Genomic DNA, 72,089 nt, shown 5'->3' with positions numbered 1-72,089 from the left:
TTCTGGTTCAGCCCCTGTGAATCGAAATGTTATGTTGCAAGCTCGAACACAGTTATCTTACAAAGTGAATTGGAATACTGGGTTTGAGGAATATACTCTAAAAATTGGGGCTGGTATTATAATCAAGGATTGTGCAAGAGATATTATATCTGCTCTTTGTATGCCTGGGAAAGCTGTTAAGGATGCTGTGGTGGCTGAAGCAAATGCACTTTAGAGAGCTATTCTGCTATCTTGGAAGGGAATGCTATGAAAGTAATTAAGGAAGTGCAAGCTAGAGAAGAGAATTGTGCATGGTATAAACAAGTAATTGAAGATATAAAGCTGAAGTGCCGGTATGGACAGAAATGGCTACTGCAATACACCCTTAGAGAGAGTAATGTGGTAGCATAAACTTTTGTTCTTCAATGTGAGAATGAGGTTGTATGATTAGAGGACTGTCCAGATTGGCTTACGTGGAATGAGAATATGAAATATGTTATTATTTCAAAAAATAATTAAAATGTATGGGCCTGATAGTGATTGCCAAAATGCGGTCCAAAATATAATTGGCTATGTGGCTTGCCAAAATGCCAGTACTCTATTCTCAGGCTATGCTTTGGAATGTGAAAGTTCACGTACTGTACGGTGAGAAATACAAATATCTGATTTGATTAGGAAAGCACGTGATGTCTTTGCATGAATGAGTTATATACCTACTCTCCATCCTATCAACACCTACCACACCATCCTCTTTCCTCGATTACTGTACAGACAGTCAAACGCCATTTCTTATTTTATGGGTTGTCTGATTGAGATATTCTATCAATTTATTTTATTTTATTATTATTTACATTCCTATATAAAAATAAATAAATAATTTAATTTTTTTAAATCTTAAAATAAAAATAATACTTTAATAATACTTTTTCTAATTTTCAGTTTTTTTTTTTCACTGCCTTGCCTTATATTAACAAGCCAAACATGCATAGTTCTCCACGCTTCGTGGCCCTTTCTTCACCATGATTGACCGCCAGTACCTCATGTTGCTCCTCCTCCGTGAGTTTAAGATTGCCCAACTTTGCTATTATCTCTTCCGACGTGTTTGCATGCAGGACAGATCGTGAAGTACTCCAACGAAACAAACCAAAAAACCTTCTCGACTGACCTTAGCAGACCACCTTGCCAGAGCAAGAAAAAAACTCCTCATCAGAGCTGAGAGATTTCAACTTTCATCCCACTATTTAAACCTCATCTAAATCTAAATTTATAAATTAGTGTAATTTGATGTGTTATATCAAACCGTAAAATTGTTTATATTATGAAATAAATTTAACTTATCACATGAAATCATATCAATTTGTAAATTTAATTTTATTAAATTTCTTTGTAACGGTAACACTTCTCATCTCTTAATAAATTCAAACACATGTATTAATTTGTGTAGAAATTGCAGATATTCTGGACAAGGATTGCAGATAATCCTAATTCGAGTTTTTGATATATATATATATATATGTATATATATGTAGAAATATATATATACACACACAGACACACTCCTAGGACTTAACATGCACGGTGACCATGTTGAACTTCGACCATGAAATTATTCTTCTATTTTTTCTTTAATCAAATCAAAGAATTCAACCTGATGCCTGGTAGGGGTGGGGTGAAATTTGAATTAGGTTTTAGTTTTTTTTTAAAAAAAAGAAAAAAAAAAAAAAAAAAAAAAAAAAAAAAACCAAGAACTTTATCGTATATTATTTGCCTCAAGTACACGAGTACTCTTTCCTTCCCCCCCCCCCTTTCAAGGCTCAAATCAATAATTTTTTAATAGATCTTTCTTATTTATTATCAAATTAGAATTTGGGTACACTTAAAATGTTATGGTAGCTACACTTTTTCCTTTCCTTATTTTATTTCAAGAAATTAAATTAGAATATTATATTCACATGAATAAATTGTTTCTCTTTAAAGTTTGTAATTATCTATGTAAAACATATTGACCAAAAAAACTTGGCCCTCATTTAGATAGTGAGATGATCTGAAATAATAGTGAAATAATTTGTGAATAGTAATAAAATAATTTGAGTTAATATTTTTTATGAGATTTTAGAAAATAGGAGAGATAGAATTGCATAAAAATGTTATAAAGTTAAAATATTATTAGAATATTATTTTTTAATATTATTTTTGTTTTGAAATTAAAAAAATTGAATTATTTTTTGTATTGTTTAAAAGTTTAAAAAAATTATAATAATTAAATGAAAATTTTAAAGGTTTGAAATTAAAAAAATATTTATATTTATAGTGTTTAATTGGATTTTAAAATGAGATGGGCGGATGAGATTTTGCTATTCAAATCGGACCTTATTCTCAATATTATAAAAGCCACCAAACCCCGGCCATCATGATCAATATCCGCGCGCGTACGTAGCCCGGTGCTTACCAACCTCCGCGAGAGTGTGGTTGACGGTGCGTTGGATCAAGTACATGCGTGGTTGGTGGCATGCTTGCTTTTTGGGTTGGTGAGCCGGCTAGCAAGCTCCTGATCTCCTTTGTCCCCCCCCTTATCTAATATCCTCCACTTGTTTGACAAAAGTTATAATGCACCCCCGTCTCCTTCCTCTGTGTCATTGTCTTACCAAATACGTGTTGTGAGATCAATGATTTACGTACCTTTGAGTAAATACGAGAGAATATGATCTATTTGTTTGCATGTGATCTGTTTGTTAATACTACCGAAAGATTGTAATCATGGCCAGTCGTGATCTCCTTCCTGCTAACCTTTGGCTTGCATGCCAAATACTCTCCATTGATTGTAAGTAGATCATTAAATCAGGTGCAAGCTGGACGTACAAGTAGTGACAATGATTTACTTCGAGTAACGCCGAAAAAATCTATTTATAGGTTTGCTTGTTGATACTTCCAATACATTAATTACAGATAGTGTGAAAGAATTCGCATCAATATTTAGCTTTAAAAAGTATTGAAATTTTGATTTTTGTTGTAATTGTAATATGAGTAAAGTTACGGAGCAACACACTGTAGCACATCAGCCGTAACACAACTGAGCTGATTTTTTTTATTTTTTTCCTCTACACACCTGAGCAGCTCACTGTACCACATCAGCTGTAGCACATAAGCTAGTCCACACGTTAGTTGTGTTGCGGCTGCAGTCAATAATAGACTGATGTAAAAATTTATTCTAGTAATAACATATATATGTCTCAGAGCAAGTGATTATGTGTTTAGATATTGATTTGACAGTCATAAAACTAGTATTTACGACAAAATGAAAATATATTATTTTGGCAAGAAATAGTTATTTTTTAATAGAAAATAACTGATCACAAATAAGTAATTTTTTTATTTAGAAAAAATAATTAAATATTGGTCAAACACCACGGCAAAATCAAGAAGACAATATTATGGAAGACATGTTTAAAAGGTGATTGTTTATATATTGCTAAGATTTTTATTATATTTGAATAGTAATTATTGTTTATTTATTATACATGTTATTTCATTTACATCTTTGTTTGGATATCAAACTATCTGCATGCAGGAGAATGTGAACCATTCTTGTAAAACCCATTCCCCACCTTTTGGAAACTAATTAATTACTTCCAAGAATCAATCAAACAGTTCGATCGACTGAGCTCATGATTATGGTACGTACGTAGTATCCATAAGCCATATTCATGAGAATTTCAATAAAAGATGATCAAGACATGACTCTCTCCAACATTAAAATATTAAAATTACTCTCCCATGCATTTTCTCCATTGAATTCCTCAAATATCTTCTGTGGTTGGTGATCAACTCTGATGATTATTTTCTTGCAAGTAATTAGAGACTTGCTGTTTTCTTGTGGTATTGAACATCCGAAACAAACGTTTTGAACTTAATTAAAAAGAGGGTAAAAATAATTATAAGTTGATCAGTACTTTGGTAGAAATATTGGAGAATGTTTTCAACAGAGAAATAATACTCTAGCCACAAAGTGATTATATAAAAGTAATCTCACAAATTGATGTGGTTTGATATGGTTTGTCAGATTGTAAATTTATTTTTATTATAAAGTAGGTCTAATGAATCACATGAAATCATGTTAGTTTATGAATTCATTTTTATGTAATCTTTTATAACTGTAGCACTCCTCTTTTCAACATGAGAATTAGCAATAAAATTAAATTAATGATATGCATGTGAAGAAATGGTTAGCATACATATATATATATATATATATATATATATATATATATATATACCTCGCTTATTTGCTTATAAAGTAAAGGATGAACTTACTGTTGCTGGGTCTCTAAATTACGACGCATACACCTACGGTGACATATGTGCAGTAATAAAGAAACTTGGTATCAGAGCCAATCTGGTATCTAATTGTTGTGAATTGCTTCTTCTTTGTTGAACTTATTTTGTTTTTTGACAACCCTGAGACGAAGTTTCTACTTCGGTTGGTTCAGGCTCCGCCCTTTCCTTGTTTTCGCTGTCTTGGTATCAGAGCCAATTATCTTTGCATACGAAAAACTTGGTATCAGAGCCAACCTATTCACAATGAAGCTGACAAGGATGATGAATCCTCTTCATCTCCAACAGCCTCAGAAATGGTAGCTCCTGTTGCCCCCCAGGTTCACCACAGTCTAACTGTGTTGAATAAACCATTTGCGTTTGATCTTGTTTATCTTTTTGAAGAATACAAGCTTTCAAAAAATAGTGCTAGGAGAAAAGCCTATCACTCAAAGTATTCTGAAAAAGAAAAACAACGTGTTAAACGGAAGTGGAAAGAAGAAATGAATAAGCAGCAGCAGCATATTCTTTTCTTCGATTTTGTTGAAAACATTTATGTTTCAAACAACACTTTAAATGTTGTTAAAACTGATTTTGTCCAGGAAGAAGGCAAGATGGTAGTTCAGTCAAGCCATCCACCTTTGGAGACTGTTCTCATCACCCACAAGGGAGTTGAGATATCTGCTTCGCCTTTCAAAATCTCGGAAACTATTTCCAGAGATCCTGAGAAGGACAAGATTCTCAAAGAAACAAAAAAGGTTATTTCTCAAAATAACTTTGTGAATCTTGCTCTTCATACGATCGGACAACAGCTTGATCGGATTGAAGAAAAGGTTGAAAAACCTGATCCTATTCCTTTGGCTTCAAATACAGATCAACCAAAGAAAATAATTGAAAAACCTTTGATTATCTTACCAGAAAGTCGAGCCAAAATTGATTTTAAAATACCTCAGGCACAGACTTTAGATAAGATTGATCAAATGCTTAAGGATCTGAAGAAAGAACTGCCTTCTACTAGTGCTTTGTCTAACAAAGAATTAGAAGAAGAAGTTCTAATAGAATCCACAGACGAGTCTTCTGACGATCACTCCTCTGATGAAAAGGATCTTGATTTACTACAAAACAATTTTCAAGATATTATTTTAAAACCTGAAATCGCCAGATTTTCTTCAAAAGGACCTCAACCAATGAGTCTGACGAAGAATTGGTATTCCAGGCCTACTCCCCCTGATTTACAGTTTGAAGAAAAAGTTTTTCAAAGCCAATCTTCTTACTCTGCTGACAAAGTTTACGAATGGAATATTGATGGTTTCTCTGAACAAGAGATCATGAATACCATGAGTAAAATGTCGTTGATTTCAAATGCTTATGTTAACAATAATATCAGACAACCCGATATTGTTAAGATTTTAACACAAGGTTTTTCCGGTGTTTTAAGAAACTGGTGGGATAAACACCTAACCAGAGATGCTAAGGAATCCATTCAGAACGCTGTCAAGTGTAATGATGAAGGATTTCCTATTTTTGATGAATCCATTGGTTCTGCTCAGGCTGATGGAGTTAATACTTTGATTTATACAATTTTAAAGCATTTTATTGGCACTCCATCTGACATAACTAGTCGTATCAGCGACCAGTTAAATAATCTTAGATGTCATCAGATGTCTGATTATAGATGGTACCAAGATGTTTTTATTTCAAAAGTAATGCTTCGTGACGACAGTCAAAAGCCTTACTGGAAGGAGAAATACATTGATGGTTTACCTCGCTTATTTGCTTATAAAGTAAAGGATGAACTTACTGTTGCTGGGTCTCTAAATTACGACGCATACACCTACGGTGACATATGTGCAGTAATAAAGAAACTTGGTATTAGTATGTGTAATGATCAAAGAATGCTCCGAGAGCAGATGAGAAATAGCAAGAAAGCCAAATACGAAATGGGAACATTTTGTGAACAATTTGGACTTCCTGCTATAGCTCCCTCTAAAAGGAGACACAAGTTTTCTAAACCTCACAGGGATATCAGGAGAAAACCCCGTGATGAATTTTACAAGAAAACTTACAAAAAACCATTTTCTAAGCCATTTTCCAAGAATAAGAAACCTAAAGAATCTTCTCAAGGAAAATGTTATATCTGTGGCAAGACAGGGCATTTTGCTAATAAATGTCCCCAGAAAGCCAAAACAGATAAAAAACTTAAGAAAAAGCTTAACCAGTTAAATATTGGTAACAATGATAAAGAAGAACTATTTCGACTCCTAGAAATAGTCTCGTCTTCATCATCTGATACCCTCGAGTTCAGCTCTAGTGATTCAGAATACCACTCAGAACCTGAAACTCCTGATATTACTGGTCCTAAACTAGGTTGCAATTGTAATGATACTTGCTGCCAGATGAAAGGAAAGACAATCCATGTCTTATCCAAATCTGAAGAACAAGAAAATCTATTGCTAACCTTAATTTCTCAAATTACAAATCCTGAGCTTAAAGAAGAATATCTTCTTAAGCTAAAGAAGCTTCTGGGACGACAAGACCCAGAACCTCCAAAAAACAGGATTAGTTTTCAAGAAACCTTGGAAAGATTTCAAAAGAAAAAACCCAAGGATATTTCTACAAATGATTTGCAACACGAAATAAATCTTGTTAAAAAAGAAATCGTTGAACTCAGATCTGAGGTTAACAACCTTAAATCTGAAAATGAGATTTTAAAACAAGAATTTTTAGTGTTCAAAATTGATAAACAACTTGATCAGGACATCCCTTCTGATAATGAGCAAACAAACGACTCTGGTTCTAGCCAACATGAGTTAGCTGCTGATAACCAGATTTGTTTAATCCATCATACCATTCCTCCGAAATGGTTTTCTAGAGTAACTATTGTAGTTGCTCATGATTTTCAATTTTCTGTTGTTGCTATGATTGATTCTGGATCAGACCTGAATTGTATTCAGGAAGGACTCATTCCCAGCAAATATTTTGAAAAATCTTCTGAGAGATTGTTTTCTGCAAATGGCTCTCAGATGAAAATTACTTTTGAGCTTAACAACGCTCATGTTTGCCAAAATAATGTTTGTTTTAAAATCCCTTCTGTTTTAGTCAGAAACATGTCTGACAAAGTGATTTTAGGCATTCCTTTTATTTCGGCTTTATACCCCTTTTTGACTGAAAAAGACGGCATCACTACCGACTCTTTTGGTCAAAAAGTCAAATTCAAATTTGCATCTCGTCAAGAGATTGATCAAGATAAAGGTTTGAAATCTTTACTTTTTGCAAAACAAAAACATCTGAATTTCCTTAAACAGGAAATAAGATACAAAAAGATTTCTGAACATTTATCTTCCCCAATTTTAATTTCAAAAATTGATGATTTTAACAAACGTCTTGTTTTTTATGTTTGTTCTGATTTACCAAATGCTTTTTGGCATAGGAAGAAACACATCGTTTCTCTTCCCTATATCAAAAATTTTGATGAACGCACAATCCCCACTAAAGCCAGACCAATTCAAATGAATAGTCAGACCTTAGAGTTTTGTAAACTGGAGATTAGTGACCTAATGAAAAAAGGCATAATTAGAGAGAGTAAGTCCCCCTGGTCTTGCCCAGCTTTTTATGTCAGAAAAAAGGCAGAACTAGAAAGAGGTGTCCCTCGTCTAGTCATTAATTACAAACCCTTGAACAAAGTCTTACAGTGGATTAGGTACCCTATTCCCAACAAAAACGACTTAATTCATAGGTTGACTGATGCTGTAGTGTTTTCCAAATTTGACCTCAAGTCTGGTTTTTGGCAAATCCAGGTAGCTGAGTCAGATAGGTACAAAACAGCCTTTGTTACTCCCTTTGGTCATTACGAATGGAATGTGATGCCATTCGGTCTCAAAAATGCCCCCAGTGAGTTCCAACATATCATGAACGATATTTTCAACTCGTTCACTGCCTTCACCATCGTCTACATAGATGATGTTCTTGTTTTTTCAAAATCTATTGATGAACACTGGAAACATTTAAATTCGTTTCTGGACATCATTAGATTCAATGGTCTTGTCGTTTCTGCGAAAAAGATCAAATTATTCCAAACCAAGATTAGATTCCTTGGTTATGATATTTCTGAAGGAAAAATCAGGCCCATCCAAAGAGCCATTGATTTTGCCGACAGATTCCCTGATGTCATTCTTGACAAAAACCAGTTACAGAGATTCTTAGGATCTCTTAACTACGTTGCTGATTTCTACAAGGATATGAGGAAACAATGTCGTCCTTTGTTCAAAAGACTTCTTTCCAATCCTCCTCCTTGGACAGAAATACATACTAAAATAGTGAGGAAAATCAAAGCACATGTCAAAACTCTGCCGTGCCTTGGTATCCCCACTTCTGATTCATTCAAAATAGTTGAAACAGATGCCTCAAACATCGGTTATGGTGGCATTCTGAAACAAACTGTTTCACCAGGTTCTTCTGAACAAATCGTTCGATTCCATTCTGGAACCTGGAACCCTGCACAAGAAAAATATAGTACTATTAAACAAGAAATATTATCTATAGTACTATGTATTTCTAAATTTCAATCTGATTTATTAAACAAGATGTTTTTACTTCGTATTGATTGCATGAGTGCTAAATTTGTTTTAGAACAAGATGTTCAAAACATTGCATCAAAACATATTTTTGCACGATGGCAAAGTATTTTAAGTGTTTTTGATTTTGATATTGAATACATCAAAGGCACTGATAATTCTATCCCTGATTTTCTTACCAGAGAATTCTTGCAGACACCCAACCATGAGCGTCAGCAAAAAGAAAGGAAAAGAAAAACAGAGAGTGAATCCCCCACCCCCAATACCTAGTATAAAACTCATCAAGAATGAGTCTAGGACATCTACCATACCTGCGCCCAGTGCCCCTTCAACGGCATTGGATATTACCAATAGGTTTACACCTCTTGGTACAATTGTGCAACCGTCGACCTTCGCGTCTACGGTTTCTACCCCTTTTGATCCATATGCGAAAGCAATTGCATCAAAAGGACCCACTTTAATTACTCCACAGTTTTTCCTCCCAAAAGGAAATTCTTTGTATATGAAGAAGCCAACTTTGACCCATCTGTTCCACATAGAACCCTGCCGTTCTAATTCTACAGATCCGTTCAAAATAGCCTCTTCTTATTTTCCAACCAATTTCCACTGGATACCTGAAGATTCCTCCAAAAATCTTCAATTCTATTCCAGTATCCTGATTCTCACCAACTCTCTTATCATTAAACCCATTTATGATAAGAATGATTCCACCAAATTAATTTATCACAGTGCTTATATCTTGCGAGTTATTACAGAAGAAGAATGGGCCACAAACCCATCTACCCTAAAAAAACTCCATGACTCTGCACTGAGTTATAATTATTTTGATTATGTGACTGCCTGGAGACGTTTCATGTTCTTTCAGGTACCTGATATGAGCCATTCATGGTTCTTCAATTTTGACAAGAGATTCAAAGGAACTTTCCCTTACTGGTTTCTACAATGGTGGGACCTATTTGGACTAATTCCCCAGAATCTCCCTGAACAGCTCGCGAGAGCTTTTGAATTCTATAAACAATTTGCTGGTACAAAATTGAACCGGCATAATCAAATGTTCCCTCCTGAGCTCCATTTCTGCAAGACCTACAAACTACCGTGGATCTTCAAATGGACTTATGAGAAAAATGCCAATTTGCTGGACCGAGCTTATTTCACAAAATGGTGGGATAGGTACGGTTATACTGAAAAAGTAATCAGTCAGATGATTAAGGATTTCCCTCAAGTCGCCCCCGATTTAGAAGACAAGAAGGAATTCCCTGCCATTAAGACTGGTTCAACAATACCTGAATACCCCCTGGTAATTCAGGCCCCTGATTCACCAACAGTTTCATCAAGAGGAAAAGCCACCAGCTCCTCCTCTAAGAAATCTTCCAAGTCTGTCAAAGATAATATCCTCAGCAGACTCGGTAAAAAAGATTTGTTAAAATTATTGGAACAACAACTGTCCAAGTCTACGAGTGATAATTCTGAAGAAAATTCAGAAGCATCATCAGAGGCTTCATACAGTAATATTTTCGGTCATGATTCGGAAGGCATCCCAAAGCTAGAAGATGATTGACTACTACTTGAGTTCAAAGAAGACCCGACAGTCCTCTTTGAAGATAATTGACACTCTGCGCCAAAATCAGCCGCCCATGGAGACAGCTGGACGTCACAGAGTGGACCGAATCCTAATTTGTCGTCTTATATCCAAAGCAGCCACCCACAAAGACAGCTGGAGGACAGAATGATGACAACCCTGTGCCCCGTGCTTAAACAGTTCCTACTGTGCACTCACGGGTTATTACTTTAATAATTGTAAACAGGAACTCCTTATTCTATAAAAGGAGAACCTCACTACTGAGATAGGCAGAGCTCATTCACTCGAGAGAACCCCTTATCCTCTCAACCTTATTCTTGACTCTCCCTATCTACCCCAATATTTGTAAGTGCAAATCTGCACTATCTACTGCTTGTAATTACTCTAAGCTTGTTAATTTAATAAAGCTTATATGTTTATTACAATTATCTTTGCATACGCATACATGCATATGGTCGGTTTAACCGCCTGTCTATTTTGTGCTTGCATAATTTAATTATTGTGCAATATATCTTCCATCCTTCTTTCTTTCTCTGATCTTCTTCTGATCTTCCTCCCCTTCCTTCTCTTCTCCTTCAGTCAGGCTCCGCCCTTTCCTTGTTTTCGCTGTTGTGAATTGCTTCTTCTTTGTTGAACTTATTTTGTTTTTTGACAACCCTGAGACGAAGTTTCTACTTCGGTTGGTTCAGGATCATCTTTCGACAAGTAGGTGAGGTACCCAGGTAAGTCCCGTGTTAAGCCTAGGTTGGCGTTGAGGGCAGATAGTGGTGCAAACCCGAGGGCCGAGAGTGGTAAGTTCGCAGAAACGACAAGACCATTGAATCTAATGATGTCCAGAAACGAATTTAAATGTTTCTAGTGTTCATCAATAGATTTTGAAAAAACAAGAACATCATCTATGTAGACGATGGTGAAGGCAGTGAACGAGTTGAAAATATCGTTCATGATATGTTGGAACTCACTGGGGGCATTTTTGAGACCGAATGGCATCACATTCCATTCGTAATGACCAAAGGGAGTAACAAAGGCTGTTTTGTACCTATCTGACTCAGCTACCTGGATTTGCCAAAAACCAGACTTGAGGTCAAATTTGGAAAACACTACAGCATCAGTCAACCTATGAATTAAGTCGTTTTTGTTGGGAATAGGGTACCTAATCCACTGTAAGACTTTGTTCAAGGGTTTGTAATTAATGACTAGACGAGGGACACCTCTTTCTAGTTCTGCCTTTTTTCTGACATAAAAAGCTGGGCAAGACCAGGGGGACTTACTCTCTCTAATTATGCCTTTTTTCATTAGGTCACTAATCTCCAGTTTACAAAACTCTAAAGTCTGACTATTCATTTGAATTGGTCTGGCTTTAGTGGGGATTGTGCGTTCATCAAAATTTTTGATATAGGGAAGAGAAACGATGTGTTTCTTCCTATGCCAAAAAGCATTTGGTAAATCAGAACAAACATAAAAAACAAGACGTTTGTTAAAATCATCAATTTTTGAAATTAAAATTGGGGAAGATAAATGTTCAGAAATCTTTTTGTATCTTATTTCCTGTTTAAGGAAATTCAGATGTTTTTGTTTTGCAAAAAGTAAAGATTTCAAACCTTTATCTTGATCAATCTCTTGACGAGATGCAAATTTGAATTTGACTTTTTGACCAAAAGGGTCGGTAGTGATGCCGTCTTTTTCAGTCAAAAAGGGGTATAAAGCCGAAATAAAAGGAATGCCTAAAATCACTTTGTCAGACATGTTTCTGACTAAAACAGAAGGGATTTTAAAACAAACATTATTTTGGCAAACATGAGCGTTGTTAAGCTCAAAAGTAATTTTCATCTGAGAGCCATTTGCAGAAAACAATCTCTCAGAAGATTTTTCAAAATATTTGCTGGGAATGAGTCCTTCCTGAATACAATTCAGGTCTGATCCAGAATCAATCATAGCAACAACAGAAAATTGAAAATCATGAGCAACTACAATAGTTACTCTAGAAAACCATTTCGGAGGAATGGTATGATGGATTAAACAAATCTGGTTATCAGCAGCTAACTCATGTTGGCTAGAACCAGAGTCGTTTGTTTGCTCATTATCAGAAGGGATGTCCTGATCAAGTTGTTTATCAATTTTGAACACTAAAAATTCTTGTTTTAAAATCTCATTTTCAGATTTAAGGTTGTTAACCTCAGATCTGAGTTCAACGATTTCTTTTTTAACAAGATTTATTTCGTGTTGCAAATCATTTGTAGAAATATCCTTGGGTTTTTTCTTTTGAAATCTTTCCAAGGTTTCTTGAAAACTAATCCTGTTTTTTGGAGGTTCTGGGTCTTGTCGTCCCAGAAGCTTCTTTAGCTTAAGAAGATATTCTTCTTTAAGCTCAGGATTTGTAATTTGAGAAATTAAGGTTAGCAATAGATTTTCTTGTTCTTCAGATTTGGATAAGACATGGATTGTCTTTCCTTTCATCTGGCAGCAAGTATCATTACAATTGCAACCTAGTTTAGGACCAGTAATATCAGGAGTTTCAGGTTCTGAGTGGTATTCTGAATCACTAGAGCTGAACTCGAGGGTATCAGATGATGAAGACGAGACTATTTCTAGGAGTCGAAATAGTTCTTCTTTATCATTGTTACCAATATTTAACTGGTTAAGCTTTTTCTTAAGTTTTTTATCTGTTTTGGCTTTCTGGGGACATTTATTAGCAAAATGCCCTGTCTTGCCACAGATATAACATTTTCCTTGAGAAGATTCTTTAGGTTTCTTATTCTTGGAAAATGGCTTAGAAAATGGTTTTTTGTAAGTTTTCTTGTAAAATTCATCACGGGGTTTTCTCCTGATATCCCTGTGAGGTTTAGAAAACTTGTGTCTCCTTTTAGAGGGAGCTATAGCAGGAAGCCAAATTGTTCACAAAATGTTCCCATTTCGTATTTGGCTTTCTTGCTATTTCTCATCTGCTCTCGGAGCATTCTTTGATCATTACATATACTAATACCAAGTTTCTTTATTACTGCACATATGTCACCGTAGGTGTATGCGTCGTAATTTAGAGACCCAGCAACAGTAAGTTCATCCTTTACTTTATAAGCAAATAAGCGAGGTAAACCATCAATGTATTTCTCCTTCCAGTAAGGCTTTTGACTGTCGTCACGAAGCATTACTTTTGAAATAAAAACATCTTGGTACCATCTATAATCAGACATCTGATGACATCTAAGATTATTTAATTGGTCGCTGATACGACTAGTTATGTCAGATGGAGTGCCAATAAAATGCTTTAAAATTGTATAAATCAAAGTATTAACTCCATCAGCCTGAGCAGAACCAATGGATTCATCAAAAATAGGAAATCCTTCATCATTACACTTGACAGCGTTCTGAATGGATTCCTTAGCATCTCTGGTTAGGTGTTTATCCCACCAGTTTCTTAAAACACCGGAAAAACCTTGTGTTAAAATCTTAACAATATCGGGTTGTCTGATATTATTGTTAACATAAGCATTTGAAATCAACGACATTTTACTCATGGTATTCATGATCTCTTGTTCAGAGAAACCATCAATATTCCATTCGTAAACTTTGTCAGCAGAGTAAGAAGATTGGCTTTGAAAAACTTTTTCTTCAAACTGTAAATCAGGGGGAGTAGGCCTGGAATACCAATTCTTCGTCAGACTCATTGGTTGAGGTCCTTTTGAAGAAAATCTGGCGATTTCAGGTTTTAAAATAATATCTTGAAAATTGTTTTGTAGTAAATCAAGATCCTTTTCATCAGAGGAGTGATCGTCAGAAGACTCGTCTGTAGATTCTATTAGAACTTCTTCTTCTAATTCTTTGTTAGACAAAGCACTAGTAGAAGGCAGTTCTTTCTTCAGATCCTTAAGCATTTGATCAATCTTATCTAAAGTCTGTGCCTGAGGTATTTTAAAATCAATTTTGGCTCGACTTTCTGGTAAGATAATCAAAGGTTTTTCAATTATTTTCTTTGGTTGATCTGTATTTGAAGCCAAAGGAATAGGATCAGGTTTTTCAACCTTTTCTTCAATCCGATCAAGCTGTTGTCCGATCGTATGAAGAGCAAGATTCACAAAGTTATTTTGAGAAATAACCTTTTTTGTTTCTTTGAGAATCTTGTCCTTCTCAAGATCTCTGGAAACAGTTTCCGAGATTTTGAAAGGCGAAGCAGATATCTCAACTCCCTTGTGGGTGATGAGAACAGTCTCCTCTTTTCAACATGGGAATTAGCAATAAAATTAAATTAATGATATGCATGTGAAGAACTGGTTAGCATACATATATATATATATATATATATATATATACAGTCCACATGATCTCTATGAAGTAATATTTATTCCTTTCTCGTTTACATGAATATCAAAAGCCTATGAAGAAAGAATTAATTAATTAATTACTTACCAATAAACCTTTTAATCTTGAATTGAATTGATTAAAACCCTAAACATGCGTATATACTTGAGATGATAATTATAGGGTTAAAAATGTTTCACGCTAGTCCTTTAAATTCCATGGCAAAAAATAGAGAAAGAGCTTCTACATAAATGTTGGAGCCCCAAACAAATGTATATACTCATAAATTTATAAAATAAATCGAGCAATGCTACTTATCTTAAATCTTATCATCTTCATCCACACTTTTTGATGCGACACAATTTAAGTGACTTCATATGTGAACTACGACAGTAGTCTAATATGTGTTACATGATAACTAGAGTCACTGTGGATGATAAGATTTAGATGTGGATTGTATCGAGAAATGAGATGGTTTCATCTCATCTCACTCTGCTTGGAGAAACCAATCCCAATCCAAACGATCATCGCATGCTGATTTGAAAATGGTTTTCGATGTCTTTGCAAGAAGAAAAAATTTCAAACAGCAGATTTTCATAAGGCCAACGGAAAACGAGAAAAACGTTCAACTTTTCTTTCAAATCAACAACACGACAAAAACACAGTTTATGCCTTCAACTTTTCCAACAAATAAATATATTTATAAATAAAACAAAATCATTACAAATACTATGCAATTATTTGTGAGACCCACATCTATCTCCTCTCCAATAACTTAAAATCATCTCATTTCAATTCCAATCCAATCACACAAAATTTTCAAAATCATCTCAACTCATCTCAACTTATAAATTTTACTACTATTCACAAATCATCTCAACTTATCTTATCTCATCTTTCAATCCAAACGGAACTTAAGACTAAAAATGACATTTCTCAAGAAAATTTTCGTTTGACAATTGTGACCTCTAACATCAAAGCGGGAGTAGCGTGAGAGAGTTTTGGAGGAGCGAAGTTGATTATTCAGTTCTAGCAAAACTCGTGTCATGATCGTGACTTCTAATATGGTTTTAATTGGAGCATTGATATCAACAATCAAATATTGTTGAAGACTTGAAGTTCCGATTTTCTTGCAGATTATTGAAAGTATGCGTTTGCTAGTGATTTGTTAATATTAATGTTACGTGCAGTTGTGACGTATATAATTGTTTTAAAAAAAATAAAATTTATTATGAAAAAATTAATTTTTTTCTATAAATTTTATATTTATTTATTATTTTAAAAATATTATATAGTTTTTATACATGATTACAAATATCATTTTCTCACAAATAATATGAGTTTGTATTTATTTATTTATTTATTTTTGACAAGGGTTTGCATTTGTTAAGTAGTAAAAGGGGTTAATATCATAAGGTGAGGGTGATTGCGTAATTTCTAATCCTAATTACCCACCGCCGGGCCGCCAATGCGTGTACCTGTTCACCGAAATGAAGTATCCTAAAAAGCCTACTCTGCTGCTCTATCTCACTGCTTAACTGTGTCGCTCAGGGAAAAAAAAAAAAAAAAAAAAAAAATTATTTTTATTTAATAATTAAGAAAATAATTTTAAATGTATTGATATATTTTTTTATTTTTTAAAAATATTTAAATTTATTAAAAAAATTTTAATAAAAAATTTAAAAAAAAATTTAAAATATACTGTACGGTCAAACCGAGCGGGCTGCTCTGGGCGGCAGAGTAGCCCGACTCTTATCCTATATTTTTTCCTCTCCTCTTCGTTCACCACCATACTCCCTCCCGTCTCTCTGTTATCATGCGCACCTCCTCCTCCTTTCTGGTACGACATTTTCGTTTCTACTGCTTTTTATTTGTCTCCTCATTGTCTTTCAGCTTGTTTGTTTCTTAGGAAACTTTTCTTTTTGAGAGGAGAAAGAAACTTACTCTGATTTACCGCTCTGTTTGGTTCCTTGGAAATCCAGGGAGTAAACTCGGCAAAAGACTGAAGTCTTGTAGTGATAGCATGTTATATTGGAAGTGGTGACAGTTTGTGCATTCGGTTCTCCTTTTGTCCCGCGCTTTTAAAGGCCTTCTCTTATTTCTCGCATCTCTTTTAAGTTTTTTATCTGTTCTGGATGATTGAAGTTTTGGATCCTGATTAGCCAGGATTCCTGAGTTTCTTTTAATCAGAGACGGGCGTTTTGAATATAAGTATTTTCGAGGGCATGGAGGTAACGTGTGGTGCAGTGCCGCAATTCTCTGCTCTCATGATCGGTTCGAAGAGCATTAGAAGGAAGCCGAATATGGCCGTGGTGCCGTTGAATCAGAGAGAGATAAAAGAATGTGTGATAAAAATATGTGATTTGCGCCGGAAAGGCATGTGTAGGCGGCAGAGGCGGTTCGATTTCCGGCTTTCGCACTCTTCTAACCATTCACGAGGTATATATATGTGTGTGCCAGTGCCATCAACAAACTTTAGTATTTACACGCCCTCTAGAGGTTTTAAATGTTGAGACTGATATGTTTTTGTGGTGTCATAGACTTACCTTTTGGAGTTGAGATCGTCATTGAATCTAGTTGATCTATTTGATAAAAAGGAAAGACCGAATTTGGCCAATGATTCTTTCAATTCTTTGCAATTTTAGATGTGGAATTTGAGTTTTATTTTTATTTTTTTTATAGGTACAAGAAGATTTTATTTGATTAAGAAAATAGGCAAAGCCTAGGAAGTATAAGAACACCTAATTACCAGTTAGGATCTAGAAATGGAATTTGTATTCAAAAGTAATGAGTTGATGAGTAGATCTTTTTTATTTTTATTTTTTTGAGAATAAAACTAGTTAATGAGTAGATCTTAGATTCATTCTTCTCGCAAAAAATGTACAATGACATCATATGTCTTGTTGGACAATGGCAATGCTGAAAACTTGGAAGTGCGTATTTCCGGTGTACTGGCTATTCCTGTAATCGAAGCCTGCATTTAATTTCATTTTATACGAAGAAGTTCATGCTAATGTCTTCCGTATCAAGTTTAATGGATTTTTCGTATGTTTTTTTTTTTCGGGTTCCAAAATTCTTATCGTTGACTTTTGTGATCATATTGTATTTGTTTTGTTGCTATTACAGTGTTGGAATCTGGAAATCTTTGTGCAGCTTTTAACGAGGACTGGTTGTTAAAGGTATGATATCTTTCATTATAGAGTCTACAGCCCAAAATAACGCTGCACTATGTATAGTAGTTTTGTGTTCACATATTGCCTTTTGATTCGGTTTTGGTGTTTCATGTCTGGTAAAGTCTTTCTGAAACTAAGTCTATATGATTATCTTTTGGTTGACGTTGAACTGCCGATTGGACTCTGATGAAATTGCAGAACAAGGCACAAGAGGTCGCTTCATGCTTAAATGGACGATCAATATTTCTTTTGGGTCAGTTGCTTTTTTAACTCCATCTTTGTGATAGCAATACTAGATATTCTTGAAATTGAATTCTATGGAGTGTAAAACTCAGGAATGATGGGCTCTGGCAAAACAACAGTGGGCCGACTTCTGTCAGAAGCATTAGGTTATTCCTTTGTTGACAGGTTTGTGATTTGAATATCTCTATATTTTCATGGAACTTGCATGTTTTAATTGGAAAACGATTATGAAGAAGTTGGTTCCCAGGTAATCTGGTGGATCATGTAACAGCTCAAAGAAGTCACATCAGTGGCATATTCGTTAGGCCACCATTTAATGGCCTATATTTCCCATTTTCCCTTGGGAACATATACGAGACCTCTGAGCTGATTACAATGTTAGGGAAGGAATGAATGGACTCTATTTAACACCCGTGTACTGTTGCATTCAGTATTGTGGGTTGCGAACTGTTCACTAAGAAAGATGTATTGTTGTTTGTGGGTACCAGTGATGCGCATGTGGAACAGGCTATGAGTGGAACTTCTGTGGCACAAATATTTAAACAGCGTGGGGAGAGTTTCTTCAGAGATCACGAGGTCTGTTGGAAAGTACATGTTTTTGAACTGCTGAAGCTTCTCTCTCTCTCTCTCTCTCTCTCTTCCCCTAGATCATCCCAGTGTTTCTTCATTGTCATTGTCATAATCATCATCCCCAATTTACCATTTTCACGATTTGTTTTAGTTCACTTGGTGTTAAGAGATCTCAGTTTTAGTTTACATACCCCTATCCTTCGGCACGTTATTAATTTATTATCAGGATTCAATGAATCAAAATCCATATTGCCTGATGTATATTTGGAATCTTCTAATATCAGTTGCTATCTATTTGTGGAACATTGAATTAGAATAAAAGTTCATGAACTAATTAGTATAAATCTGCTGTTTGTTTGCTCTGCATAAGAGAAAAAAGAGAGGCACTATAGATACTATGCTACTTTATGCTTTAGGTACAGTGATTAAACCCATCTTTTGGGGCTACCACTAGATTCATTTCCGTTTGATTTGTGCCAATACATTTACAAGGGGTTTCTTCATTTTTTAAGTCTCAAATGTAGTTTTGTGCAGGAAAAGAAAGGCTGAAACTTGTTTCAAATTACGAGTCACGAGATCCTGGAATGGGCAAATCAGAAAATGTGAAATACGTTGCCTATACTGGGACTTTGGCAATATGATGTTTTAAAGCTTGATATAGCAAGAGGAGCCTCTTACATAGATATTAAGAAAATCAGTTTCTAGTCTCCTATATGTTTATTAAATACCATTAATGCCACTATTATTGCTATATGTGATCCACAATTATTTCGGTCAATACTTTGCTTATAGGTATAACTCTATCAATAATTATTTTTTCTTTCCTTTTTGTGTTATTTCTATGTTTATGGAAAGAAAAATGAATGGTTTCTCACTTTTCTTCAGAGTGAGGCATTGCGGAAATTATCCTTGGTGCCCAGGCAAGTTGTTGCCACTGGAGGTGGTGTAGTTGTTCGCCCTATCAATTGGTATACTGGGGTCATGAATATATATATATATATATATATATATTCAAATTTACCATCCTCTCTTATTACTTTTGACCTTACTATTTATTTCATTTGTATTAAAGACTTCCTTGACTCTATTTTTTCCAAGGAAATTTATGAGGCAGGGGATCACTGTCTACTTAGATGTACCCCTTGATGCCTTGGCCAGGAGAATTGCTGCAGTGGGAACTGATTCACGCCCTCTTTTGCATTTTGATTCTGGAGATGCTTACACAACGGTGGCTATCATTTCCACCAATCTAAAACCCTTTCACTAGAATCATATTTTAGAGTTGGTTTAGCAAAAGGATTGGATGTGTGACATCCTCAACTTCCCTGCAGGCTTTTGTGGGACTGTTTACTCTAACCAAAAAGAGATCCGAGGCATATGCCGATGCTGATACTACAGTTTCCCTTCTAGGTATGTCTTCTTATATCCATTAATAAGTTTCATTTCCTCTTTATCTTTTCATTCAGTTGAATGTTGGAAGACATGGTTGCATCTGTCACTTCCACTAGAACTGGCTCTCACGTTCTTGTTGCATGCACAGATTGAGATAATTGGGGGCATGCAAGTTAGTGTTGGGTCATAGCCCACTTGTTTTATTCTCCTAACTTCTTTTGGAAGTCATGAAGCTGCAGTTATATGATACCACAATGTCTTGAACAACATAAAACATATTTGGAGCTTTTATCAGGATGTTTTCTTCAATCCTTTCTTGTTGGAAATTCAGGTTACGATATTGGTCTGTGCTTTGTGTAAATTATGCACTGGACAAGTGCATAATATTTAGGGCAAGCGGGATGCCCTATGTGCATGCCGCTGAGCAGTATCTTGGTCACCAATGATATTGACGTATGTTAAATAAAAGGAGTTGAAGCCTTTGATTGAATCAATTCTTATCAGACAATGTTCTTCTAGTCTCATGATTATCCTAAATATTGAATTATTTTTGTTCTTCAGATCTTGCAGCCAACCTGCATCTTGAAGATGTGTCTGATATCACGCCAACTGCCATAGCAATTGAGGTCCCTCTTAACCCAATTCTGAGTAGCTCATCCCTCCCCCCCGAAATCCCAAGTATATTTATTCCTAAACTTCTTGTTGAATCTTGGCAGGTACTCGTACAAATTGAGGAATTTCTACTTGGGGAGAATGGCAGGTCCCTCCGAATGTATCCTTAAATAATCGAATATCACGGTTTTTGTTTTGCAAAGTTTTCCCGTGTATCACAAGCAGCGGTGTTTGTACGGCTGATGCCAATAAGAAAAAAAAAAAAACATAAGTTATTCTTTTCATTACATAAAATAATTGTAGTTCTATACTCTTCGGTGAGAAACAAAATTTACAAGCGGTTCAATCGGTAGGGTTGTCGTATCTGATGTACAGATGAAATAAAGGAACCTATGGCAAACATTTCAAGCTTGGGAGATAATAGCTGCTTATAAAGCTGTACTATACGAAGAAGCAGTACAATTACAAAGAGATTTTATAAAAATAAATTTACAAATTGATATGGATTCATATGATACGCTTGATTTATTTTATAATAAAAATAATTTTACACTTTAACGTGGCACATCAAGTAATGTTAATTTATTTTTGTGAGATCTATTTATTGTTAAAGTATTTCTCATTTGCTATTTCCCTCTTAGAGACTTTTGGATCTTGCCAAATAGGCTATACTATACCATTGAAATTACAGAAAGCTCGAGTGTTAATTATTTAGGGGAAACAAAAAAGAAAACAGCTGAGGTGTAATTTTTATAGCCTTTATATTTATCACTTTCACCACCTAACCGAGTCAGGTCAACGTCAAATGGCCCTGAGCTACCAGCCCCGATCTCATAGGTTTCTATCTTCCGCATTTCCAAATTTTTGACGAAAACAATAATAACTAATAAGTAATATTATATACAGTTGTCCAATTTTGTACAATCATTTTGAAAAATAATAAAATCTATTATTAAAAATTATTTTTTTCTTTCATGCAAGTTCTGTATTTACGTTTTTTAAAAAGAATTGTGCTAAGTCTGCATACTTCACTATTGCATATATTATTTATCTAAAAGAAATAAGTTGAAAACAGCTTCTTTGTATGGTTTATTTTATTGGTTGCGGAAATATTGTTCATAATCATATGACCTTAATGGTTTTGTGATGTTTTGGAAGATGTTTCTATTTGTTTTGGTTTTTTTAACTTTTCAAGGTGTATGCTCAAAGAAAAATTATAAAAAAGCATCACTTTTCACCACTTGAGTTTTAAAAAGAGAGGTATTTTTGTAAAATATCTTATAAAACTAACATTATTTTACAAAAGATACCTTTATTTTACAATATAAATTGTGAAATATGTTGTGAAATGTGTTGTGTGGATATCATGAGACATGCTCAAAAGGTCAAAAATAAAAGTGAGACAGTTAGGGCAAATCTAGCTGCCTGAAGACCCAAATAAAAGTTCGGGGGCAATAGGTTACTTGTCCTTGCATCTTGCAAAAGAGGGGAAAAAAGCAGGAGTGGATAGTTCTAGGTTTTGTTTGGATAAAAGAATTTGGAATATTTATTTGGATTTGGATTTGGATTTCCAACCATGATTTCAAATCCATGATTTTGAAAAACTTAAAGCATGGCTTTGGTGCAAATCCAAATTCAGATTTTAAATATAAACATAACAAGGGAATTGTATTTTAAACACCCAAATCTAAATCCTTCCCAAACCCATGCATCTACAACGCACAGTAGTGAATTCAAATCCACCACATCCCAAACAATCTTTACAAGGAGTAAATTCAATTGCACGCTATAAAGAATTTCTCAGAACCCCCCCTTCTCAAGGAATTCCTAACCGGTAGGAAGGATATTCAAAATATGAAACCTTTAGTAAAGGAGGAAAAAGTAATGTAAATGTTTCATAAAAACATTCTCCGTATAGTCCTCGCAGCGACACGGGAACTCAACCGTCCAGCCAGATCAGCAGGTAGACCAAGTAACTGCTGTTGGGATTCAGGTGGGAGCTGCCAAATATAACTTCAAATGATTTCTCAAATGTAGTATAGTATGTGTTTGCAACCTACATGTAAATGTCATGTGATATGCGTTTTAAGCAGGCACATGCTTGATTCTTACCTCAAAAATAACAGAGAGAATGGGTAGAATTTCTTGAACAGATGCAAGTTGATTAAAGACAGATGATGCTTCCTCTGGGTACAGTTTTTGATTCTTGTCTGGGCTGACACCACCTCCAAGTCCCTACAGAAGGAATTACAAATTTCAGTATTCAAATTTCTCGGTGTACACCATGTGCTAGATTTACAACACTTTAAATACAGATTGTAAAGATTATCAAACATATGATCCACTTTTTTATCTTTCCCAGTATAAAATACAAAAGGGCAAGAATGAGAAACACTTTTCTCTGTGCTCAACCCTATCTACTAACAGTGGAAACATCTTATAGCAGGAATCGTACCATTCCTTTGAAAATTGCTTTCCTGCTTAACTGATTTTCTCACTCATATTCAATTCTTTTACAATTTTATGAAAATAAATGTCTAAATATTTCACCTTTAGGCCCCGTTTGGATTGAGAAGTGATCTCAATTCATCTCATCATTACAACTTTCCCAAATTTCCACACAAAATATAATATCAATTCAAGTCTTTTAAATCCCAAAACAATAAAAATATTAAAAAATAATTTTATAATAATATTTTATTCAACTCATCTAAAATCATCTTATCTCATCTCTCAATCCAAACAGGGCCTGTAAAGATAAGGTTCACAATCAGCACAAAACTTTAAACGGGTCAAACCACTGAAATTTTAGGTTTCTGAAGGCCTAAATGAAGGCAAAGTTCCCACATGTATTGAAATTATGTTGCATCGACTCAGGTTATTTTAGTCACCAAAATATACATATGTTAATTCAAACCACTATATAACTTTGTATTTCAGCATTCTTTGTTTGCCACTAGTAATTTTTCAGTTAGTGTACTAGTGATAATACGTAATAAAAGGGGTGAGGTTGCAAATGAGCAGACACACTTGCGTGCTGCTCATGAATAGCTTAAGTTTGGACTTCGCTTGGCTCTCCTTGTCTCAGTCACTTATTAACAAGCTAGGCTTAACCTGAAAGTGGGCTTGATTGGTGAACAAGCTCAAGCTTGACCATTTGGGGCTCAAGTCGAGGGCTCGCAAGCCCAAATATTTATACAAGAGCTAATGCTTGTTTCAATAGAATAACAGCATATACAAATAGAAATAACAAGACTGAAAAAAGAATTTTTTACCCACTAACGCCTATCAAAGATTAGCTGAAGGAATCTTTAAAAAGTTAGAAAAGTAACAACTTTTGAACTCAGAAATAGAGCTCAATTTCAGCTGAATATGTTGATTGAGACACTATAGATCCTCTATGGAAAAGCCACTCCACTAGTTGTCACACAAAGGCAATGGTGAATGTTATTTTGTATGAACTGTCTAATATTCTTGTGACAGACCAATCTGCAGAAAAGCTACTTCACTAGTCGGTGCAGAAAGCACTTTTTATTTATAATAAATTACCAATTTCCAAGACATCAAAGTTGATAGTAACATTAGGTTACTATAAACTTATGGCCTCAAATGTGCATGCACATTGAATTCTCTCTCTCTCTCTGTCTCTCCCCTAGTCTTTTAACACTATATAACTGGCCCTTGCAATGTAGAAGCAAAAACTCTTACCCCGACTGAATTTTCAGTCTGTTGATACCCTGACAACAGCAGCAGAAGACGACTCAAGGTTCTCAAGTTGGCCGTGTCCTCATCAGTCATTGATGAGACTGGAACGAAAGACATGAAGGGTATAGCTGTAGAGGTTATAGAATTCAGTGTCGCTAGCCCAAGAGCATCCAAACCCTGCAGTTAATTGCTCAAAGTGATTGGACATAAGCATGTAATTAAAAGACGACGAAACAGTTTGTAAGAAATACATGCAAAGTGACCATTGAACAAGTTGGATATCCACGAATTAATCAGCAAAATTCTATAAATGAACCTTTCATTCACGATCACAGCTAATCAACAGAACCATGGGTACTGTCGTACTGACCAGGGCAACATTCTCAGGGATAGACAAGGAATGGGTTAACAAAGATGCTTCCCATCATGTGCCACTGAACTCAACCAACTGTTACATGCTGGCTGAAGGTTTCCACACATACAAGGCCATCAGAAAAGATAAGGAAACTCCCCACAAAATCTAGAAATTATGTTTATCTATTCTCTGTATACGCTGAGAAAATTCTGATGGCTTTCTTTTTCCTTTCCCTTTTTTTCTCTCTTCTTTTTATTCTAGCAAACACAGGGTAGGGTGATGAGTGCTGTCAACAAAATGGGAAGTGTGGAAGGCAGATGAATGGATGGTTATTGTATAAAACCTTACCTCTAAAGTATTTGTTACAAATAGCACCATCAGTACAGAGAAAAAACATAAGTATTAGTCCAAAATCCTACCTTAGCAATTTCTTGAAGAAGCATATCCCTCAAAAAGGCACCCTGAGAACAAAAAAAAAACTCTCAAAAATATTTTCAATGTTCACGTGATTCAGCTTAGATTGGAAAATTAAACAGTACATGCAAATTTGAAATACCTTCTCAGTTAAAGTAAAAGAAAGGACTTGCTTAATAACAACCCTGGAACCAGTTTCCTCTGCTTGTTTTCTGACCAAGGCCTTCTCTGTTTTGGCGCGGAGGGACTGCCATAAGAGTTATTTTAGTCTCTGAATAAATTAACCCAATGATACTAAGCTATCGCAGCTGGAAAAGAAACACAATTTTAGGACTTTGTGCCCTACTCGTCTGACATAATATTTAGATAGTGTTAGACACTTTGGGGGATCCAAACGTGTGGGGGTTCAAGTCCTGTGAGTGCACATCATGCAAAAATACTGAAAGATTGGTGTACTGGTCAAACATGATATTTTTTCATGAGTAATAATTCTTTATTAATAAGCGCCAAAAGGGACTGTTCTCTCCTCTTTTAGAAATTCCTACCACTATTTTTCTTGCAGTGAAGACTGAGCTCAGCCTAGACTGGATCTGTTACACTTGGCAAAGAATGGAGATGGATTGCCGGTAGAGTTCTATGCCTGGGCCTCAAAGATGCCAGGTAGGGAGAAAGCAGCTGTTGACTAATAGATTCGTAATGTAACATAATATTAAGATAGTGCTAACATTAGGATTTGAAGCACATCGGTGGGGTTCAAGTCCTGAGAGCAGCAACAATGTTAGACAGTCATGCAAAAATACTGAAGGATAGATGTATTGGTCTCGCATGATATTATGACTGTTAAACTCATGGGGTTCCAATCCCAACAATGTTATAGAATCCATATGTTTGCAGGCCATGCAGAAAACATTTCTGTCTCAGCATGAGCAGGATATTTGGCATACCCAAGGTATATATTAATTCACTAAAAATGGCGCTGGTTTCAACCATAAAAACTAGATCAGAATTGATTCTTTTAATTCTCTTCAGCAGTCATAGTTTTTTTTATTTGTACTAACATATTATCTAGTTTACAGCTTCAACAACAAGAAATGTACGCATAACTAAAAGGAAGTGGAAATTGACTATAATGCAATATTTGTAATATAGCTTCCACAAAAGGTCTGTGTTAAACATAAGATATACTGACCTAAAGGTGATTAAATTTGAGAAAGAAAGAAGCGTATGATAGAAAATCTAACCTCTGTTAGCAAAGACTCTAGACGATCAATTCTGAAGACACCATCCTGAGAAGAAATGATTTAGGAATCGGGGTTATGGTTGACAAAGAATGCATAATGTGTTACGTGTATAATGTCTCTTCTGCCAGGGAGAATAAGTGCAGAACCACTAGGCTATTAATAGACTGATGAGAAAAAGTAAAAATAAAATTCAGTTTACCTCATAAAGAAGAGTTTGCAAAGAAGCCTTTAGCTTTGGTGAGCTGTCAGTTAGTACTTTTCTAGCAATCCAAGGGTATGTACTTCCCAAGACTTTGTAATCTGGGTCAAAGCCAATTGCAATTCCCTCCAATACAGCAAGGCTGAGAGCAAAAAAATAAATTAAACGGCATAAAGCAGAATAATAAGAATAATCATGCAAAGGTGGAGCAACCAATGTCATTCAACTACTCATATTAACCTCGAGAACCTTATAAACTTTCACAAACAGTATCGAATATGATGCACAAGAAAGAGATACATAGGATCTCTGCCAAAAAAATATGGCTACCTCCGAATGACAAGAGAAAAATATGAAGGTATTTGAAATTTGAACTTATACCTGCAAAAGAGATATAACAAGAAGGAATAAAAAAGATCAGTTTAACTAATTGTTGAAGACATGGGCAAGTAACACAATAACTTGAGAGGATGAGCACAAACAAAACAATGCATGAGCATAGATATCCATCCATTCTGCTACATGTTCCAACAAAAGAATGACACAGATGTTAATAAACCCTGCATTGTCCATAGAGTAGTCATGCATTTAAGAGATGGCTTGAAAAAGAGAAAAAACCTTAAAATGACAACAAAAGCAGTCCATTATATGCAATATCTTTGTTGAAATGCAATTTACAGTTTGGGCTCAAAGGGACCTATCCACACAATTCCTTAACAAGTCTGGCAGAACAGTGCGTAGATAATTGAACTTCTGATCAATAAAAGGGCATTATCAAGTTTTACAGCTAAGCTCCTATCCAATCCTATATCAAATATAAAAAAAATTTGAGATGAGATAATTATAAGAGAAAACATTGAACACTCATGAATTTAATTGAAGCTCATTAGGCACGTATATAATCTCCCAGCTGAGTTGTGCATTCTATGATGTATACAACACTGTTACAAGTCCATGATATGGTGCTATTGTGTATATGCGTGGACTTCCCATATCATTATACTATACTCAATAAACAGATATGTAGTATTGGGTCTGATATGACATTTCATTCTAGATGTGGTATTTCAGATGTGCCAAATGGAAAAAGGTACCGGATCTATTAGAAACATTCAGCACAATTTATATTGAATAAAGCCCTTTGGAAAGAGTACCAACAACAATTACGCATCTGCAAAACTAATGCATATCCTAGAAATAGATGATAGTGATGAGACAGCTCCTTACATGGTTGTTCCTAAATTTCCTAACAGGTCTCCAAAGCTAATATTCCGAACTCCTTTAGCAACAGCATTCTGGAATACACCTAAAAACAAAAAAAGCACGTGACACTAGAACTCATTAGAATGATCCTCCAGAGAATGAAGTCAACACCATCAACTCCAATAAATGCAGCTACAGGAACACCTAAGTTCATGCAAATAGAGAGAAAAACCTGTTAAAGCCTTTGTAACAGCATCCCTGTCTGCTGTCGGTGGAAGAAGCCTGTAGAGTTTGTGTTAACCAGCCTTCTAAATACCTACATAATGAGTAATCTCTACTGGAATGACAGAAAATTATGATACCCAAGAGTGACGAAGTCCTTTGACAATGCATCAAAATCACGGTTCACAAGGTGGAGACAGGCTTCAATAAATCCATCACGGAGTTCTTGCTTAAATTCACCCATCATACCAAAATCTGCTCTTGAAAAATGTTACAAGTTAACACTTTTTCTTTTGCTACAAGTTGTTCCATATAATTAATAAAATTTAATTCATTTTATATAGCAAAATTACATTTTTACATGGATAGATACATCCAATGGATATTAAGACAAAAAAAGATGCAATGCAGACAGGCTATGACTGAAAGAGTGAATTAAACACAATAAAATCTTTCCTGTAACAGTTAGCCTACAATCAGATCATGTAACAAACGAATCAAATTTACTTGAAAGTACAAGAATTAAGCCAAAAACAGCTCGGTTGGGATATGCAGTATAGATTGGGGATCTCTTGGCATGTTGGAAAGGACAGTTTGCTGTGGAAGCTGATTCTGTGCTTAATGGTGCTTATGGAGAGAAAGGAATGATCGGTACTTACAGAATTGTGAGAAGATGGTGGCAAAAGTCAAGGATCTCTTCATTAAAACCCTATACGAATGGATGGATGCTCACTGTTTTTTCTCGGTTTTAAGTTTCAGAATTTTCTATTGTTGTTCTCATTTTCTGATTAGGTGTTTTTCTCGTGTACTACCATTAACTTATCTTATCTTGTATACACTTGTGTACATAGAAAATACTCTTTTGATTATCAATAAAAATTTCACTTATTTATATTAAAAAAGAACATTAATCCAAAATACAACCAATGCACAGAGACAATAGCAACCAATCAATCTTCAATTTTTTTGTCCACAGTCTATGCCCATGTTGTCCCAATGCACAAAGCAATATACACAAATAGAAAAATTACAACTTGGTTATGACATCAATTTGAAATTGGTACTGATTGATATAAATGAATGGTAATGTATTGAATGAGCCAACTGAATCGATTGTTAAGTAGAACACTTGGTGTAAAGGGAAAGAAAGAGAGTCAATGATTTAGTTATGGACAAAATAACTTGTCTGATTTTATGGACTGAAATGTTCAAACTTGTAACATATACCTAAATAAGCTAGTTTCCCATCATATGTCCGGAGAAGGTTTCCAGGGTGTGGGTCTGCATGATAGAAGCCATATTCCAGAAGTTGATTGAATGAGCAATAGACTCCAACCTGTTCAGCAACAAGAAACAGAGATCTGATTTCGGTACAAAAACAACAAAGCTATATATATATATATATATATATCACAAAGCTACATAGAGTTATTATTTAAGAACCACATCGTTGCAATTAGTTTTAAAAATGACCTCAATCAAGTAAAGATCCTTCACTTCTGACAACTTTCGTCCCTACAAAGCCGAGAAAAGAGAAAACATCAGCATAGTATCTGGAGTATATGCGTAAGCTTTTGTGGAAGCTTATGTTTAGAAAGAAAAAAAGGACTTCTACCAACCCTTGAATGATTTTTGAAGCACATACCCCCAAATATTATGAAGCTATCAATCAAGGCATGCCATGCTACTCTATGACTGATTAGTTTTCCTGATGAAATGCAAGTAATTTTGACTCCAGTACATTGTTCCAATTCAATATTTGCATAAAAGTAGGGAAGACCAACTTCAAAAGATATCCTCCTTTTTTATTTTTATAATTCAAGGTAGGCATCCAATAAAAAAGAATCCTGACATAGAATGGAACTCTTTTGTAATTGGGGGGCTTATCCAATAAAAAGGCCATGAAAATGTTTTATGATTACCAGCATCAATGGATATACAATCAATCCAATTTTCCACTTCCATGAGTAAACCAAACAAATTGAAATCAATTGACATTTTGAACAAAATGAGGTTATCACCTTATCACGAAGCATATTAACAGCAACATATGCTAGGTCACGTGATTGGTTGGGAGATATTTCAACAAGACCTTGAGGAAGAATCATTCTTCATTTCCAGTTCAAGGGGTAGGGTCACAAGAGATATGTATCAATGAAAACAATATAGAGGAGCCAACCACTTTTATTCTATCTTTCAATTGGCTTCTGTTTTCACAAAGAATAAGTTTTAATTTTTTTTTTTTTTATCAGTAAACAATTTTTTATTGATCAAAAGAGTACACAAGAGCCCAAGTATATAGGACATAAGTAAACAAATTTTGGACAATAAGTTTTAATGAGATTTTCATTACTTAAAAAATCCATAGCGAAAAACCATCTTTGTACAAATAAGACAGGGAAACTGCTGTCCTCCACGTGGAATGGTTAGCATACCCTACATTTATACAACACTTACCAACACATACCTAAAGTAGGTGATGTTTAATTAATTTCAAGTTTTTGCGGTACGGCCTCATGAGCACCAAGTGGTACAATATGAAACTTTACAAACAACTAGCAGTTAGAAGCCATCCCAGAATTAGGTGCATAACTTAATAGTGAATAAAGAAAACAAAGATGAAAAGCAATACCTCCACCCATTCCATAACAAGGACCTTACGAGTTGTATGCTCCACATACATTTTTGGGACCAAAACATCTGGTAGTGCACCATATAATTGTCTGTTCAAGCATATACCATACTTTAAGAGCTTCTATCATGTAAGATTTAATCTAAAATTGATAAAAGTAATGCACAAAAACTTAGCAAAATAAAAAATATTCACCACTAGATACTTGGGTGACTTATAATAACTAGCATACAATTACAATCAAAATTCCTATAACATTACAAGTAGAAAACATGTCTTGATATCCAAATTGTAAATAATACTTGTTGGTCTCTAGAGTTAGAATATTTTTATCCAGAGACTTAATTTCTGAGATAGGCCATCATCCTGACAACTGAACTACCAAAGATATGGCCAAGGATGAAGAGTGGAATCTGTCTAGTTCTATGAAAACATGCCCGAAGGAAAAAAAGTGCAACTTTTGTAACCATATATTCAATGGCTCCAATCATATAATTACAGCTGGAGCCAGAAAGGAGGCCAACAGGCTCTGATTGAATTAAAAAATATATATATATTAATAAGAGGCAAAAAAAATGAAAAGCGAAGAAAGCTAGAACTCTTTCAGGGTTATTGCTGAAGTACATATCAGTAGCATATAAGATGTCAATAAGCAGAGGCAAATATATTTTTCCAATTGAAGAAAAACTAGAAATAGAGGTCACTTAAGTGCTTAGAGACAAATTGAAACAACAGGTTTAAGGTAATGAAAGAGGCAGAGAAATAAATAAGTGGCTCGTGGCACCGTGGGCACCTCTTTACAAGATTGGCAAGAAAATACATCTATTCATTGGGGTACAATTTGGATGCAAGATTTTAAGATTTTGCATATTCAGAATGGATGGGCATTTTAAAAAAAAATTATATTCAGCATTGGCCATGGTTAAAATGGTACTAATGCTCTACTCCATGTAACTTATCAATAGGTAAATTTGGATGCTCAAAGCGATGAAGAATAAAACCTAGATGAGAAAGATTTTATAAGTGGCAAAAGTAATGATGAGGGAATGTCAATACAATTTATACCACCCATAAATGACCATTTGAACAAACTCCAATCAACAACTATGTTCAGATGAAACATTTGATAAAGAAACACATAGAAAGTGCCTTGACAATATCAAGGCTGTAAGCTTATAAGCTTGATTCTTTAATTTATGCATCCAAATTAATTAGTTGAAACAGTTGCCGGATACCTCCTTGTACTGAAAACCATATTTACATGAAACATTAAAGGTATCGCTGATCTTACTTAAAGGATTTTAAATTCACAACAAGTTTTTAACATGGAAAATTTTCGGTCATTAAAATCATGCTCTTACCTAAATTTGAGACCATTGTTTGCTTCTTTCATGTAATCCATCTCCTGCATTCAATGTGATTTACCTGTATTCAATTTGAAGCTCTAAGAATATTCCTTGTGCAGAAAAAAATATATTATGAGAAACGTTCCCATTTGCTTTACCAACAGCGGGACTGTGTCAACTACTTACTTTCACAGTTTCTTCTTTCTGTGTGTGTGTTTGAGTGAGTGTGTGTGTGTGTGTGCGTGTGCGCGCACGCGTGTTTAAGCTACCAACAGATGAAATGGACCCATAGAATAAGTGAATGAAGTTAACTTGTCACGTAAAAAATAAGTATCTGATGACACCTAAGGTGTTCCTTATGCAAATGGACAAATAATTTAGTTCAAACACATACATAACAAAAAGCAATCTTTTGCATCTAAGAAAAGCACTACTTACATAATCTTTGACCAGGAACGCGACAAAGTTTTTTTGATGTTAAGATTTATGATTCCAGTATGATGAGGTATCTTTCAGTTATGGTATGTAGTAGACTCAGTTAAGCTCTAAGCAAGAAAAACAGCATTTATTAATGGACTAGCACTTCTTTCTTACATTCCTCCATGTCATGATATATACTTGACTAAATAAAAAAATATCATAAAACACTATAAAGATATACCCGAAAAAGACTTGATGCCCATTCATCAACAACTGCCTGCAAATTGAAGGACATGTATCTCAGTTATAACAATCCAGCCCAAGAAGGAAGCATATACAATAGTTTTTTGATAGTTAATCGAAATCAGTACAATATTTCTTCATAAAAGATGCTCTCATAATCAATGGAAATTTCAAAACACTCATAAGACCCATTCAATATGGTTAACAACATCATAATGCAGTAGAAGTCAAGGTTGCTTTAATCCAAGTTTCATGTTGCAGCATACCTGAAGATCTGTGTTCAATTTTCCTGCTCTCCTAAGTAATCCCGCTAGAAAACGCAATATTAGAATGTCTAGGGATATTGCAGCTTGAACCCCTGGTCTTTGCACTTTAACAGCGACAACCTCTCCCCTACGACGAAGTCTAGCTTGATAAACCTAATATTTGAGAGAAGAGAGAGACTGAAGAAAGTTTGAATTGTGAGGCTAAATACAAAATCAGAGCTTAATTATGTGAAAGAGACCACCAAAAATGTCCAAGATTGTGAACATGACCAAATACATACCTGCCCAAGGGAGGCTGCAGCTATAGGCTCTGGTGAAATTTCTGAAAAAACGTCATCTAAAGGTAAACCAAGTTCTTGTTCTATTGTGTTGAAAGCAACTTCAGTGGAAAATGGACTAATTTGATCTTGCAACAATGAGAGCTCATCCAAATATGAGGGAGGTATCAAATCCTACCAAAAGATATCATAAATAGGATCATCTTAAAACCGGTTACGACATAATGTCTCAAAAGATGCTAGGTTACAAATCTCGAATAAAAGCATTGATTTAGGTTACAAATCACCATCCTCATGCTGGACATAAGCCTTTAGAAGCTGAATATTAGCTTCACTCATTTCTAGCCTACTTGTGACCTTAGTTCATGACATAAGTGTCCTAATCCATCATAATTTCTTTCAAACTTCAGTGATCCAAGGTCTGTGTTAGGCCAACACAACTGATGTATCACAGTCAAAGAATCATCCACCTATTTGTTTTGTCACAAAATTTTCTTTTTTCTTCTTCTTCTTCTTCTTTTTTTTTTTTTTTTTGGGGTTAAATTGTGGAGTAACATTTTTAGGGGGTTGAAGCTAATTGAAGCAATAGCCCTCAATATTTCTCCCATCATTCCTTTAAAGCTTTGAGAGGAAAATCTATCATGAAGAAGAAAACATCTTTTGACATCCTACATATTAGAGAGAAGAATAGTCTCTATTGCAAATGTTACATCCTTGACTTCAGGCGCATCCAAATAGCATTTCATATGGGGACCTGACACCAAGAAACTATGAGAAACTTGAACAGAACATTTCTATCAACTCTTCAAAGGGAATGCCAAGAAGTTTACAAGAACTCAAAAGGGTTCACTGAACTAAAATGGTTTGTATGTGTATAAGTCAAGCCCCAACGTGAAAAAGTAAAATCAACATAATAAATAAGAACTTGCAGAGCTGTGAAGTTCTTTGGTGTTTGTATAAGTATAGTTGAATAATATGACAAAGGCCTTCATATAAGAAAGCTCCATCACAAATTAAAAAGAACACGCGTGTTTAACATATCATGATAGAAAAGCCTTTGGACTAAAATCTCAAGTAATAGCAGCTAATAATACAGCAAGCAGACCCACTTGCAAGTGCCCTCTAATTGCTAAGAAATGATGAATTTCAGAGATTGATAAAAAGAAAGGGACAGTAGAAAGCCCTTGCATGGAGCATATGTCAACTTACAGGTCTGGATGAGATAGCCTGAGCAACTTTGATATATGCCTACAGGGAAAAGGTAATGAAAATAATAAATCATTGAAAGGACACATAATAAGAAGGAAGCCACCATACAAAACCACAAGTCCTTGGTATTTTAGATCTTAATAGATGTCAAATGAGTTTTATAACTGTAAATGTATAAAGAATAGAAACGCATAACGTTGATTTTATATCGGTTCTTCCCATTTTTATCAAATTTCATTTATGTATAGCTTAGATTCGACATCATAAAAGTGCAAAATTTGGAACCTTGGACTAACCTTTAAAGACCGTCTTTCATTTGTGTTAAGAAAGTCTCACTTACAATGAAAACTGAATATTAGGTTTGATCTATCCGGATTTTGTTTTCTCACTATCCACTGAAAGGGGTCGAAGATATTATATCTAATTATTTTAGGTTAGTGAAAATAGAGTCATCAATAATAACCTCAGTAGTTGCGTGAATTTCTTGCCATAACGCACCTTATATAACAATTTGAAATTGTTATGAGGTGGCTTGAATTCTGATTGAACAGTGCAAGTGTCGTAGGTTCGCTCGAGCGGAGGTTCACTCAGCTCGAGCGAATTCAGACAGAGAGCTTCGCTCGACATTCGCTCGACATTCAGCTCGAGCGAATTCAAACAGAGAGTTTCGCTCGACATTCGCTCGACATTCAGCTCGAGCGAATTCAGACAGAGAGCTTCGCTCAAGTATCGCTCGACATTCAGCTCGAGCAATATCCAAGTCAGAGAGCTTCGCTCGACACTCGCTCGACACCCAGCTCGAGCGAGTTCAGGCAGAGAGCTTCGCTCGACTCTCGCACAACTGTTGGCTTGAGCGAAATGCAGAATATCTACGTTCGCTCGACACTCGCTCGACGTTCGCTCGAGCCAATGTTCACAAAAGTGAATTCTCACTTTTCCTATAAATATCAAACGGCGCCTCTCTCATTTGATACTTCTTCAGAATTCATTTGAGTTGTTTTTAGTGTTTTCTTGAGAGAAAAGTCTAGAGTGAGTTTGAGAGATAACTTCCTTGTGAAGTTTTGTTGTATTGATTTGTACTCCATCTCTGTTGATAGTGAAATCTTCGATACCGACCCCACCAGTGGACGTAGGCTCGTTTTGAGTCGAACCACTTAATTCTTGGTGTTCTTTCTGTTTGATTGTCATCAATTTCTTTCGTTTAGTTCCGCTACTATATTTCGTGTTAGTCCTAGCTACACTTATTCCCAACAAACTGGTATCAGAGCTTGGCTCAGGATCTGGAGGGATGGCTATGGCTAAGTTCGAAGTGGAGAAATTTGACGGTCAGAACAGTTTCAGTCTATGGCGCATCAAGATGAAGGCTTTACTGCGACAACAGGGCTTGTCAAAAGTATTAGAAGTCTCGGTATCTGAAGATTCTCCGGCTCCTTCGAAAGAAGAAGAAGAAAAGGTACACAGTACTATTCTTTTGTCACTATCTGATGGAGTTTTAAGAGAGGTTGCTGATGAGGAGACTGCAACTGGTCTCTGGTCGGCACTTGAGAATCTGTACATGAAGAGATCTCTCACTAACCGGTTGTATTTGAAACAACGGTTATACACTCTCAAAATGAAGGAAGGTACTCTTATTTCTGAACACCTAGATGAATTTAATAAAATCATTATGGATCTGAGGAACATAGATATTAAGCTTGAAGAAGAAGATCAAGCGTTAATTATTTTATGTTCATTACCCACATCTTTTGAGAACTTTGTAAATTCCATGTTGTATGGTAGAAATACAATTTCCTTGGTAGATGTAAAGTCTGCTTTGAATTCTAAAGAGTTGAGGAATAAATTGAGTGTGAAGAACACTAATGAACAAGCTAGTGGCTTGTTTGTTAAAGGGTCCTCAAGCAGGGGTAGATCGAATGACAGGGGTTCAGAGAAGAATAAGGGGAAATCCAGGGGCAGTTCACAAACAACGTTTAGTAAGAAAAACGTCAAATGTCATTACTGCCATAAGTTTGGTCACTACAAGAACAAGTGTCCAAAATTGAAAAACAGGGAGGACGGCACTAGTTCATCTAATGCCGTTAGTGTTGCTGATGATAGGTCTAACGACCTAGATCTTGTTCTAGCAATAAGCGACTCCAATAGTCGCTTTAGTGACAAGTGGGTCTTGGACTCAGCTTGCACTTTCCATATGTGTCCCAAGAGGGACTGGTTCACTAACTATGAATCGGTCAACGGAGGTTCTGTTTTGTTAGGGAATGATATGGGTTGCAAAATTGCTGGAATTGGTTCAGTCAGAATCAAGATGTTTGATGGAATTGTCCGGACATTGTCTAATGTTCGACATATTCCAGAGTTGAAAAAGAATCTCATTTCTTTGGGTACTCTTGATTCTCTGGACTACAAGTACACTGGTGAAGGTGGAGCTATCAGAGTCAGTAAGGGCTCTATGGTTGTGATGAAAGGAGATAAGACAAATGGTCTTTATTTCCTTCAAGGCTCTACAGTGACAGGTGCAGCTGCAGTGTCAGTTTCAGATGATCCAGATTCAGATGTCACTCGTTTGTGGCATATGCGTTTGGGTCATATGAGTGAAAAGGGAATGTCAATTCTGAGTAAGCAGGGTTTGTTATGTAATCAGAAGATAGGGAAACTGGATTTCTGTGAGCACTGTGTGTTTGGCAAACAGTGCAGGGTTCAGTTCTCTACAGGGGTTCACAGAACCAAAAGTTCTGTGGACTACATTCATTCTGATCTTTGGGGCCCATCTTCCGTCCCGTCAAAAGGTAGAGCTCAATACTTGCTTACGTTCATTGATGATTTCTCTCGGAAGGTTTGGGTCTACTTTTTGAAGCAGAAGAGTGATGTATTTGTCAACTTCAAACAGTGGAAAGCTTTGATTGAAAATCAGACGGGCAAGAAAATCAAGCGACTTCGCACTGACAATGGTATGGAATTCTGCGGAGGTGAGTTTGATGAATTCTGTAGAAATGAGGGTATTGCCAGACATCGTACAGTTAGACATACTCCACAGCAAAACGGGGTAGCTGAACGGATGAACAGGACCCTCTTGGAGAGAGCTCGCAGCATGCTTTCTAATGCAGGCTTGGCTAAGGATTTCTGGGCCGAAGCAATCAACACGGCCTGTTACTTGGTCAATCGCTCTCCAGCCACAGCGATTGGTTTGAAGACTCCGAATGAGGTATGGTCTGATACTCCTACTGATTATTCAAATTTGAAAATTTTTGGTTGTCCTGCATATTTCCATGTTAATGATGGAAAACTTGAGCCAAGGGCAAAGAAGGGCATATTCATTGGGTATGCCAGTGGGGTGAAGGGATTCAGGTTGTGGTGTACTGATCCTAAATCACCCAAGTTTGTAATCAGTAGGGATGTCACTTTTGATGAAAAGTCCATGCTTAGTCCGAGGAAGGAGAATTCTGAGTCTACAGGACAAGAACAGGATGTTAAAAAGCAGGTGGAGTTTAAGGTGGAAGCATCACAAGGGCTGCCCAACGGCGCCCAAGATCATGCTTTTGAAGATGAGCATGATTCTGATTCTAGTAGCGGCGCACAAGGTGAGCAAGACTACAGTATAGCGACTGGTAGACAGAGGAGGCAGATTAGACCACCTCAGAGGCATGCTCATGCAGATATGGTTATGTATGCTCTTACTACGGCAGAGAATATTGTTGGTCAGGAACCTTCCAGTTATTCAGAAGCTGTCAAGAGCGTAGAATCTGCACAGTGGTGCGCAGCTATGACTGAAGAGATTGAGTCTCTTCACAAAAACCAAACATGGGATTTGGTTCTGTTGCCAAAGAAGGTAAAGACTGTTGGCTGCAAATGGGTTTTCAAAAGAAAAGAGAGAATCCAGGGTGATACAGATGCAAGGTACAAGGCACGCTTAGTTGCTAAGGGCTTCAGTCAGAGAGAAGGCATCGACTTCACTGAAGTCTTCTCTCCAGTGGTGAAACACAGTTCGATCAGATTACTACTAGCTTTAGTAGCATTGTATGACTTAGAGCTACAGCAACTTGATGTTAAAACAGCGTTCTTACATGGTGAACTTGAAGAGACCATTTACATGCATCAGCCAGAGGGATTCATTGTTGAAAACAAGAAAGATCATGTGTGCAGATTGAAGAAGTCTTTATATGGTTTGAAGCAGTCGCCAAGGCAATGGTATAAGCGTTTTGATTCCTTTATGATTGATCATGGTTATTTGAGAAGTAACTATGATAGTTGTGTTTATCATAAGGAATTATCTGATAAGTCTTTCATTTATTTGCTATTATATGTTGATGATATGCTTATTGCTGCTAGAAGCATATTTGACATAGGTTTGTTAAAAACCCAACTCAGAAATGAGTTTGAAATGAAAGACTTAGGTGCTGCAAAGAAGATTTTGGGAATGGAAATCTTCAGAGATAGGAAAGCTGGAAAGTTGTACTTGTCCCAGGGAAAGTACATTGAGAAAGTGCTTCAGAGATTTGGGATGTTTGATTCCAAACCAGTAAGTACACCACTTGCTACGCACTTTAAGCTTTCAGCTTGCCTATCTCCTCAGACAACTAAAGAGGAACAGTTCATGGCTAGTGTTCCTTATTCAAGTGCAGTTGGCAGCATCATGTATGCAATGGTTTGCACCCGCCCAGACATTTCACAGGCAGTGAGCGTAGTTAGCAGGTATATGGCTAACCCAGGTAAGACTCATTGGCAGGCTGTGAAATGGATACTCAGGTATCTGAGGGGAACCTTGAACTTTGGGTTAATATTTGATAGAGATGTCGATCTCAGTTCCAAAGTTACTGGTTTTGTTGATTCAGATTATGCTGGAGACTTAGATAAAAGAATATCATTGACAGGTTATGTTTTCACTCTGTGTGGGTCAGCTGTCAGTTGGAAAGCAACACTGCAATCCACTGTTGCTTTATCAACTACCGAGGCAGAGTACATGGCAGCAGCAGAGGCTGTTAAGGAGGCCATTTGGTTGAAAGGCTTGGTCAATGATTTGGGTTTACAACAAGATGGGATCTCAGTATTCTGTGATAGTCAGAGTGCAATACATTTGACCAAAAATCAAATGTATCATGAAAGAACGAAGCACATTGATGTCAGGTACCATTTTCTCAGAGAGATTGTTATAGAGGGTGCTATACAGATTCTGAAGATTGTTACTACAGAGAATCCAGCAGATATGATGACTAAGCCAGTTGCAGTATACAAGTTCAAACTTTGTTTGGACTTGATTGGTGTTCGCATTTTGTTATTCCCGTAAGGGATTTGGTGGTGGGGATTGGTTTTGTGGTCAGAGGTTTTTTGTGTTTTGGCAGAGTTCAAGCCAAGGTGGAGATTTGTTATGAGGTGGCTTGAATTCTGATTGAACAGTGCAAGTGTCGTAGGTTCGCTCGAGCGGAGGTTCACTCAGCTCGAGCGAATTCAGACAGAGAGTTTCGCTCGACATTCGCTCGACATTCAGCTCGAGCAATATCCAAGTCAGAGAGCTTCGCTCGACACTCGCTCGACACCCAGCTCGAGCGAGTTCAGGCAGAGAGCTTCGCTCGACTCTCGCACAACTGTTGGCTTGAGCGAAATGCAGAATATCTACGTTCGCTCGACACTCGCTCGACGTTCGCTCGAGCCAATGTTCACAAAAGTGAATTCTCACTTTTCCTATAAATATCAAACGGCGCCTCTCTCATTTGATACTTCTTCAGAATTCATTTGAGTTGTTTTTAGTGTTTTCTTGAGAGAAAAGTCTAGAGTGAGTTTGAGAGATAACTTCCTTGTGAAGTTTTGTTGTATTGATTTGTACTCCATCTCTGTTGATAGTGAAATCTTCGATACCGACCCCACCAGTGGACGTAGGCTCGTTTTGAGTCGAACCACTTAATTCTTGGTGTTCTTTCTGTTTGATTGTCATCAATTTCTTTCGTTTAGTTCCGCTACTATACTTCGTGTTAGTCCTAGCTACACTTATTCCCAGCAGAAATAATCGTGATAGTTAATTAACAAACAAGCTAGTTGAAATATATCACCTACAAAATTTGACAAGGAATTTCAAGCGTTCCATATAAAACTGTAAAAAACACATTGAGAAAAAAAAGCAAGACAGAGCAGAGCAAGTTCAGAAGGAGTAAATTTATGTCTAACAACCAAGACGCACCGGACCAAGTTCCACCAGTATTTTCCGAAGCTCTGCGGCCCGAACCTGCATCAGAAAACCATGGAGATTACCGTCAAGGAACTAGAAGAAAAATGGAAGTAAAAACAAATGACCTTAGTTTCAACCGAATTAGACTCGCCTCGAACATCAAGTCGGACTTCTCCATGACCCGGTCGAGGTACCGGAGGGCGAACCATTTTCCGAAAGTGGTCCCGATCTGAAAAAGGCGGCGAAAGAGAACCAGCGGTTTCCTCCTGTAGACCGCGGCAATCTTCGAGACGTTGTAGTCGGCCAAGGAATCAACCTCGAAGGCGGTGAGCTTGAAGAGGTAACCGGAGCGCTTGGTGAATGCGTCGACGTCACCATTGCCGGCAGCGCATCGGAGTGTACGGCGGGCCACAGTGGTACGATGACGGTGAAGGAAAGTTTTGAATCGGTTGGAAGTGAGAGGATTAATGGCCGGGAAGGAGGGGTGGAGTAGCATTGTTGCTCCAGTATGGTGGGAAAGACGGTAAATTGGCCGTTGCAAACTTGCAAGAAGAAACTGTACCGGTTTTTTTTTCTTCTTTTGGAAAAGAAACGTACAAGCCAACGTCTCTTTTTGTGGTCCTTGTAATTTTTATCCTCCACGTTTTTTCTTTTCTTTTTTCTCTGCCATTTATTTATTTTTATTGTATTATAACGAATGATATATATAATAAGAGTAATTCTTCAAATCAATTATTATTTATTATCTTATATCTTATATTTTATATGAAAAAAATTATTAAATATGAAGTGTAAGAATAATGACTGATTTATAATACAATAATACAAGCTTCAAATGCATAAATTTTGTAAAGTCCTTTATAAAAAATGATTTCATCATAAAAAATTGTAAAAAATTTCACTTTTTTTTTTATAAAACCCACTTTTTTTACGAAAGACTTGTACAAAATTTATATATTTAAAACTTGTATATAACATTACTCTTGTATTATATTCATCCTTCTTTATTATTTATTATTAATTTATATTAGAAATAATTGTCTCAATCCAAAGAGCAATTGTGATATCCTGTATTTACGTGTATTTTGATTAAGTAAATTATTGTATTTATTAAGATTATGAGCTTTCTTCTTTTAAATTTTAGATAATATACGTTATATTATTTTAAGATTTTTAATTGTTAATTCAATGTGTTTTCTTGTTATTAATAATTATTCATTATTTAAATTGTTCTTTAATTTAAATTAGTTGTTTGTGGATTTTAAAATTACTGTATTGTTGGATTTAATTATTTATTTTCATTTTAAGCACTACGTTTAAATTATTTTTATTGACTTGCCGTTTTGAAATCTTTTTCATTGGATCATTTTTATGATCCAAGATGTGAGGATTGGACCTCATTTCTTTCCCTCACTTTTTTTTTTCCTTTTTTTCTTTTCTTCCTCATTTCTTTTTCCCCCATTTCTTTTCTCCTCTCTCTCTCTTCTCTCCCGCCCGCGCAGCACCCCCTCCTTGTGTCCGTGCGTTGTTCTCCACCCAGCCCGCCGCCGCGCGTCGCCGTGACCGACATCGCCCCTCTTTTCCCCTTCCCCACCGGCCAGCGACCACCCCCTTTCAATCTCAGCCCCTCTCGCACCGCCGTGAGCCCCCACACACGGCTTGAAGCCGCAGCCTTCTCTTCGCTCCAACGCCGCCATCGCGCCACCTCTGGCCACTATTTCTTCACCACATCATCCTAGACCTCCTAGCAAAATAATGCACCCATCCTCAACCCCGATCTGCCACCGGTGAAGCACATTCATCTCATTTTTCGATTTGTGCATTTTGGCCTTCAAACACCTCTCACGCCACCACTCACGGCCAATCACCACCATCATTAACTTCACCAACATCTCTAAGTCATTCCTTAACAATCTCGTGTCTTGGTTTATCCCCGTTAAAAAATGGGTATTTGAGACCCACGGCCACAGTTGCATTGTTACGTTGTTGTGTTGCCACTTCTCGCAGCTCCGTGATCCTTCGAAAATTATTATATAGCGCTGTAAGTATTTTTCCAAAGAACTTTCGTGATTTAAATGTATTTTTGCACTAACTCTTTTTACTGTGAACTGGTTGGTTATGCCGGACTAAGTCTGAGGAGTAGGGGTCAGATGGATTGGAGAATGGAGTTGTTTGTATGATTGGATTGTGCTGACATTTGTTGGTTGTTGGATATTGGTGTCGTGTCTTATTCATTGCATTTGCACGCATGTTCATGTTTGTAAATGAAAACTAGGTTTTTGTGTAATTGCATTCATGTTCATGTATATTTTATGAAAATTGGATTTTCATGTGAGAAAGAGATTTTTGGGTGCGTGTGTATCACGACCCCAAGCAGAGATGGGGCATTATCTTGGTGGAGCTCCTCTGGTCACTCAGGAGCGGAATATACTGAGTGTCGTCACCTGGGTTGTCGCTAGGCGACATCGGGATCAGACAGGATGTGACGCTCTCGTGCCGACTCCGTGGCCTTTCTTGTTGGCAAGGGATAGAGGATGCTTGGCCACGAACGCGCTGGACGCGAAACTGGCCATCACTCGTTACGAAGTCACACACACGGTCGTTACCCATGGTATAGTTAAGAGAGTCAGGGTGTGCGGATGGTCCCTATGGAAGATTACGGTGCATACGGTAAAATGGATTAATGGGTTATTTTCTGGAAAGATGGCGTGTGTTGAATAAAATGATTTTTATGTGAATCATTTTCTGGGAAAATGATGAATTATTGATTTGTGTCATTTTCTGGGAAAATGATGGGAAATGTGTTTGTGAATATGTTTTGGGCCAAATGAGATTTTGACGTGCGTTGAAAAATATTCATTTTCGATAAAAATGATGTTTTGAGAATAATGCATATTTCATCATCTACATACATGTTGGTTGCATTAATACATTTTTATTCTTGAGGGTTGTTTGGATTATACTTACATGCAGTACTGTTTTATGGTAACATAGATTTTAATGCAGATGAAGAGGATTCGGCTCCACCTGATGAGTGATTTGGGATCACTCATATCTGTATTTGGCTTTGTATTATATTTTTATTTTGGGATAATTGTATAACTCTATTTAATCATTTTACTTATGTTAATTTGTATTAAAAATTCTGGTACTTAGTTGACTTACTTAAATTATCCACTGTGTTTTTTTTACACTGTTGTATGTACACATACTTGGCACTATCGTTGGAATGCGTGACTGTATTGTCATCATCCTGACGTCACGATTCTCGCGTTTTCGTATGTGGAGGTTGGGGGTGCCACAACAATAATTTATTTTAATTGTAAGGTCAATAACAACTAATTCCTTTATTTGAGAAGACACCTTAAATAAAAGGCTTGAATCAATAGTTATATATATATATACTCACCCTAATAATAATAATAATAATAGGAGAAAAGAATTTTTTTATCTCCATTTTTCAAGTGAGTTTCAACTTTAACATTTTAGTTTTCATTTAGAAAATCTCTTTATTGAGAGATCTTTTAAGAGAACTACTGCATTTATACTGATTTTTTACAAAAGGTAACGTTAATGCGTGGAATGGAGGAATGAATTATCATTGGCCCACGATGGTAATTCAAGTGTCAATATGATACTCTTTGCGTTTATCTATAAAATAAATAGTAAATAAGTATATAAAAATAGATAAAAAGAGACATAGAGATTTACGTGGTTCGACATAAAAATTTACGTCTACGGATTGTTTGGGGGTAAAATCCACTATGATAGATAATTTTACAATCTCTCATGGCCTCACATATCTCTCAATGCAATAGAAAAATCTGGTGAACTTGCTATTTGTAGTTGAGTTTGTACGTGGAGAGCTTGTGGAGTGTTTCCTCCTTATATAGAAGTCTATTTCTTTGGAGTGATTGAATCCAACTTGCCTTGTGAACTCCTTTCCTTTTAGGAGTTTGAGTTAACTTTTTCTGACTTATTTCTTTCTTGCCTCATCTCTTCTCTACTTTAACTCTTGGTTTTATCTCTTCTCTTATTATTAGTGATAGGATTTCAAAGGGTTGGATCTAGTCAATTTAGTACCTAACAGGTAAATTACACGCTCACTTGACAAAAAGTTAAATTAAACTCAAAAGAAAATTGATTGATATGCTGCATGCTCATCAACGTGCAAAAATATCACTTTTATAATATCTTTGTATAGAAAAAATAATTTTCAGTATAGTTTACAAAAGAATATACCAATCATTCCTGCCAAACACATGTTACATCAGCCTTGCAAAAGCCTTAACTAAAAGGACAAAGCCTTACAAAGAACTAGATCAAGTTAGGCATATAGCACCAACACCTATTAATTACATGGTGAATATATCAAGAGAACATTGGTAATCAAAGCACCATGGTCAAAGCAACTCAGAGCGGCACTTGAGTTGTGTAATAGAATTCCAACACAAGCAATCAATGATTGCAGTACTAGAGACACTCATCCGACAGATTGGTGTCAATTAGCAATGGGTGTCAATTAGCAGCACTTCGGCAGCAAGTATGGATGATATAATATGGTATGATAACATGTATTAGACTTTAAGGTTGTGTTTGGATGCTAAAAGTATTTGTCATTTGTAAATAGTAGTGAAATAGTAGTGATTTATTTATAAATAGTAGTAAAATAATCTGAGAATATTTGAAAACAATTGTATTCCCAAAGATGCCTTAAGTCACAACGCTTGATAAAGAGTATAAGAGACAGACAAACCACATAACTAGTTATCCTAGTAGCATCTTAGGAATCCCCAATCCCTTATAAGACTAATGCTTGGTGGAGATGGCTAGAACCTTTGTAAGGAGATCAACTTGGTTGTTTTTAATATAAAAGTTGACATCATACAATAGATTCTCCAAGATCATTCATATTTTTGCAATATGAAAATTTAATAGACATTCGAGAATACAGATAAGGTGAATGCTTCCATACGTTTGGATGGAAGCTACCCATTGCACAATATTATGCGCACATCGATTTTGAGATTGATGATTTTTTTGCACTTTCCATTCATTAAAGGAACGTAATAGATATTCTATATCTCTTATGATAGACTACGTTGTCCAATCTATTGTGTACTTTGGTTGAACAATTGCCTATACTAACAATTTTGAGTTTCCTTCAATGAGAATTGTTTTCAAATAGCCATTAACGTTGTTATGGCATCTCCAATATTAGGATTGATACTGTTTATGAAGCTTATGTGAAAAAAAAAGCGTGCCAATGTTCGATTTGCAAACTGCTACTATTGTGCTTCTATTTGAGGGGGGGGGGGGGGGGAGGGGGAGTTGCCATCTAGCCACTTGCTGGTGTATTTTGTGGTCTATGCTGCAAGAAAGCAAGGTGGAAGAAGAAGTCTAGAAGAGGAGCAAAAATATTCTTCGTGTGTATATGACTAGCTTGTCAAAATGCTTTACAAGGAAATTGAATTATATACTATTAACAAAAGAATATTCTAACTACCTATTTAATAGAGAAATACAAGAATGCCCTTTATATACAACTCAGCAAAGGTAAAAGACAAAGTAATAACAAAATACAAAAGATTTCTATAAACCGCATGGTAGGTTCCATTATGCAGCACTAATAACTCTTTTGCCATTCCATCTTGATGGTCCTCCAATGCCCCCCCGCCCGCAAGATGGAGCGTAAAGGTTTACGACACCCATCTTGGATAAATGACGATGAAGGACATGAGAAGGTAGAGCCTTTGTCAAAATGTCAGCAACTTGAGCAAAGCTAGGAACATATCGAGTGCAGATATTGCCTTCCTGAATTTTATCGCGAATTAAGTGACACTCAAGCTCGAAACGTTTGGTTCGTTCGTGAAAAACCGAATTTGCAACGATATGGAGGGCAGCTTGATTATTACAGTGAAGTAAGGCTGGCTAAGGATGAGGAACCTGAAGAGCAATCAAGATGAAATGTAACCATGTTAGCTGAGAACAAGTTGCTGCCATCGAACGGTACTCGGCTTCTGTTGAGGAGCAAGAGACGACAGACTATTTCTTGGACTTCCAAGAAATGAGAGAAGAACCGAGGAAGATACAATATCTAGTGACGGATCTGCTGGTGTCAGGGCAAGAAGCCCAGTCCGAATCGCAATATGCATCAAGCTGGAGAGATGAAGAACTAGGCAGTAGAAGACCTTACCCCGGAGCACTTTTAAGATATCGAAGAATTTTATGGGCAGCCAAGAGATGTTTATCAGTAGGAGTAGCCATAAATTGACTTAGTGTTTGGACACTAAAACATATGTCAGGTTGAGAAACTGTGAGATACAGCAGTCGACCTATCAAATGTCTGTAGATGCTCGGGTCTGGCAAAACTGTGCTTGATTACTTTGTAAATTTAAGGTTTTGTTCAATTGGAATCTTGGTGGGGTTGCAGCCTAAAGTACCCGAATCTGCCAAGATATCCAATGTATACTTTTGTTGGCATAAGTGGATTCCTTTGGAGGACCTTGCAATTTCAATGCCAAGAAAGTATTTTAGTGTGCCGAGATCTTTAATTTGAAACTTGTTATGCAAAAAATGTTTGAGATCAGTCACGGTGTTGAGATCATTGCTTGCCACAAGTATGTCATCAACGTAGATGAGAAGAGCAACAAAAATGCCATTAATTTCTCGGGTGAAGAAGCTGTAATCAGCTTTCGATTGGGAAAAACCATAATCAAGTAAAACAGATGAGAATTTAGAATTCCATTGCCTCGACGCTTGTTTGAGGCCATACAAACTTTTAAGAAGCTTGCAAACTTGGTGAGGTGATCCCTTGGTGTAACTGGGGGGCTTGTTCATGTGTATATCCTCATGTAAATCCCCATTTATAAAGATATTATTTACATCAAATTGATGTAAATGTCATCCTTTAATAGATGCCACTGCCAAGAGACATCGCACAATGACTAACTTAGCAATGGGGAGAAAGTTTCTTCATAATCCACTCCATCAAGTTGAGTATAACCTTTAGCCACTAGATGGGCCTTCAAACTTTCAACACTACCATCAGAATGGTACTTTATCCTGTAAACATATTTGCAGTCAATTGAAATTTTTCCAGGTGGCAAATCTGTAAGTTCCCAAGTGTGGTTTGCTTCTAAGGCAGTCAGCTCATGGTTCATTGCTTTGCACCAACACGGATCTTTGATGGCTTGTTTTTAGGTCTTGGGTTCAATGTGAGTGGAAATACTAATGGAAAAGGCTTGGTATGAATGTGAAAAAGAATGATAAGATAATGTTTTATGTAAAGGAAAATTATTACCTGAGGACAGTGGCTGTTTGTCCAAGTTTGAAGTGGGAGCAGTAAGAGAAGTCTGATGACAATGGAAATCCTCCAGATAATGAGGTACACTTCGAGTTCTAGTTGACCTGCGAGTGAAAACAAGAAGAGGAGGAAGTGAAGATGATTCTGTAGGAAGAGGGGGAGGAGTGGGTGGTGAAGAAACAAGAGAATGAGTGGGAGAAAAGGGAGGGGAGGAAATGGTAAGGTATGAAAGGTGTGAGTTAGGATGGTTATTTGTAGTTGGATTTGGAAAAGGGTTGGAGAAGAAGAAGTGGTTGGAATAGAGTGTTGTGTAGTGTCTATTTGCAAGGAATTAAAGGGGGAAGAGGAAGGAGAAAGGCTATTTGGAATGCTAGAATAGAAGGGGAACACAGTTTCATAGAATTGAACATCTCGGAAGATAAAAATCTGTTGAGTGTTCAAATCAAGTAACTTATAGCCTTTGACTCTGAAAGGATATCCTAAAAACACACACTCCCTTCCACGAGAGTCAAATTTCTTTCTCACATGGGATAAAGTGGAGGCATATGCAAAGCAACTGAAAACTTTAAAATGTTTGTATTGAGATAGGGTGTGAAACAAGATGTCATAGGGTGTTTTGTTATGAAGGAGAGGGGTGGGTGTCCTATTGATTATATATACTGTTGTTAGAACACAATCAGACCAAAATTTGAGAGGAATGTTTGATTAGAACTTAAGAGCCCGAGCCACATTCATGATGTGTTGGTATTTGCGCTCTACTATGCCATTTTGTTGATGTGTTTCTAAGCAACTCCTTTGATGAATAATTCATTTGAGTTGGTAGAAATCTTTCATTTGAAATTCGGATCCATCGTCACTTCTAATGATTTTTATTTTTCTTTGGAATTGTGTTTCAATCAAATTGCAGAAAATGATAATGCAAGGTCTGGCATTTGATTTATTTTGAAGCATATAAACCCATGTTGTTCTTGAAAATTCCTCAACTATGGTAAGGAAGAAACGAGACCCATCATGGGCATTGGTGGAGTTTGGGCCCCAAAGGTCACAATGAACAATATCAAATAAAGATAGAGAAGAATGCTGAGAATGAGGAAATGGGAGATGATGTTGTTTTGCCAAAAGGCAAACAGAACAAGGTGTTTGATTATGAAAATTCAGATTGCTTCTTACAATAGGATCATAAATTAAAAGCAATATAGAAGGAGATATATGGCCGAGACGGCAGTGCCATAAATCAGACATCAAATGAGTAACAAAAGCGGAAGTGAACTGATCTTTATTGGTGAACTGATCTTTATTGGTGAACTTGGGCAAGGCATCAACTAGAGCAGAAGGTGCAACCCATGATCTAAGCAGATGATATAATCCACCTGTTACTTCACCCATCTCAATCGTTGTCTAAGAAGCTAAGTCCTGAAAAAAACAAGAGTTGGATAGGAAAATGAGACAATAGGAAGTGTGTTGTGCAAGTCTTTTGGCAGAGTAAATTGAAATGAAATGAAGGTACACACAAAACATGAGTAAGAGTGAGGTGTTCAGAAAGTCTCACAACACCAATGTGAGTAACGGGAACTGTCTCTCCATTTGGTAATTGAACTTGATAAGAAATAGTAGCCGTAGTAGATGTGAAAAGAGAGGTACAATAGATCATGTGATTTGTGGCACCTGTGTCAATTATCCAAGGTGAATGATATAATGAAGAAAGCTGGTATGTGTGTGTTGATGAGCAAAGAGCCATACCAGAAACATGAGAGGGGTTGATAGGATTAGTAGGCGAGGAAGAAGAAGGTTGTGCAACAGCAATGGAAGCCATAGGTGTGCTGGTGTCATTAGAATGTAAAAGAGCAAGAAGCTGCTAGTACTGGTCCTTAGTGAGTGCCACAGATTCAGTGGAGTTAGGGTCAGGATCAACATCTGGAGAAGAAGTTCCATAAGTGGCAGCTACTGTAATATTTCTCAGTTTTCCATGTAGCTTGTGACCAGGAGGGTAACCGTGTAGCTTGTAGCATTTCTCAACAGTGTGGCCAGTCATGTGACAATGTGTGCACACAGGGGCTTCAACATTTCCAATCTTAAAACAGTTCTCAAGAGAATGGTTGGGGATTTAGCAATGGGAGCAATAAGGTCGATTACCTTTAGGACTGGTGGAATTGGAGAATTTGTTGTTATGCTTGGTGGTGAGATAAGTTGGTTTGGCTATCATAGCCATGAGATCAGAAGGTGCTGAAGTAGAAATTACTTGGTGTTGTCTTTCTTGTTGTTGGACCATGGAGAAAACACGGTTAAGGGGTGGTAATGGTTCAAAAAACATAATCTGATCTCTGGTATTAGAATAGGAATCAGAGAGTCCCATTAGAAATTGAATAACACAATCACGATCATAACGATCATGAAGGATTTTCAATTTCCCACAGTCACAGTCGGGAAGTGGATCATAGATAGCAAGTTCATCCCATAGGGCTTTCAAGCGGCCAAAGTATAAGCTAACAGAGTCTTGGTTTTGTGATAAACCAGCCAAATCACGTTTAAGTTGGAATATACGGGGACCGTTTTGATGAGTAAAACGATCCTTGAGTTCAACCCATGAGGTCCTGGAATCATCAATCAAAGCAAGACTAGACTTAACAGAAGCACTTACAGAGTTCTGCAACCAAGACACCACTAAATCGTTGCAGCACTTCCAGGCTTCAAAAAGAGGATCTGAAATATCCACAGGTTTGAGAAGAGTACCATTGATGAACCCGAGCTTATGCTTCGCATGAAGAGCTCGACTAATGGCACGCGACCAACTGACATAGTTATCAGCGTCAAGGAGGTCAGAGACCAAAGCAACAGCAGGATTGTCGCCATTCTCAATTCGGAATGGGTCTGAAAAATTTAGGTAACACTGAGAAGGTTTGTTCGCATTGGTTGAATTTGGAGTTTCTTCAGTGTTGGTCGTCATTGGATCGAGGGAGCTCTGATACAATGTAAGAAAACAAGGTGGAAAAAGAAGTCTGGAAGAGGAGCAAAAATATTCTTCGTGTGTATATGACTTGTTTGTCAAAATGCTTTACAGGGAAATTGAATTATATACTATTAACAAAGGAATATTCTAACTACCTATTTAATAGAGAAATACAAGAATGTCCTTTATATACAACTTAGCAAAGGTAAAAGACAAAGTAATAGCATAATACAAAATATTTCTATAAACGGCATGGCAGGTTCCATTATGAAGTACTCACGACTCTTTTGCCTTTCCATCGTGATGGTCCTCCAATACATGCATTGTTGTTTTCCCTAAAGGTTTTGGAAACTTTTGACACAAACCAATCTGGTGATGGAAAATGAGAGTTGTGGTTACCTAGTTAGGCTAGTTTCTTAAAATCCAAATGTTATCCAAGGCTATGGTGGCAAATAACTAGAAAGAATGAATGTCTTCTACAGGTACTGGCAATCCAATTGAAGGATGAAAAATGATTAAGATCCAGTTTGAAATAGGTTGTGAAGCAAAGTGAGAGATATTGATGGGCCATTTAGAATGCCTCCGAAGTATATATCCTAGAAAAAGTACAATTAAAAAACAAGTGGAAATGATTTTCTTAATTCTTCTATGGATGGAATTCTTTTTAGAAGGGATCTAGTTGAGAGAATGTTATTAAAGACCTTCCAAATGAAGAATTTTAATTTATCTTAAAGCTTTAGTCTCCAAAATTTCCTCCATGTTTCAGGTGTATGTTGCATTGGTGTAGAATTATGGAAGTTAAGCAAGACAACACAAGCAGATTTGACAAAGAGATTCCTAGTAGAATGGTGTCCATTTAAGCCTCTATCTAATGGAAGTGTAGTTATAGATTGAGAGATGAACTTTCAGTATTTTATTGACTGATTCTGGGTAGAATAGAGCCTAAAGAAGAAGAGTGTTCCTTCTTCTTGGTTCTTTAAATATCGATTTCGAGATAAATGAAAGAACTCAGTTGGTAATCCATTGATGAAGATAGAATACGATGATATATTTTCCAATCCAATTAATTTAGAGAATAAATGATCATTTAAAGAGTTCAAACTTTTTTTGTATCAATTTTTATGGTTATAAAATCTATTTCTCATTTTTTTAGGTGATAAAAAGCTTTCTGTGCTAGCATAATATTTTCTTGAATTAACGTGCACGCAAAGATGAGACTGAGGAGAATAGTCTTTCACCTGTTAGTCAAGATTATTGCAAGGAGGAAATTTACAAAATAATGATATATCCGATAAAATTATAGAATTTGGTAAGATATTTTTTAGGTTTTTAAGATCTCTGGCAAAAATGAAGGGCCCGACTCCCGAGGCTTTTGTTTATTGCGCCGCGAGTCTTTGTCACGTCGAAATTTAAAAGATAAATGCTTTACACTCTTCCCCAACTACCATTCTAAGATAAAAATAATAAATAACACAACACTCTTTCTCCAGTGTCCACTGTCATCCCAGCTACCCAAGTTCTGCTTACACTCTCCCCTCTGCGGATGGCTGATACGCAGGTTCGAATCGGAATACTCGGATGCGCCGAAATAGCCCGAAAGGTCTCGCGGGCCATTTCGCTCGCTCCCAACGCTACGGTCGCCGCCATTGGTAGCCGCTCTCTCGACAAGGCCAAGGCCTTTGCGTCCGCCAACAACTTGCCCCCATCGCCAAGATCTACGGCTCCTACGAGGCCGTCCTCGACGACCCGAACGTCGACGCCGTATACGTACCCTTACCCACCAGTCTGCACGCCCGGTGGGCCGTCCTGGCCGCCCAGAAGAAGAAGCACGTGTTGCTCGAGAAGCCCGTCGCCCTCAACGCTGCCGAGTTCGACACCATCATCGAGGCTTGCGACACTAATGGGGTGCAGTTCATGGACGGCACCATGTGGATGCACCACCCTCGGACCGCCAAGATGAGAGAGTTCCTCTCTGATAAACTGCGTTTCGGGCAGCTCAAATTAGTATGAAAGTTCACTTCGGTTTCGCTTCTATTCATTTATGCCCGGACAGTGAAAGTAACTTATTGATACAATTTTTTTAGATTTTCGAATATAATATATAATTTAATTTTTTTAAATCTTAAAATAATAATAATATTAAAAATAATATTTTATTAATATTTTATTTAACTTTTAACTTGTATTTAAAATCATCTCATCTTATTTTACTATCTAAACTACACTTTAGACTACGTTTGAAACATGGTAGCAGTCGAACTCATCCAAGTTGAACTTAAATTTAAGTCTAACCCAATATCCAATACCCAAAACACATAATTACTAATCATTACTTAACTCAAGTAATTTTTATACGTAAAATCTACAATCTTTTTTAATTTAATACTTCTTTATATGCGAGACTTATAATATTTTTTAATTTTTCATAAATATATCAAAATTTATCTTAACATTCAAACACATCTAAATTTATTTAAATAAAATATAATAAACTATTCAATTTTTTTAAATTTTAAAATAAAAATAATTTTAATAAATAAATTAATAATAATTTATTTAACTTTCATCTTATTTCATTTCAATTCACTATCCAAACAAGACTTTACTACTTTTTAATCTAGTTAAAAAAATAAATTTTTAGAAAAATATCAATTTTGCTCAATCGTGCTTTTTAACATAATACAGAATATAGTTCTAATTTTTAAAAAAATGTAAATGAATGACAATATTCATATAATTTTTAATAATTACAATTTTTCCCTTTAAGCTTTTCACAAGTAGGACACTATCTCAAATGGCATTTTATGTTATTTTTACTTCAAAAAGTATTATTTTATATTATTTTTAAACAAATATAATATATTTAAAAGTGTTTCAGATGTATAGTTAACAAACAGTAAATAATTTTTTAAAAGTGCTAGAACTAAAAGTTATATTACCCACTGCAATTTCAAACATGCACTTAATTTCTCATTCATTAATTACGCGAACAAGATTTATGTGCTTATAATATACATGTCTGTTTGAATATATTATATATATATATATATATTATATACATGTAACAATTAATTTATGCTAGCATCGCTTATTGATTCAGTTATCTTATAATTTAATAAAGACATGTTTTATTTCTTTATTCTCTACCTACAGATTACATTCCTCTTCTATTTGTTAAAGTGTGATTTCCTACTTTTAAAAGCATATCCGATATTATCTAGGAAGCCTACGATACATTTCAAAGCTAGTTATTTTCAAACCTAAGGTATGTTTGTGAATTAAAGCATGTGCTAGCATATTAGAATTATTGTATTTTATCCACAAAAGTAAACATACACATGATTTATTTTATACATATTTTATAATAAAAATAATTTTATAATTTAACGCATATTATTAAATCATGACAATTTATAAAAACAAATAATAAAAAACGCATTGATGTCAGCTGTTTGACAGTAAATTCAGCTTTGAATTGAGAGTTTATTATTGTTCTAAGATAAATGCTAGCTTCTGTTGGCCACAGATAAACAGCTGGTTTACACTTGGCGTCGATCCTGAATTTCTTAAGAAAGACATTCGCGTGAAGCCAGATCTTGACGCGCAAGGTGCTCTTGGAGATGTTGGTTGGTATGCCATCAGGGCAATCCTGTGGGCTGCTGACTATGAGTTGCCAAAAAAAGTAATAGCCTTGCGCGGGCCTGTGTTTAATGAAGCAGGAGTGATTATGTCTTGTGGTGCTACTCTATATTGGGAAGATGGGCAAATTGCAAACTTTTACTGCTGCTTCTTGTCACATCTGACTATGGATTTAACCGCTATTGGCACTAAGGGTACTTTACGTCTTCATGATTTTGTTGCCCCTTTTGAAGAGCACAAAGCCTCATTTTATGCCGGGACAGAGTTAGGATTCAATGAGCTCGTGACAGCATGGGCACCACAGCCAAGTGAGCACACTGTCACCACACATCTTCCTCAGGAGGCTCTGATGGTGAGGGAATTTGCCAGTTTGGTAGAAGCCATTAAAGTGAAGGGTTCGAGACCTGAGAAGAAGTGGCCAACCATCAGTAGGAAGACACAACTGGTAATGGATGCAGTCAAGGCATCGATTGAGAGAGGTTTTGAGCCTGTTGAGCTCGGGAGCTGAGCGAAATGTCTTTGCACCGTGTGGTTTCTCATGTTAATTGCTTGTGTAATAAGGCCATTGTCATTGTGCTCATCATGTGTCTATGTATGTTTAATTATCATTTTCCTTCAATAAAAATTTAACTCCGGTTCGGAACGAACCAGCTAGCTCGAGCTTGGCAGGTTCATTTCCCTCTTTTATATGTCAATCAAACCTCATAAATCAAAACAAAATATAAATAAAAACAAACTGGATATACCCTACGTACGTGTACGTGACTAATTAAGCGTGCACGACTCGAGGAAACATAACTGAATTTTATAAAATTCCTCCACTAGCAAGGCTGCACGTACGTGAATAAGAGCCTTTTTTAATTATCAATATATAATGCCTCTACGTGCCTTGTTTGACAATGTCATAAAGCTCCGCATTCTGCATACCCTATGTATGTATGCTTCATGAAAGATGAGGGTAAAAGAATAAATTTACATATTTTTAAATAGTATACAGGAGTGTAAGACTTATGTATAGAACTTTTCTTAGAATTAATTATAATTGAAGGATAAGGATCATAGTATTTCTTATATATATAATGTTGGCTAATAATATTATCCTATTTCATGGTATTTAAATTTTAAACGTATCTTATTAGTGACTACTACTGCCTTAAGGTATTGACTACTTGCGAGGACTTGATTGCTGAATAAATAAATATATATATATATATATATAATTTCAAACCAAGAACAGTATTTTTTTCCTGTGCGAAGAGTTGATTTGATTACTAAAATTCAACACATTATATTACGCACTAATATTTAAAAGAGTATTTAGTGATCCTTTAAAGCATTCCTTGACAAAAAGATTTTACACGCGTATGTACACTATTAAGTCAAGTCGTCCATGATCTGCCTTATTTGAAATTCATGGACTGGACCTACATTAATCATGCATGTATCTAGGTTTGTTTTAGGCAGGCTAGATTTAATTTGGAAGATTTGGAATGCCAATTAAAATTAGAATATAATAATAATAATGAAAATCAGCTCCTTCCATGTTATTCCTAGCACAACGCCCCCATGTTACACTTCCCTATACAAGGACCACGATCCCAAAGAAAAATTATGACTAGCTAGCTATATATTTGAATATAAGCACACATGAGATTAACCCTCGCTTATATATAGCTAGAGCATCAACCTCTGCAATGGGGAATTTGTAAGATATCATGCATTGACTGTATATATCATGGTGGAAACTTCAAGATTTAATTGTTTCCTATCAATTTATATATATATATATATATATATATATATATATCTATTGTTAAGGATGCATTTTGCATCCCACGTTGCTTCCTGATCACTGCTCGTTTGTTTTCAGAGATGAGATGAGATTAAAGTTAAAAAGTTGAATAAAATATTGTTAGAATATATTTTTTTAATATTATTTTTATTTTGAAATTTAAAAAAGTTCAATTATTTATTTTATTTTGTGTGAGGATTTGGGAAAGTTGTAATGATGAGGTGATATGAGATGAGATGAGATAAGATGTTTTCTGAAAACAAACGAGGCTAGATAAGGAAGCTAGAGGGGCTTGGTGTGCCATGATGCCTAAGTCAGTTGTGTGTTTTAGGGTGGGAAAGCTAGATAGATGAATGGAATGAATGTTTGAATCGTACCTGTAGCAGTGTTTTTATATCCTTTTGGCTCAGTAGGGCACTGCTCTCCATGTGCCTAGAGTGTCTTCCCTCACGCCGGATAGTGTGCCATCACATTTAATGTGACACCCCCTGTCATGATGTCTTAACCCACGCCGAGGCTTTGTGTCTGGGGACGACATCCAATCGCATTTAATGTGGTGTCCTCTTTCGAAGGAGCTCTTGTTTCCTTCGAGTTTTTGTGTCTTTGGATTGTGTTGCGTCGCATTTAATGTGGTGCTATCATTAGAGGTGGAGTGGCCTGGGGACATACCCTAGCAGGGACTATCTTGTCCTTTCACATCCTTGTTTGAACTTCCTCCCTGGAGGTGATAATATATGACACAACCCGTTGATCTAATACGAATATGACACGATAATAACATGTTTGAATTTAGTCTTAACAGGTTTTGGTCAAAATGGGTTGAGCTATTAAGTCACGATTGTTTAACGAGTTGATAACGGGTCAATTCGTTTTGACCCGTTAAGAAATTTAAAATTACAATTATACCCTTATACCTAAAAGTAAAATTGTTGAGATTTTAATTTCGATATTTTTATTATTTGGATTGTAATTTTGGACTTGTAGTTATTTTTATATATATTGTTTTATAGATATTGTGATTTTAACATTTATATAAAATTATGTTAAACTTAATTAGGTCAAATGGATTAATTTCAGGTTTTTTCAACCCATTTACATAGAGGGATTGAAACGTGTCGGGTTGTGTTAACCTATTTCGTAATATTTACTAGCGGGTCAAAACGGGTCGTGTCGTGTCAACACGTTATGTTAAGATTTGAGATTTTGACACGATAAGCTTAACGGGTTGTGTTCAGGTTGACCCATATAGTAGAGGAAGAATAGTAATGATGATCAATAATGATGAGCAGTACTCTTATTTTACTTTTCTTCTTCGTCCCTCTCTACATCCTCAAACCAATATTATTCACAAAATATCACAAAATCAACACAACAAATCACAAAATCATTACAACAGATCATACAATCACTACACAAAATCATCACAAAATCATAGCAAGCATAGACCAAACTCACTGAAATCATCTCAAAATCACTGTAGGATGATCACAAACTCACCGTAAATCGTCATAATTCTATAAAATCATAAAATCAAAAAATTTACAAATTTACAAAATCACAAAATGGGAGAGGTAGAGGGCTGGGCATGGAGAAGCAGGGAAGGTGCCGTGGAAGGCTAGTAGTGGTGTTGTGGGCTGTAAGGGCGGATCTAGGCCGTCGTGGTGGTACGGTGGCATGGGCTTGGCTAATGAAGGCACTATGGGGAGAAACCCGTGCGTGTAGAGGCGCTGCGTGGTGGGGGATAGGGAGGAGCTACGGGTGGTGAGTTCCATAGAAGTGGTCCACAGCGTGAGGGGAACTCGGTGGTGGTGCTTGATGGAGCACGGGCTGGGCAGTGGTGGCGCAAGGGTGGTGAACCCGTGCGTTGAGACCCATTTCGAGTTGCTTGCGTGCAGCTAAGGGATGAGCTGCCAATGGGCTTCAACGGTGGGGTTTGGTTGCCCGACGAAGGACGAGGCTGGTGGTGGTGGTGCAGTGCCGTAGGGGTGGCTAACGGCGGCGTTACGGAGAGAAACCCGTGCGTGTATAGGAAGAGAGAGGGCTACGGGTTTCGACCTGTTGAGGGGGGAGAGAGAGAGGTCTATGAGGACGAGATCGGCGTGGGGAAGGTCGTCGGTGACTGGGCTTGGTGGTGGCACAGTAGAAGTGGCCGGTGGCACTGGGAGGAGTGAGGACAAGAGAGATAGAGAGGGAGAAGGGCGTGCAGCTGGAAGGAGGGAGGAGAGAGAGTGAAGAGGAAAAAATGAGGGGAAAAGTTAGGGTTTGAGATTTAAATCTCAACCCAAATCTTCAAAATTGATCTAACAGTGAAGGTTAAAACATTAAAAATAAACTAACTTAAAATAAATAATTAAAATATATATTCAACTTTAATTTATAAAATACTAATATTTCATTATTAAATAAATGATAGAGTTTTGTTAAATATTTTTAAGAGAATAAAACCACATAAATTATTAGAGTTTTTAATATAATTTAAATCTCATAATATTCTTAATTAACTAAAATCATTTAGATAAAATGGTCTTCTACCATTATAATATTTTTGGAGTTTCCAAAATAGAAGAGACTTACTTTAATGATAAAAAAAAATAAGAGAGCAATGTAGAAATAAAAGACTCTGTATTTTTTCAGTGCTCCCTGGATCATTGAGTAGTGTGGTTGAATTTTATAATTCATATATTTTGCTAAGAAAACTATTGCTAGAATATCCAAAATCTTTTAATTTTCATATTACTCATATTACTGTAACGTTTTGTTATCATTATAATGCTTGTTAAAATTTATTTTTCTGCTCCTGTGCATTAAATTATTGACTAATTAATTTTATTTAAAAAATCATATTATCTTTACATTTCGTGGTACCGTTGACGTGTGGCGACAATTGGCTGAGAAGAGTTGGCGTGAGGGAGAAATTGTGTTACGGATCTTGGGTTTTGATGAAGGAAAATACTATGCCTACAGAACATGTCTATCGAAATCCTTTACCGAAATCTTTTTATTTTTTTTTACTTAATGATTAAATAAGTGTTTTTAAATGAATATGGGATTTTTTTTTAAAAAATATTTAAATAGTTTAAAAAAATAGTGAAAGAAAAAAAAAAGATTTGTAACATTCAGTAAAGAATTTCAGTAAAACTCTTCTGTGGACATAGCAACGTCCAAAAAACAAAGTGGCTCAAACAATGAATAACTAAAATTCATCAAAGGACGTAAGGTATTTCTTTTAAGTTTTCTTTGTTTGGTTGCTCGGTAAGAAAGTGTAGGAGATGAAAGAAAGTATAAAATTTCTCAATTTCTTTATTTTCTTTCAGTAGCTCATCGATGACAGATTAAAGCATCCATCATGCATCGTCCAAAGTAAATGATAATGTAATAATTTTATCAACAAATTATAATACGAGTAATGTTGATCTATATAATTTAATTAAAAAATTATTAATAATAAAGAATAATAATATTTTATTATTATAGAGTATGTGATAGTTAATTTAATGTAGATTTCAATTAATGAGTGATTGGCTAAAAGAAAAAAAAAATTAAATTTTAGTCAAATGTGTAACTTTTTTATGAGTGGAATGAGAGAGAGGGAGAAACGGAAAGTGAAAGGGAAAATGAAAGTTTTTGAGATTTAAATCCAACCATTTATCATAAGTTTCCAAATTTGATTCAATGGTGAAGATTTAAATACTGATTTAAATTAATTTAAAATAGATAATTAACATATAAATATCATATCATAAATAAATTATCAAATTTAATTTATAAAATACTAATCTCTTATTAAATAAATGATGAAATTATATTAAATATTTTTAAAAAAAGAAAACTATATAAATAATTAAAATTTTAACATAATTTAAATATGATAATATTTTTAATTAACTAAATTAAGTAAACGTCCCTCTAGTATAGATACATGTGTGTAGTAAAGCCCCAACTCGCCTTCTGCCCTCCATCTATTTGGTTTTAATTCTCAATGAAACCTGCTCACCTGTTCAGGATAATGGGCTCTTTTTGCCAGTTATCCCCGGGTAGGGCAGGCGGGCCGGATTCCGGAGGCTAGCCACCCAAGCCTAAACCCCACTCAGCAAGACTGCCCGGCTTGGATACAAGATATTGATGAAATGAAAAGAACCGTACACTAGTTTTTTTATTTAAATATATTATATTTTATTTCTAAATTTTGAAAATATTCACATAAATAAACAGTAAATACTGACAGAAAATAGTAGGTGATGGCCAGAACGTTAGGCTGGAGTGGTTGGTTTAAAATAAAGAAATTTGGACCATCCAAACCTCAATCATTACTCGAATCTTTTAGTTAGAATTGCATTGGAGGACTATACAAAATCATGATATATCTAAATTGGGATAAGGGAAAGACTTTTGGTAAGGCTGTTTTTTCTTTTTTGGTTTTTTGGGTTTAACTCTCTCAGAAAGACAAAAATGAAAGATTCGAGGCCGTCGGTTTGTTGCGAAACTTTGTAATTCTAAAATAAAAATTATAGGATTTTGTTTAAGTCATTATTCACCTCTACCTTCAATATATTTGATTATTATTATTTTTTTCATTAGATGTAAGCTGTTTTTTTTAAGATAAAGAGTATGAAATCGTAAATAATGATTGATAAAAAAAATTATTTATAATTAAAAATAACAAAACGGATATTTCATTTTTCAAAAAATATTATTATGATTTCTAAATGTTTCTTTTAAAGGTATTATTTATTTATTTTTAATCTTTCATATTTTTAAAGAAAATAATTATTAATAAAATTATATTTTTTTTAAAGATTAAAAATGTTTAAAAAATATTTACAAGAAAAAATTTATTTGAGACATATTTTGAATTCACATGTCTTTTTAATAGTGAGATAAAATGAGATAATTTTAGATAAAAATTAAAAGTTGAATAAAATATTATTTTTTAATATTATTATTATTTTAAAATTAAAAAAATAAATTATTTATTATATTTTTATATAAAAATTTTAAAAAAATTATAATAAATAAATGAATAAGTAATTTTACATATAATTATGAAGTATGTAAACGTCATGTAATCGTTTTAAAAAAAAATAAGATTTATTATTAAAAATTAATTTTTTTATATAAATTTTATATTTTATTATTTTTTTTAAATAATTATATGATTGCTATATAATTTATAATTGTAAATATTTTTTTTTTTAAAAATGAATTGAGGTAAAAGATAAAAAATAAATGAAATAAAACAATATCAATATCATTGTCCTAGCTGCCCACAGAGCTCTGGTTCAGCTCTCCCCTCTACAGATGGCTGAAACGCAGGTTCGATTCGGAATACTAGGCTGCGCCGATATAGCCCGCAAGGTCTCTCGGGCCATAGCACTCGCTCCAAACGCCACAGTAGCCGCCATCGGTAGCCGTTCTCTCGACAAGGCCAAGGCCTTCGCGTCCGCCAACAACTTGCCCACCGACGCCAAGATCTACGGCTCCTACGAGGCCGTCCTTGACGACCCGGACGTCGACGCCGTATACGTCCCCTTGCCCACCAGCCTGCACGCCCGTTGGGCCGTCCTCGCTGCCCAGAAGAAGAAGCACTTGCTGCTCGAGAAGCCCGTCGCCCTTAACGCTGCCGAGTTCGATACCATCATCGAGGCTTGCGAATCTAATGGGGTGCAGTTCATGGATGGCACCATGTGGATGCACCACCCCCGGACCGCCAAGATGAGGGAGTTCCTCTCCGATAAAGAGCGTTTTGGGCAGCTCAAATCGGTATGAAAGTTCACTTCTTTGGGTTTCGCTTCGATTCATTTACGGTTTGTATTGTTTTAGTTTGTCATTTGTCAATTAGGTGAATAATTTTTAAAATTCTGTAGATAATAAATTGTTGCTAAAATAATTGAGTCTAAATAATAAGTGACATTCCCTTCTGTCTGTTCCTATCGTTGGTTCTTTTTGGAAAATCCAATCTGGTCTATATACGAAAGTGAACTTGATCCGTCAAACAGAACACTTATGAATGGAACATAAAAACAATCTAGCTACTGTTCTTGAGTGTCGCCTCCTATGGGCCATGGTCATCTGTTCTATTTACTGATGTTCTACAGTCTGTATGTGTGGAACGGAGGTGAAGTATGAGAAAGATTTTTTGTTTGACTTGAGCGGTTATTCTAGATGGTGGAAAAAAACATATATTCACTTTGTAGACATGGATAAGGAAGTTCATCCCCCGCCTCTTCTGGCTCCGTCACTTCTAGAGGAAGGGAAGCCGGTTGACTGATTCCTCTTACATTTTGGTTGGACTTTTTTATTATTATTAATGTTTCTTGTTCATCTAACAAATGCCTTTTCACTTTCACAAAACTTTTCATCTCATCTCATCATATTTAATCATTACAACTTTATCAAATTTTTACACAAAATAAAATAAACAATTCAACTTTTTTAAATCTCAAAACAAAAATAATATTAAAAAAATATATTCTAACAATATTTTATTTAACTTTTAACTTTTATCTTATTTCATCTACGAAAAATAATGAGGCCTAAGAGATAGCGAGTGTCATGTCTTGGGGCTATGGCAAAAACTGAAGGAGATTAGTTTCCCTCTAAGACATGGAAGCTTTTGCTGCTCATTTCTTTGCATTGGAGCAAAAATGAGAACTTGTTGATTATTTTGTTGATCCCCGTCCTTTATCTATTCACATTGAATTCAAGAAATTAACGTAGCTCTGTCTTTCTCTGTAGTTGTTTGTGTGCATGGTGTAGAGGTTGGGTAATTAGGCCATGCTTTTGTCTGTGGGCTTGTGACGATAATTTCTAAGGACCTATGGTTGCTTCCTAATCTCACCATGAGTGGAAGCTTTAGATCTTTTTTTTTTTTTTTTTTTTCCTCCTTTTCTTGATGGGGTTGTCTGAATGTATCAGGTTTTGATATATGTATATGTATATATATAGAAGTGGCTAATTTATCGTTGTAAATATTCTAATAAGACGTGAGATGACCTTGGGCTTTCCATTTTCTAAATGTTTTGTCGAGAAATGTTCTGGCATGTGTTAATAGGCAAGTTTATAAGCAAGTGAGACAACATGCTTCATGAAAAGAATGAAATTCATTCTTGAGTTGTGTAAAGCAGTGATTTGGTTTTCACTATTCACACATATGCTATCCCGTACGTGATCATGCCTGTTACTGAAATTCTAGAACTAGAACTTGGAACTTGCTGACCCAGATGGAACAATTGTGCAGACTTGCCTTTATTATCCTTTATTTATATTTTTGGATTGGAACTTTGGTGTTGAGGTTGCTGCAAAGATTACTGCCTTTGTCCTTGCTGTTGCATGGAAATTTGGACAGATGGGCAGAGAGCTTGGGTGAGATGTTTGATATCCTTTTATGCATGGGGCTGAATTTCTGGCCTTCTTGTTGATGCAATTTGCTAGAGTTATATACGTAATGTTCTGATGCTGTATTTCACTGGCCACTCTTTTGGAGTAATAATACTATTTCTGATACAATTAAACAGAAAGGTAAAAGAGAGAAACAGAATAAGTTATCAGTATTACTTGTAAAAAAAAATAGTTTTCAGTATTAGCTATATGAAATGGTATATATCATAGTGATTTTATGTGGAAGCAATTTATAAAAGGATGCAAATAAACCTATCAAAATAAAAATTTATCTGAACCCTAAAGGGTTGGCCCAAGTGGTGAATTCCTTAGTCTTGGGGTATCACTCCCTTCAAAGTCATATTCAACACCTCATGGGTGTAAACAATCCTTTGGAGCCACGTCCCCCGGTGAAAAATCAGCGATTTAATCCGTTTTGTGTAGGAAAACTTCCAAGGGTGCGGTGCACGGGACCAAGATTTACTTTGCAACCTTGGAGAGGTTCCCTAACATTAAAAAAAAAAAAAAAAAAATCTTATAATAGAATAACATGGTGGGTATATGCTTATAATATATTTGTCTGTTTGAATATATATAACAATTAATTTATGCTAGCATCGCTTATTGATTCATTTGTCTTATAATTTAATTAAAACATGTTTTATTTCTTTATTCTTTACTTACAGATTACATTCCTCTTTTATTTGTTAAAATGTGGTTTCCTACTTTTAAAAGCATATCCGATACTATCCGGGATGCATATGGATACATTTCAATGCTAGTTACTTTCAAACGTCAGGTATGTTTGTGAAGTACAGCATGTGTGTTAGATAGCATCTGAGAACTACTGTATTAAATGTGATTGTGGATGATTCATGTAGACATTCCCGTGCTACATATGTGGTAAATAATCAAAAGGCATTAATGCAGCTGTTGACAGTAAGTTCAATTTTGAGTTGAGAGTTTATTATTGTTCTAAGATAAATGCTTCTGTTGGCCACAGATACACAGCTGCTTTACATTCGCCGTCAATTCTGAATTTCTTAAGAAAGACATTCGTGTCAGGCCAGATCTTGACGCTCATGGTGCTCTTGGAGATGTTGGCTGGTATGCCATCAGGTCAATCCTGTGGGCTGCTGACTATGAGTTGCCAAAAACAGTAACAGCCTTGCGCGGGCCTGTATTTAATGAAGCAGGGGTGATTCTGTCTTGTGGTGGTTCTCTATATTGGGAAGATGGGCAAGTAGCAACCTTTTATTGCTCTTTCTTGTCAAATATGACTATGGATATAACCGCTATTGGGACAAAGGGTACTTTACATCTTCATGATTTTGTTATCCCTTTTCAAGAGCACGAAGCCTCTTTTTCTGCTGGGACAGAGTTAGGATTCAATGAGCTCGTGACAGCATGGGTACCACAGCCAAGTAAGCACACTATCACCACACATCTTCCTCAGGAGGTTCTGATGGTGAGGGAATTTGCCAGTTTGGTAGAGGCCATTAAAGTGAGAGGTTCGAGACCTGAGAAGAAGTGGCCAACCATCAGTAGGAAGACACAACTGGTACTGGATGCAGTCAAGGCATCGATTGAGAGAGGTTTTGAGCCTGTTGAGCTCGGGAGTTGAGCGAAATGTCTTTGCACTGTGTGGTTTCTGTTTGAGCAGGACGGCTGTTTCTGTAAATTGCTCGTGTAATAATGCTATTGTCATTGTGCTGTGTCTACTTGACGTCTATATTTCTTTATCTTCTGGTTTATGCTTATTTGTACTGAACGTATTATGCCGTGCTCTCAAGATTGCGTTGTGATTGGTTGGATGAATTCATTTTCATGTTATATGAGTAAACATAATTTCATGCAACTGAAAACTCGACCGAAATGCCTTTCTTTATGACCCCTAGTTTGCGACATCGATCCAAAACATCCTTTCGCGAAATAATTTCTCCCGGAAGTCGAACTAAGTACAGGTTTGAAGAAATTGACCTTGGCATGCTTCATGTTTCAATAAAACATCTTTTGCTTGACATTTAAGCTACGTTTGGTTGCAAGATTTAGTTGAGTTCAGTCTAATTTTAAGTTGAGTCTAAGTGACATTGATATCGATCCATAATATTTTTTAACTTAACACATTTTTATACGTGAGATCTATAATTCTTTTCAATACACTTTAAACTCAGTTTAGAAAGGCTCCACATAACTTCTTCCATTACTTAATTCACAATTATTTATAAAGAACTGAGATCAACTATCCATCCAAATGCACGCTTGATAAGAACTAACTTGTGTTCCAAATTAACGAACCACCTATCTCGAGCTTGGCACTTGGCAGGTTCATTTTCCTTCTTTCACAATTAAATCAAACCTTACAAATCAAAACAAACTGGATATACCCTACGTGCACGTCACTAATTGGCATACACGACTCAAAAGGAAAAAATGACTGGATTTTTATAAAATTCCTCCAGTACTAGCAAGGCTGCACGTGAATAAGAGTACATGATCAGTGATTCAGTATTACTAAAAGAAAAATTTTATTTATCTCCTTATGCCACACACCACACATAATTTTTTTTCTCATTAAATATATAGTGTATAGATGATGAGTAGACGAATAAAAAAATAATAATAATAACAAAAAATTACGTGTAGTGTGTTGTGTAAGAATGATGAGTAAAAAGACTCGTTAACCAGATTTACCATCATACATCCACCCATATATTAATATTAAACTCCTCTCTTGTCAATGTTCTTCCACAAACAACCCATGCATGGTTAATTTTCAGTACCAATGTGAGACCCAGCTCGCTACTAGGCCCAGGCCCAGGCCCGTGGGAAACGCCTCCAGATTTCCCGTCGCTCGGGTTCACGCCATATTTCCTCTTTCATGCACGTCCATCCGTTCATCCTCTTGAGATTTTTATCTGTTTACCATTTATAGCCTATTTATATACTATGCTTTTCTCAACCCTAAACTCATTGCCGCTGCCTTCTCTTTCACATCTCAGCCACTCTGAGTTCATCACCCCTACTGTGCCCCGCCGCTTGAAGCTGCCACCAGCGCCCTTGAAGCATCTGTTTTCAAGCCTCGTCTTCCTTTATTTTGTTACCCAAAAACAGAGCATTTCAGCCACCTTCAAGCTACTGCAACGGCCTTCCATCGTGAGCTCCTCCGCGTTTTGTCCCCACAGAAACTGCTAGGGAGGACATCCCATCACCCTAGTCCGTCACGCGTTGCCTCGAGTTCCCCGGTAAGAGCATGCCCTTTCTGTTGGTTTCTCTTCTCTCTTGGTTTCTCCCCCATCCTCTCACCGTGTGTCCCTCGTGCTCTCGTAGCCCAGCGCAGGTAACCTCGCCACCGTACGCCTCTGTTGCAGTCCATCGCGCCACTGTAGCTCCTTGAAACCAGCCGTTGCACCTTGCCCTCCGCGCATACTCTCGGGTTGCCGTAAGTCATCGCCACTACACTTCTCTTCCCTTTGCTCATGATGTTGACTTAAGTTTTATATATATATATATATATATACCAAGACAGCGAGAAGAAGGAAAGGGCGGAGCCTGACTGAAGAAGAAGAGAAGGAAGGGAATGGAGGAGACAGAGTAAATTGCACAATAATTAAATTATGCAAGCATAAAATAAACAGGCGGTTAAACCGACCATATGCATGTATGAGTATGCAAAGATAATTGTAATAAACATATAAGCTTTATTAAAATTAACAAGCTTAAAGTAATTATAGGCACAAGGTAGTGCAGATTTGCACTTACAGAAATCAGGGTTAATAAGGAGAGTCAAGAACAGGGTAGAGAGGACTAGAGGTTTTCTCTCGAGTGAGTTCTGGAATGAGCTCTGCCTTAGCTTAGAACGAGGTTCTCCTTTTATAGAATAAAGAGTTCCTGTTTACAATCATTAAAGTAAAACAGTAAATCAATCCGTGAGTGAACAGTAGGGTAACTGTTTAAGCACGGGGCTCAGGGTGTCATCATTGTGTCTTCTTAGCTGTCCTTGGACGGCTACTTTGGCGCAAGACGACAAATTAGGGTTCGGTCGACTCTGTGTCTTCCAGCTGTCTCTGTGGGCGGCTGCTTTAGACTCAGAGTGTCAATTAACTCAAAGAGGACTATGGTCGTCTTCTTTGAACTCAAGTAGTAGTCAATCATCTTCCAGCTTTGGAATGCCTTCTGAATCATGACAAAAAATATTGCTGTATGAAGCCTCAGAGGATGCTTCCGAATTTTCTTCAGAATTATCACTCGTAGACTTAGACAGTTGTTGTTCCAACAATTTTATCAGATCTTTTTTACCAAGTTTGCGGAGGATGTTATCTTTAGCAGACTTGGAAGATTTCTTCAAGGATGAGCTGGTGGCTTTTCCTCTGGATGAAACTGTTGGAGAATCAGGGGCCTGAATTACCAAAGGGTATTCAGGTATTGCTAAACCAGATTTAATTGCGGGGAATTCCTTCTTGTCTTCTAAATCAGGGGCGACTTGAGGGAAATCCTTAATCATCTGGCTGATCACTTTTTCAGTATAACCATACCTATCCCACCATTTTGTGAAATAAGCTCGGTCCATTATATTAGCATTTTTCTCATAAGTCCATTTGAAGATCCATGGTAGTTTGTAGGTCTTGCAGAAATGGAGCTCATAAGGAAACATCTGGGAATGCCGGTTCAATTTTGTACCAGCAAATTGTTGATAAAATGTAAAAGTTCTGGCGAGCTGCTCAGGGAGATTCTGGGGAATTAAACCAAATAGGTCCCACCATTGGAGAAACCAGTAAGGGAAAGTTCCTTTGAATCTTTTATCAAAATTGATGAACCATGAATGGCTCATATCAGGTACCTGAAAGAACATGAAACGTCTCCAGGCAGTAATGTAATCAAAATAATTATAACTTAGTGCAGAGTCTTGGAGCCTTTTAAGAGTGGATGGGTTGGTACCCCATTCATCTTCTGTGATGACTCGGAGGATATAAGCACCATGATAAATTAATTTGGTGGAATCATTCTTATCATAAATGGGTTTTATGACAAGAGAGTTGGTGAGAATTAAAATACTGGAGTAATACTGGAGATTTTTGGAGGAATCTTCAGGTATCCAGTGGAAATTAGGGGGGAAATAGGAAGAGGCTATTTTAAACGGATCTGTAAAATTAGAACGGCAAGGTTCTATATGGAACAGATGGGTAAGAAATGGCTTATTCATATACATAGAATTTCCTTTTGGGAGGAAAAACTGAGGAGTAATCAAAGTAGGTCCTTTTGATGCAATTGCTTTCGCATATGGATCAAAAGGGGTAGAAACCGTAGACGCAAAGGTCGACGGTTGCACAATTTTACCAAGAGGTGTGAACCTATTGGCAATATCCAGTGCTGTGGAGGGAGCACTGGGCACAATGGAGGATCCAGACTCATTCTTGATGAGTTTTATACTGGGTATTGGAGGTGGGGGATTCGCTTTCTGTTTCTCTTTTCCTTTCTTTTTGCTGATGCTCATGGTTGGGTGTCTGCAAGAATTCTCTGGTAAGAAAATCAGGGATAGAATTATCAGTGCCTTTGATGTATTCAATATCAAAATCAAAAACACTTAATATGCCTTGCCATCGTGCAAAAATATGTTTTGATGCAATGTTTTGAACATCTTGTTCTAAAATAAATTTAGCACTCATGCAATCAATACGAAGTAAAAACTTCTTGTTTAACAAATCAGATTGAAATTTAGAAATACATAGTACTATAGATAATATTTCTTGTTTAATAGTACTATATTTTTCTTGTGCAGGATTCCAGGTTCCAGAATAGAATCGAACGATTTGTTCAGAAGAACCTGGTGAAACAGATTGTTTCAGAATGCCACCATCACCAAGTTTTGAGGCATCTGTCTCAACTATTTTGAATGAATCAGAAGTGGGGATACCAAGGCACGGCAGAGTTTTGACATGTGCTTTGATTTTCCTCACTATTTTAGTATGGATTTCTGTCCAAGGAGGAGGATTGGAAAGAAGTCTTTTGAACAAAGGACGACATTGTTTCCTCATATCCTTGTAGAAATCAGCAACATAGTTAAGAGATCCTAGAAATCTCTGTAACTGGTTTTTGTCAAGAATGACATCAGGGAATTTATCGGCAAAATCAATGGCTCTTTGGATGGGCCTGATTTTTCCTTCAGAAATATCATAACCAAGGAATCTGATCTTAGTTTGGAACAGTTTGATCTTTCTCGCAGAAACGACAAGACCATTGAGTCTAATGATGTCTAGAAACGAATTTAAATGTTTTCAGTGTTCATCAATAGATTTTGAAAAGACAAGAACATCATCTATATAGACGATGGTAAAAGCAGTGAACGAATTGAAAATGTCGTTCATGATATGTTGGAACTCACTAGGGGCATTTTTGAGACCGAATGGCATCACATTCCATTCGTAATGACCAAAGGGAGTAACAAAGCCTGTCTTATACCTATCTGACTCGGCTATCTGGATTTGCCAAAACTCGGATTTGAGGTCAAATTTGGAAAAGACTACAGCATCACTCAACCTATGAATTAAGTCATTTTTGTTGGGAATAGGGTACCTAATCCACTGTAAGACTTTGTTCAAGGGTTTGTAATTAATGACTAGACGGGGGTACCTCGCTCTAGTTCGGCCTTTTTTCGGACATAAAAAGCTGGGCAAGACCAAGGGGACTTACTCTCTCTAATTATGCTTTTTTTCTTTAAATCAATAATCTCCTTTTTGCAAAATTCTAAAGTCTGACTATTCATTTGAATTGATCTGGCTTTAGTGGAGATTGTGCGTTCATCAAAATTTTTGATATAGGGAAGAGAAACGATGTGTTTCTTCCTATGCCAAAAAGCATTTGGTAAATCAGAACAAACATAAAAAACAAGACGCTTGTTAAAATCATCAATTTTTGAAATCAGAATGGGCGAAGATAATTGTTCAGAAATCTTTTTGTATCTTATTTCCTGTTTAAGGAAATTGAGATGTTTTTGTTTTGCAAAAAGTAAAGATTTCAAACTTTTATCTTGATCAATCTCTTAACGAGATGCAAATTTGAATTTGACTTTTTGACCAAAAGGGTCGGTAGTAATACCATCTTTTTCAGTCAAAAAAGGATATAAAACAGAAATAAATGGAATGCCTAAAATCACTTTGTCAGACATGTTTTTGACTAAAACAGAAGGGATTTTAAAGCAAACATTATTTTGACAAACATGAGCGTTATTGAGCTCATAAGTAATTTTCATCTGAGATCCATTTGCAGAAAACAATCTCTCAGAGGATTTTTCAAAATATTTGCTAGGAATGAGTCCTTCCTGAATACAATTCAGGTCTGATCCGGAATCAATCATAGCAACAACAGAAAATTGAAAATCATGGGCAACCACAATGGTAACCCTTGAAAACCATTTCGGAGGAATGGTATGATGGATTAAACAAATCTGGTTATCAGCAGCTAACTCATGTTGGCTAGAACCAGAGTCGTTTGTTTGTTCATTATCAGAAGGGATGTCCTGATCAAGTTGTTTATCAATTTTGAACACTAAAAATTCTTGTTTTAAAATCTCATTTTCAGACTTAAGGTTATTAACCTCAGATCTGAGTTCAACGATTTCTTTTTTAACAAGATTTATTTCGTGTTGCAAATCATTAGTAGAAATTTCCTTGGGTTTTTTCTTTTGAAATCTCTCCAAGGTTTCTTGAAAACTTATCCTGTGTTTTGAAGGTTCTGGTTCTTGGTGACTCAGAAGCTTCTTTAGCTTAAGAAGATATTCTTCTTTGAGCTCAGGATTTGTAATTTGAGAAATCAAGGTTAGCAATAAATTCTCCTGTTCTTCAGACTTGGTCAGAGTATGAATTGTCTTCCCTTTAGTCTGACAACAAGTATCATTACAATTGCAACCTAGCTTAGGACCAGTAGAATCTGGAAATTCAGTTTCTGAGTGATATTCTGAATCACTTGAACTGAACTCGAGGATATCAGATGATGAAGACGAAGCTATTTCTAGGAGTCGAAATAGTTCTTCTTTATCATTGTTATCAATATTCAACTGATTAAGCTTCTTTTTAAACTTTTTATCTTTTTTGGCTTTCTGGGGACATTTATTAGCGAAATGCCCTGGATTGCCACAGATATAACATTTTCCTTGAGAAGAATCTTTAGATTTCTTTTTCTTAGAAAATGGCTTAGAAAATGGTTTTTTATAAGTTTTCTTGTAAAATTCATCATGGGGTTTTCTCCTGATACCACCATGAGGTTTAGAAAACTTGTGTCTCCTTTTAGAGGGAGCTATAGCAGGAAGTCCAAATTGTTCACAAAATGTTCCCATTTCATATTTGGCTTTCTTGCTATTTCTCATCTGCTCTCGGAGCATTCTTTGATTATTACACATACTAATACCAAGTTTCT

The 72,089-nt window shown here is 36.1% G+C and overlaps 4 protein-coding genes across 4 annotated transcripts; 3 read left to right on the top strand and 1 right to left on the bottom strand.

The window, feature by feature from the left end:
- Nucleotides 1-16,491: 16,491 nt before the first annotated feature.
- LOC121243635 (shikimate kinase 1, chloroplastic-like) lies at nt 16,492-21,140 on the top strand. Its single transcript, XM_041141755.1, has 11 exons — nt 16,492-16,579; nt 16,722-17,178; nt 17,866-17,918; nt 18,111-18,165; nt 18,248-18,320; nt 18,644-18,731; nt 19,611-19,693; nt 19,824-19,953; nt 20,057-20,135; nt 20,679-20,743; nt 20,834-21,140. Exons 2-11 carry the CDS (start codon nt 16,965-16,967, stop codon nt 20,897-20,899), a joined length of 906 nt encoding a protein of 301 aa, XP_040997689.1. The 5' UTR covers nt 16,492-16,579; nt 16,722-16,964; the 3' UTR covers nt 20,900-21,140.
- Nucleotides 21,141-22,378: 1,238 nt separating this feature from the next.
- On the bottom strand, nt 22,379-41,221 carry LOC121243445 (uncharacterized aarF domain-containing protein kinase At1g71810, chloroplastic). The gene is made up of 21 exons (XM_041141562.1): nt 40,768-41,221; nt 40,629-40,673; nt 34,463-34,501; nt 33,257-33,427; nt 32,976-33,128; nt 32,708-32,743; nt 32,062-32,105; nt 30,701-30,791; nt 29,542-29,583; nt 29,296-29,404; nt 28,209-28,323; nt 28,079-28,128; nt 27,871-27,949; nt 26,974-27,024; nt 26,644-26,785; nt 26,445-26,489; nt 25,346-25,450; nt 25,209-25,250; nt 24,438-24,611; nt 22,842-22,964; nt 22,379-22,729 (listed from the first exon to the last, which is right to left on the bottom strand). Exons 1-21 carry the CDS (start codon nt 41,110-41,112, stop codon nt 22,625-22,627), a joined length of 2,106 nt encoding a protein of 701 aa, XP_040997496.1. The 5' UTR covers nt 41,113-41,221; the 3' UTR covers nt 22,379-22,624.
- Nucleotides 41,222-52,351: 11,130 nt separating this feature from the next.
- Nucleotides 52,352-55,155, top strand: LOC121243446 (uncharacterized oxidoreductase At4g09670-like). Its single transcript, XM_041141563.1, is given in 3 exon segments — nt 52,352-52,575; nt 52,578-52,873; nt 54,396-55,155. Coding segments are annotated over 3 exon segments (1,080 nt in total). The 5' UTR covers nt 52,352-52,412; the 3' UTR covers nt 55,017-55,155.
- A 6,361-nt stretch (nt 55,156-61,516) lies between these two features.
- Nucleotides 61,517-65,437, top strand: LOC121243444 (uncharacterized oxidoreductase At4g09670-like). The gene is made up of 2 exons (XM_041141561.1): nt 61,517-62,060; nt 64,681-65,437. Exons 1-2 carry the CDS (start codon nt 61,599-61,601, stop codon nt 65,299-65,301), a joined length of 1,083 nt encoding a protein of 360 aa, XP_040997495.1. The 5' UTR covers nt 61,517-61,598; the 3' UTR covers nt 65,302-65,437.
- The last annotated feature ends 6,652 nt before the right edge of the window (nt 65,438-72,089 follow it).

This window comes from Juglans microcarpa x Juglans regia, chromosome 8D (assembly GCF_004785595.1).
Source record: "Juglans microcarpa x Juglans regia isolate MS1-56 chromosome 8D, Jm3101_v1.0, whole genome shotgun sequence".
In the NCBI taxonomy this organism is placed as follows: domain Eukaryota; kingdom Viridiplantae; phylum Streptophyta; class Magnoliopsida; order Fagales; family Juglandaceae; genus Juglans; species Juglans microcarpa x Juglans regia.
This window is presented reverse-complemented; position numbering and strand designations above follow the sequence as displayed.

Coding starts and splice junctions, on each gene's coding strand:
- LOC121243445 (XM_041141562.1), bottom strand. CDS start 41,112: ATGCTACTCCACCCCTCCTTCCCGGCCATTAATCCTCTCACTTCCAAC. Junction 33,428..34,462: donor AGGCTATCTCATCCAGACCT/GTAAGTTGACAT, acceptor ATCTTTTGGTAG/GATTTGATACCTCCCTCATA. Junction 29,584..30,700: donor TTGTTATGGAATGGGTGGAG/GTATTGCTTTTC, acceptor TCGGCTTTGTAG/GGACGAAAGTTGTCAGAAGT.
- LOC121243444 (XM_041141561.1), top strand. CDS start 61,599: ATGGCTGAAACGCAGGTTCGATTCGGAATACTAGGCTGCGCCGATATA. Junction 62,061..64,680: donor GTTTTGGGCAGCTCAAATCG/GTATGAAAGTTC, acceptor TGTTGGCCACAG/ATACACAGCTGCTTTACATT.
- LOC121243635 (XM_041141755.1), top strand. CDS start 16,965: ATGGAGGTAACGTGTGGTGCAGTGCCGCAATTCTCTGCTCTCATGATC. Junction 18,321..18,643: donor GGTTATTCCTTTGTTGACAG/GTTTGTGATTTG, acceptor TGTGGGTACCAG/TGATGCGCATGTGGAACAGG. Junction 19,694..19,823: donor GTTGTTCGCCCTATCAATTG/GTATACTGGGGT, acceptor ATTTTTTCCAAG/GAAATTTATGAGGCAGGGGA.